This window comes from Cryptomeria japonica, chromosome 6 (assembly GCF_030272615.1).
Source record: "Cryptomeria japonica chromosome 6, Sugi_1.0, whole genome shotgun sequence".
Lineage (NCBI taxonomy): Eukaryota > Viridiplantae > Streptophyta > Pinopsida > Cupressales > Cupressaceae > Cryptomeria > Cryptomeria japonica.
In genome coordinates, this window is record NC_081410.1 from 170566875 (window position 1) to 170632327 (window position 65453).

Below are 65453 nucleotides of genomic sequence, written 5' to 3' on the forward strand. Positions count from 1 at the left end.
TTATGTAATCATTTGCATAGTAGATCAGAAGGAGGATTTAGATCCAGGATTAGAGGTCTGGTTGACTCTGATATATATATATATATGGTATTATGTAATCATTTGTAGAGTAGTGGGTCAGAAGGAGGATTTAGATCCAGGATTAGAGGTCTGGTTGACTCTGAGAGTTCTGGCTAGATTGTATCTACCATGTTCTGATTAATAAGAAAAATAGGTTTTCTAGACCCAAAACCTTTAACATAGGAGATTTAAAAAGATCATCAAAGAATATCCAGACCATATAAAAATGGCTTACAAAACGACTGGCAATAAAGCCAGTAAACAGAAAGGACAACAAAAGATAGAAACAACAAAACAACAGAAACCGAGAAAACACTGAATAGTTATAGAGTCTTTAGGAGGTCCTCCACCTTAATCACCAGCTGGTCGTAGTTGGCCGCAACAACTTTGAGTTCATCCAGGTCCTTATTCGGCTTCTTCTCCTTCTTTTTACCTTTGGTTCTTGTTCTGGGTCCTTGAACATCTCCTATGCCTTCAGTGTCAAGGTCAATTTCTATGGTGTCCTTCTCATCCAATTTGCTAATGAGGGTTTTGGTATTACCAGCAGAGACCTTCAGAATGTTTAAGCTTTGCTCTGCGATACTTTTGAGACATTCCTCAATTTTGTTGACTTTACTGATAGTTTCCACCATTGTTGGATCCATAGCATTAGCATTTTCTTTCCTCTCAATCAGGTCTTTCTCGATTCACTCAAATATGGGGTTGAAGGAGTCTCTTAAATTTTCAGCTTTAGCAACAGTTTTGGTCAAATCATCCATATAATCTTCCATAGTCTTCCCTTCACCAGTGCTGATAGTTTCCAGAATCTAGATTTTATGACTGAGCTTCTTGTTGTCCTCCACAACTTTCTTGTAACTGGTGATTAACCATTCCATGGTGTCCATAAAACCTTTCATACCCTCAGGGGGAGGATTTGAGGAGGGATCTATCTTACCGGAGTTGTCTTGTTCCTTATTTGTGGTATCACCAACAGTGGCTTTATCTTCAGTCCTATGTACTTCCCCAGTGGTCACCTCCTCCAAATTTTGGTCAGCTTCTGAAATATTTTCCTGCTTTTGTTCCTCCAGCTCCTTCACATTCTCTTCCTTTCTCTTTTGTTTGTTTCTAGTCTGAATGTGGACTTTAGTTTCCTTTTTCAGTGAACCCTGGGGTTTCTCCTTTTCAGAATCTTCAAAGACCTCTGAGGAGAAGGAGGAGGAGGAGCTAATCTCGAGAATTTTGCCTTTAGATTTATTGCCCTTCGAGGAGGAAGGCCTGGTATTCAAATGTTTCCTCTTCTTACCTACTTCATCTTCCGAGTCATCCATACTCTCCTCAAACTTTCTCATTGAATCACTGTCAGAACCCTCATCCAAAGAAAAAATAGAGTCCAACCCTTCCTCCTTAGACTCAAAAATAGAGGGCTGAGGGCGAGCTATTTGGTTAGCCTTGAGGTGGTCATAAATTAGAACCATTAAGCCTTGATGCATGGCAGTGTCACCCTTAGGGTTCTCTTTATGGGCCTTAATGGTGGCATTCATAGAACATAACAGAAAATAAGGAATGTTAACTTTCTCGTCATGTCTAAAATGATTCAGCAAAATAAAATGATAACCATACACTTTAGTGAATCTACCATCCAAAGTAATATAGTGCATTATAACAAAAAGGACCTCCCTCCATGGCTTAACAAAAGCCCTAGGAGGATAGTAAGTTTTACTTAGCTTCACCAGGCGTTTTTTCTCCTTTTCAGTTTCAGGATATCTTTCAATGGCCTCCTTGCTCACTTCTTTGTCTCTATAGTAGTTTCTTCCTTCCCTTCGGAGACCCATGGCCTAAGCAATGAGGTCTTCATCTATGACGACAAACTGGTCTCCCATCTTCTAAGTGCCCTTTCTCCAGTTTTTACAAAAGAAATTAGTTACTGTGGCGTCCCATCTATGGAACCTCTCCATAAATTTTGAAAACCCTCCCTTCTGTAGAATGTTTCAAACCGCCTCCTTTTGCTTCCACTCCTTGCAATTGCTAGGTTCGTAGCGGCGTCTATTTCCTCCCATATTTTTGCTATTCAAATCTGAATGTCGAAACTTGCAGAGATATTTAGACAGATAGTTTCTCGAAGCTACCAAATTTACCCAAAAAGCGTGGGAAGTGATTGATTGAGTGTTATAATAAATGGTGCTAACAATATTATAATTGCTCGAAGCACTCCTTTTAATCTGTTTCATTATTATTTTGTTCATTTAAGATCTTTGGGGTACTATTATATCGGTCCTTAAAAATGATTAATCTAACATCCTCTAGGAGGCCTTGTTCTCCCTTCCAAATAATCATTTCATCTTGATTGACCGCCACATTGGCTGCCTAGTCAGCAGAACCATTAGCTTCACGGTAGATATGAGATATGTAACTTTTCTCAAAAATGTTAATGAGGTCTCTTGCGGCCTTTATAATGTTATTGATAGGCCATGAGGGCTTAGAGGTCCCCTTGAGGCATTTGATGATGTTGTTAGAGTCCCCTTCAATCCATATGTAGGGGCAACTCCATCTTTTTGCGAGGAGAATACCTTGGAGTACTGCCATTGCTTCTGCCTTGTGATTTGTTTGGCTTCCTATTGGAACATCAATCATTTCCTTGCATATACCTTTATCATCTCTAAGAATATCTCCACATCCCGCAGGGCCCAAATTACCTTTTGCAGCACCATCAAAATTGACTTTGGACCAACCATGAAGGGGAGTTTGCCATCTTGCTTCTAATCTTTCGTTTTGCTTGGGGTCAGAACTGCCAGTATTCTTCAGACTTGAGGAACTTAAAATGTGAGATTCCAATGGGTTGGTTGAAAAGCAAGGACCCCCAATGATCCCAATGTTCTCCACAATCGCCCATTGTATTTTCTGGAACACAATATCCTAAGTAAGAGAAGTGTCCCTAAAAATACGATTGTTTCTTTATTTCCATAATCCCCACATAATGTGAGGGAGTGATAGCTGCCCCAGAGATCTCAAAAAGGAGTTAGACCAATGGTAATTCCAGGATTAGAACAACTCACTGATAGTGTTAGGAAATACCCAATCAATGCAAAAACTTAATAAATCTTTCCCAGATTGAAGCAGAATAGGAACAGTGGATGGCCAAATGGTCCACGGACTCTTCCTCCTTAAGACACAGAGCACATCTATTAGGAAAGGCAAATCCTCTACCATTGAGGTTATCTAAGGTCAAGATTTTATTTTGAAGAATAGTCCAATAGAAAAAGTTGATTTTGGGGGTCATACCCTTTATCCAAGCTTTAGACCAGAAAGGATTTTCAGAAGGGGTGGGGGAGAGAACACCATACATTGAAGAGACAGTAATATTACCTTTGGGTGCATATTTCCAAATGAGGGAGTCTTACTCTTTATTCAACCAAGCCGAAGACAAATGGTTTTTAAGTTTAATAAGGCTTGGGTGGATAATTTCAATGTTCTGCCATTTATTACCTATCCAATACCCTTCAACTAAAGGACCGAATGTTCTAATACAGGAGGAGGCATAAGGGGCCCATTTTGGGAAATTAGTCAAAGGTTTATCAAAAAGCCAGGGGTCTTCCTAGAATTTAACTTTCCTACCATTACCTACTTTCCAAATAACCCCTTTAGTAATGCTATCTCTACACTTAGAGGCATGATTCCACCTATGGGACCCATTCATATTGATTTCATAATTGATAAAAGAGGAAAGAGAGGAGGACAGAAGAGACTACTTACTTCGCCAAATTTTACACCATTCACTATCTGAGTGGAACATTCTCCAAACCTATTTAGACATGAGAGCTTCATTTAGGGTTTGGATTCTTCTCAGGCCCAGGCCTTCTTTACTTTTCAGTCTGCATACCTGATCCCAAGTCACAAGAGACATTCTTTTCTTATCTTCAACCCCTGACCATAGAAATTTTCTTTGAATTTTCTCAATTGCATCCGCATACTTAACTGGAATTCTGAAAAGGCTTAAGGCATAGATAGGTATGCTTTGAAGAGAAGCTTTTAGAAGTTGAAGCTTTCCAGCATGACTTAAAAGGGCTCCTTTCCAACCAGCTAGTTTTTTTATGAAATTTGTCCACTATAGAGCTCCAAAAAGAATCAGTAGGTGCAATTCCCAAGGGGAGGCCAAGATAAGTGGCTAAGATCAGCAATCCGACATTCCAGGATTCTAGTGATTCTTTGTTGTCTTCTCTCTGGTGTGTTGATGAAGAAAACTTCACTTTTGACCCAATTAATGAGCTGACCAAATGCAGACGCAAACTTACAAAGAGTGTCCTTTAGGATTCTAGCTTCTGAGATACTTGATTCCCCCATGACAATGGTATCGTCCACAAACTGTTGGTGAGAGCAGATAAGATCAGCTGAAGAAGGTTGAAGTCCCTTAAAAGATCCTCGCATTACCATGTTTTCCATAGACCTACCAAAACATTCAGCCATAATAATGAAGAGAATAGGGGAAATGGGATCCCCTTGCCTCAGTCCTCTAGACGCTTGGAAGAAGGGGGATGGGGAACCATTGACAAGAACAACAAAAGAGGCTGGGGTAATAAGTTGACTGAAGAGGTCAACACATTTGGTGGAAAAACCATAAGCCATAAGAACCTTCACAAGAAAAGACCAGTCAACCTGGTCATAGGCCTTAGAGAGATCAAGCTTGAGGATGACACCCTGTTTCTTAGCCTTAACAAGAGAATGAATATTCTCATGGACAGTAATAATGGAGTCGAGAATTTGTCTTCTTGGGACAAAACCATTTTGTTGATGATTAATCAAAGAAGGAAGGACAATCATGATTCTGGTGGTAAGAACCTTGGAGATAGTCTTATAAAAAGAATTGCATAAGTTGATTGGTCTGAACTTGTCCATGGAGTCAGCACCTTGGGTTTTGGGAATAAGTGCAATGAAAGTGCCATTAATCTCTTTCAAAAGTCTTCTAGCCCTAAAAAATTCCTTGACCTCGTTAGAAACATCTTTCCCGACAATGTCCCAAAATTCTTGGAAAAAAAACATGGGGAAGCCATCGGGACCGGGGACTTTGTTACCATCAAAAGAAAAAACAACATTTTTAATTTCCAAGATCGAAGGAATTGAAGAAAGAGAGGCATTCATCTGCTCATCAATGAGACAACGAATATTTTAAAGAAAAGAAGATTGAGCATCAGCGTCCAACCTATGATCCCTCCTCGGAAGTTCTGAAAAGTACCTTTTGGCCTCATTCCTTATCTCTTCCTCCTTGACCAGCTCCCCATTGTCCATTGCCAATTTTGTAATCCTATTTGCCACTTTATGTTTGATTGTCGACATATGAAAAAATCTTGTATTCCTATCTCCTTCCTTTAGCCAAATGCATCTTGATCTCTGCTTCCAGAAAGTTTCCTCTTTAGCAACGATTTCATGGTATTTTTTAAGGGTCTCATTTTCTTCAGCAATAGACACAGTACTTTAACCATCCTTCTGAATTTGGACCTGTATTTTCTTTAGGTCATCCTGGACTTTACCTTTGGCCTCAAAAATGTTCCCAAAGCTGGATTTATTCCAGAGTCTTATATTGTCCTTAACACTTTTGAGTTTCTTTACAACTATGTACATAGCAGTTCCCTCAACTTGGATACTCCACCATTTCTGAATATTACAAGTGATATCAGGGTGATGAGTCCACATTTTTTCAACTCTGAAAGGAAAATGCCTTCTTTTATTAATTGGGTCAGCAATAAAGGTGATGGGAAAATGATCTGCCCAACCCGGATATGGGCAGACAGGGAGTAGAAGTAATGTCCGTACCAGTCATCAGAAATAAGAGCCCTGTCAAGGTGAAATTGGATAAGATCATTACCAATTCTCCTATTAGTCCATGTGTAATTGCATCCCTGTATCTCCACATCATTAAGGGCTTGTGTATTTATAAAGTCCATAAGGGCCAACCTACTTTCCAACTGAGAGGGGCTTCCACCAAATTTTTCCTCCTCTCTCAAAGGAGTATTAAAGTCTCCCATGACCAACCAACTAAGATTCTTGAAGTTGTCCCTAATTTCAATAAGTTTTTTCCAGAAGGAGTTTCTAGCTTTCAAGGTGTTGGGTGCATAAATGTTGGTGAGGACCCATGATGTTCCATCTTTTAAATGCTCAAATCTAATGCAAGAGAAAAAAAATTCTTGAATAAAAACATGGCCTTTGACACTATTAAGGTTCCAAATGGTAGTTATGCCTCCCGAAGCACCTTCCGAACTACCACCATTGATACTCTTATTTTTAAAAAACTTCAAAGATTCAACTTTTTATCTACTCATTTTGGTCTCTTGAATTAGAAAAACATCAGGTTTACTATCCCCTATCATATTCCTAATAATATCGTGTTTATGAGGATTATTAAGTCCCCTAATATTCCAAGAGATAATCTTCATAGTTACTTACAGATTCCTAACTCCTTAAGAGTCTTTTGAGTCCCATCTGCAATGTTCTTACTGGCCTCCTTGTCTCTGACTTTATGGTTAGAAGGTCAACCTGGGGAAGAGGAGATATACCCAACATCTACTTGAGCTATTATGCTGGATTTCCTTAGTTGAGAAGCCGAGGGAGTGGATCTTTTCTTGTTCCTGTAATTTGGTATTTTCCAGTCAGCTTCTTTCTCGAGAACCACTTCCGGATTACTGAGGATTCTAGATATTTCATCTTCATTGCCCCAATTAGGGAATCTAGAATCATGTGAAGCATTGTTTACTATTTTTGAGTTTTGATCTTAATCCGAAAGTTTCATACCCAGTATTGCACATTTTGGGGCTTCTTGCATTTCAGAGCTTATCATGAGCGGGGAAGAGTCAAGTCTTTTCTTCTTGGGAGCCAGAGATCTCCCCTTCCTCAGGTTGTTCCTCTTTCTTTTGTGTTTCCTTACCAGCATAAGTATCAGTGATTACCACTTCAGCTGTGTCTTTTGAAGATTCGGTCTATTCTTTCAATTCCTCCATTCAGATCTGCTCTGTCACAGGGTTGTTTACTTTGGTTGACTCATTTCTCAATACAAGCTGGGTTGGGGGATTGGAGACAGAAGTTGAGGACACTTCCTTATTTTCCCCCAAGGGTTCAAAACAGTTGTTGTCAAAAAAGTCATCTTCCTTATTTTTTGAATTTTTAACTTGCCATACCTTTTTTTCTGGAACCTTTTTACTTTCAACCGGGGGTTTAGTCTGCTTGAGCTCTCCTTTAGGCTTGATAGGACAGGATTTTGCCCAGTGACCTACTTTCTTGCAATGGAAGCAAGCAAAGGGGATAGATTCATATTCTATTTGTTGTTTCCATGTCCCCAACTTTGACACTATATCTATATGTTCTGGCATGACTGCATCATGGGCTATCCCTACACAAAACCTAGCATGAGTGAGTCTCCTTTTAGAAGTTGTGACTGGGTCTATAGAGAGGAGTTCATCAAAGGAGCTTGCTATTCCTGAGAAGATGTTTTCTGCCCAATATTCAAGAGGCAAACTTGGTAACTTTACCCAAACTGGAACTTGTGCCGAAAGGGAGTCATTCATGTTCAAATTCGGATGCCATTTCCGAAGAACCAAGGTTGTCTTCCCTACCATCCAGGGACTACCACAAAGTATCCTTAATTTATATTCTTCACACGAGAAAGTAAAAGACAAGAGGCCTTTAGGCAAAGCCGAGATTTCAATGTTACCCTTCAGAGCCCATTTCCGTTTGACATAAGCCCTTACAACTTCGATGTTTGGACGTGAACCCATAAATTTGCCTACCAAGGAGTTCGACATACTGTTTATATTACGATCCAGAACCAGATTAGGGATAGAGATAGCGAACTTTCCACTAGATGGATCAGAAATATTCTTGATAGGAGGTAAAGAGGGTTTACCAAATGCTTTTGTTCCAAAAAGGGATGACCATTTCCTAGATTCTTTTCTGTTCTCCAAGGTCTCTTCACGTGGGCTGGACCCCCCGCTGGACCCCTCCCCCGAAAACCCAGAACCCACTTTCTTCTCTGGCAGAGTACCACTAGTCTACGGAATGTCCGGAGGCTTGTCCTTCTCTCCCATAGGACCAGCTCCTTCATTCTAGCCACTCCCACCATTGGAACCAGAGTTCCCGCCTTTCAGAGAATTTGAATTTTGAATTCTCCCATTGCCGCTTCCTACTCCTCCCAGCTGCATGTTTTCCACTCACCTTAAATCTCTGATTGACCAAATCAAGTAACCGGTTGATTACTAGATGTTTTATGATGAATGTATGATGATAACCGGTTGGTTACGAGAGGTTATATGATGATAATATGATCTATTTTTATAATATTTAATATTTTATTGTTGCTTCCGTTGTGTTATTCTTGTTGCATAAGCTGGTTAGTTCTCTTTGAGGATTCACGGGTCATGGTTGCACCAAAAACCCCCTCAAATCTTCTCATTTTCTCACATTTGATTTTCTATTTTTTTAACTAGCTAGTTGAAGAGGAGAGAAAAGAGTGTTTGAAGGAGTGAAAAGAGGTTGGTTGAGTGAGTGCTAGTACAAAAGGAGGGACAAGTAACAAGAAGAAGAGAGGAGGAAGATTCTACTTCAAGTTGGAGAGATTTTTCAAGCTTCGGGTAGGTGTTTTTGTTTGTTTTATTTTCGGATTTTCAAAAAAAAATTTGTTTCATTTTCAAAATCAGATTTGATGTTGAATCCTAAGGGAAAAAATGAAGAATATAATATTGGAATCATTCTTCATTTTGCCCTTGAAATTCAACATCAAATTTGATTTTTTTGTTTTCAAATTAAAATAGGCTCAAACTAGGTACTTATTGAATTTATTTTTAATTTTTGTGAAATGCAATGTCACAATGAGCTCTCATGATATGAGGATGAGTTAGAAGTGCATTCTCATAGTGGAAATGAATTAGACTATGAACTTGAGGCAGAGGGGGGTGACCATGGGACTAATCCTAAAGCCCAAACTAGTTCCATGTCAAGTGCACTAGCTAGTATAGATTGCCCATCCGAGATATTGGCATAATATGTTAAGGATCTTTTTGATCCTAAGTCAACTCTCAAACAGTTTGCAACAAAATTACCAAGCACGTGGACGTCAATTGGTGGCACAAGGAAGTGGAATTGCATTTTTTGTAGCATAGAATGGTTTGGCAGCATTACTAGAGTTAATGCACACTTCTTTTTATTCAAGGGAAAGGTGTGGAACCATGTGCTTTTTTCCAAAAAGCTACAAATGTCCAATATAAATTTGAGATCAACAAGCTTTGGGGTGTTCCTGAGGATAGTGCAGTTGCATTGCCTACTACTTTGTCTCGTAGGACACAGGTTCAACAAAGCCAGCTAGTTGCTTCTAGTCATACATAGTAGGCGAGATCAAGCATGATGTCGGGACCTTCATCCACTTAGAGTGATGTGGCCCAGTCACAAGAGGGTAAGGGGAAACACAAGCTGCAAGTGCAATGCAACCCCATAACTGATTTGTTCAATGTGCAACTAAAGGATGAGTTAGATGATGTCATTAGCAAGTTCTTCTTTGCCAACGACATTCCATTTCAAGTAGCTCAATCTCCTTATTATAAGGAGATGATATCGATGGTGGCGAAGGTAGGACCATCATATGTGCCACCACAAGAGAACAAATTGAGGACCTCGATCTTGGATAAGAACTATTCCAAGATCAATATTTTGATGGAGAAGATTAAGGCATGTTGGGTAGAATCTAGATGCAACATAATAATGGATGGATGAATAGACGAACATTAGGTATCGTCCATTCATCAACATCATGGTTACATGTGTTGAGGGCCCATACTTTCTCAAGCCAATTGATTGTACAGGGCATCGCAAAGATGTTGATTTTCAGTTTGAGATCCTCGTGGAGGCTATTGAGGAAGTTACACCACAAAATGTGGTCCAAATAGTGACAAATGCAACACATGTACAGAGTTGCAGGGAAACTTATTGAGATAGCCTATCGACATATTTAGTGGACTCCATGTTGTGTGCATGCCATGAACAATGCACTTGAGGACATGGGGAAGATTGGGTGGGTTAGAGGAGTGATCAACAATGCAAGAGATGTGTAGATGTTTATCTACAACCACCACACTTCACATGCACTCTCTAGGAGCTTCGCAAAGGAGTTTTTGATACCTATTGAGACCAAATATGCATCCTATTTCATTCTCTTGGAGAGAATGATTTGAGTTGCAAGAGTCACTACAACTCATGGATATGACTACAGATTGGAATCGATGGGCCGAGGCAACACAGAGCAAGGGAAGAGGGTGAAGGAGATAGTGAAGAGTGATGTGTTTTGGAGTGATGCAAATTACATAGTCTCCATCATTGCTCCAATTTTCTAGGTCATCAAATCTGGGGGAGGGGATGCACCTACACTTGGAGAGGTCTATGAATGCATCGATTTTATGCTTGACTAGATAAGAGATGTAGTACGTGCAAAGGACCCTATTTTAACATTATATAATGAGCACATTCGACCAATCATTCAGCATAGATGGGACAAGCTCAACACTCCCTTACATATGGTTGTTCATGAATTGGATCCTAAGTAGTACATGCCTAGGCCTGGTAGATTTATACCGATTCAAAATGATGAAGTGAAGGCAGGGTTCTTCAAGTGCATTGATAAGATGTATGATCCTTATGTTGCCAACACAATTCACACTGAGTGGACCAAATTTGCCACTCTCAAGGGTTATAGTGATAATGCTAAGATGGATATACGAACTATGGCACATGAGAACTCGATTTTGTGGTGGAATTGTCATGGTCAAAAATCAAATACTACCACTCTTGCCATCCATCTGCTATCCCAAGTTTCTAGTTCTTCAACTGTTGAGAGGAACTAGTCTACCAATAAATTCATCCACTCTTTTAGAAGAGGATCAAACTTACCTCTAAGAGAGTAGAGAAACTAGCGGAACTTGATAGTAGTTTTGCACCTAAATGACCGCAAGACACAAGTGTACAAAGAGAGTCCAACATGATAGAATGTAGGTGCCAGAAGAGCTAGCATAGGTTGATGGGGATGCTATGACTTCAGATGAAGGGCTGGTTGGTGCCAATTTGGCAAATCTTCACCATGAGGACTCAAATAATTCCAGCAATGAGGAGTTTGGGGGCCTCCCTTCACTACATTTTGGTCTTATTTTGATATCATGCTACTCATTGTAATCATCCTTATGAAATTTGCAATATAATAGAAATCTCCAATTCTACAATTTCATTTGTCAAACTGAAATTTTTTATTTCATTTAACATTATGATTAAAGTCGCAAGTATTTAAAATTAAGTTTCATAGTATTTTCATGTGAAATTTTGAAATGTAATTCAAAATTCTAAAAGTCTTATATATCTTTTCACAACTAGTTATTCAAATTAGCAACAGCTCAAGCTTGACCAGTGCTACTCTGCAAAAATTATCTTTTAGAGTAAATTCAAATCTGAAAAAACCTTGTGGCTGCAGAAGAGCCTTTTATTTCATCTCCTTCATCAAAATAGTGTGAATTATTGTGAATTTGTGATGTATCATGCACCTCAAAATGAAATAATGGCATATAAGATATTCATTAAATATATTCTTATGAAAAGAACCCTGAATTATCAGCCAAGTTAAAATGCTAGACTTTAGGTAGTAGCGCTCCCATAAATAACATCATAGCCGCTAAGACTGCACATAAAATAAATGTCAGTTAATGGAAGTGTAAATAATTAAAATTTTTAGTGGAAGACTTTGTATATAGATTTGACATAAATATTTATGTAAAAATTATGTAGATATGTTGCTTTTAAAGTAATGAAAACTTACTTTAAAACCTCCTCTGATAACTTAAAAAATTGTGTTATATATGAATGTTGTATCCAGCCATATGCATATTGGGAGGTCTTAAAAAATGGCTGTATCCGATACCCGTATTGGTGTCCATGCAACTTTGATTTCCATTCAATAATCCATAACATATTTATAGGATTCATATATATATCTTATTTTATAGGAAACTCAGTAATCAACTTGCCTAAATATATTGAGTTGCTACACGAATAAACAATTCAATCCAAACAAAAAAACATTCATACAACCAACAAATGATATTTTAACAAACCAACCTAATTAAAAAAACATTCATACAACCAACACATGATATTTTAACAAACCAACCTAATAGTGTAATATCCCATATCCATGTGAACACTAATTCCTAACAGAATCAACATTTTTATGTAAAGAGAATGCTAGTCTCAACTTATTCACGACAAGCTATCATCCTTAGCTTTATATGTTGGGCCCCAAGCTGGTTTTTCAATTATAATTCCCATAAATTTAAATATCATTTCATCGTGATTGGATTCTATAATAGCAGTGATCAATTACCCAAAAATAACACATAAGCTTTGTGATGCAACAAGCACAATCCAAGTTTGAGTAATGGAATATGAATAGAAGTTTCTACAAGGAAGCAAAAGATCAGGCTCATTATTTCACAAAGCAGGGCATTTGTCCTTAGCCAGCATGCGCAAAAAGCAAAATAAGAGAGAAGAAACTCAGATCTGAATCTGGACGTTCCAGTATTATTGAATAAAACCTAGAATTCATTCACAGTTCTGCAAGTAAAGAAAACATCCGAGGATCAAATGTAAAGTCTCAACCCACACATATCCAAGATGCCTAAATCTGCTTGTCCAAAGTAAATTTCTTTGCAATTAGTGTTCAGAGTGATGTTTCTTCCTCTCGAAAAGACCATCAGGACCTAGCATCGACAGCAAACCAAAAAAACAGTTAATTACAAAAAATAACACCCAAAATCAAAAAGATCCTCTGTTATATGACTCCCAGACATAAATTTGTAAATTTATTTCTGTGAATTGTAAAACAATTAGAGCATCAACGTTGAGTTTAAAATCCAAACCGAGTCGCCGAGCCGAGCAGACCTCGCCGAGTTTTTATGACTCGGCCCGAGTCATGGAATATGATATATAATTGTAAAAGTATATAATTTCAAGATTTTGCCGAGTCATTGCCGAGTTGTAGCCAAGTCATGAGTCGAGTTGGCCTTGCTGAGTCTGAGCGAATCCGAGTCTGGGAACTTTGGTTTAAATAATGTGTATCATTACATTCAATATAATAAGATTCATGCATTGCCTTACCATGTGTATAATTATGTTCTTCAAAGGGTTAACACAAAAAAAAAAATTCCTAAAATCAAATCATAAAAAGATCCACTGCTATACGACTCCTAGACTTGCATTTGTCAATATATTTCTGTGAATTGTAGAACAATTAGAGCATCCATGTTGACTTTAAATAACATGCATATCAAAACATTCCATATCCAAAGATTCATACATTGCCTTACAATGTGTATAATTATGTTCTTCAAAGGGTTAACACCAAAAAATAGTTACTATATATAAACCTGAACTAACATCCTCTCAACCAGTCATATCTAAGGCTGGGTCTCATGGACGGGGACTTCATAAAAAGAGCTGGAACTGCTGAGATTTTTTAGGAATTTTTTGAAGCTGTTGGTCCCATGAATTTTGTAATGCAGTTCAGTTTAAAAGTTTAAGCTCCAAAATTGAAGGAAGGTGGTGGTCTCATGAATATAATACTTTTGTCTTCTACAGTGAGCAGTGATAAAAATCTGTTTTAAAAAAAACATTTTCCTTCCAAAATTATTTATTAATATAAATTTAGACTTGGATGTTTGACAAACAGCGGATATCATCCCTAAGCTGGTGGGGCAATTTCTAGCCCCACCCCATTTTCACCAGCTTAAATATGCAAGCCTAAAAAGTAGGAGCTTCTATTTTCTAGGACAAAATTCCAAATAATCCCGTAGCACTTTTTTTTTTCATGGGACCTCCTCCTCCTAAGAAAATAAAAACTTAAGCCCCTCCATGGCACCCTAAAACTATTGATGAGCAATGACAGAACCTGGAGATCCTTTCCTGGGCAATAGATGAAGGCAAATGCTTGCATAACGTTGCAAAAGCTTGGGCATTCTACATGGTTGGGGATATTTTAGATGCCCCTCTCCACTCTTGGACCAAAGACACCAACACTTCAAGAACTCTAGTTTTACTTGTGTCTATAACCCCCTCAATGGGGATGATGTAATAACAAACGAGTTAAGTACTTGGCATGAAACATTTCCCTTTCTTTCATAAAAACAAGAGACAGCATCAAGAAAATGAAAAAGCTCTTCATTGTCTACCATATGTTGCAAAACAAATAGTTGTTGGACAAAAGCTAGCCAAATCCAGGGCGTAACCATCAAATATCTTTATGAGGCAAAATTAGGGTAGCCCATGCCTATTTTCCTGGAGACTGCGAGCCAGAGTATTTCATACACTGATCCAAATATTTACCCAGACAATGTTTATAGATAATTTTTTAAGCTATCGATGTTTCAGAACACTTGTCAAAATCTAGAAGATATTGTTCGTCTTACCTCTTCGTTGAGAAGGTAAAGGCACAGTGTTATTAAAATTCATAGTTCCACAAAGATTCCTGACGTGGAGACGCAGGGACGAGTTTCAGGGATGGGGGACCAAGGGGCTAAATTTGGGGACAGTAAGGGGGCAGTGGGGGAGGGCAGCAGAGCGATTGTGGGGAGGTGGCACTGGTTTACAAATTGGGGTGAACTGAAATCTTCTAGACAAAATCTGCAATATAACATCTCTGACTGTCTCAATGAAAGGCAAACTAGTTTTCACAAAGTTAAAGGTTGCAATCAGTATGTAATAGCATGTGCCATATAGCAAACAAACCAGCGGCATCCCAGGTGGAGTTGGCAAAGGTGGTGGTGATGTAAGGGGACATTTCCCCCAAATCCCCAAGCCTCGGAAACATTCCTGTATAGGGTACGCAAGGTTTATTGAAGGGACATGTTCAAATGGAACAGTGTTAAAATTTAATATAATATGAGGAATCTGATGAGATAATATAATATCCAATGCTGAATCAAAATTGACTGCAAATCCTAAACTTAGCCATAGTGAAACTCCTTTAAATATGATGTGAGGAAAAAAAACTAATTTGTAGCAAAGATTCTTGACACTTTTTTCACTGGTAGAGCAAGAACTATGTCATACACACCTCACCTACTGCAGTCAAAGATTTTGTTCTGAATAAAAGGTGGTCTGTGGAGACCTTTAATTATTCAATATGATGAGACAACCTTTCCTCTATAAAATCAAAGACCTTTTTTTAGAGCTGGATTTGACAAGACATAAGCGCTGCTAATCTGGCTCAAGTTAGAAATTGAGGGTTAATCAAAGACTTTTAAAGGTATGCATAAGCATTTTCTACACTTGTCTAAGGAAAAGGAGAGAACAATGTTGTAGAGGCCAATAGAAATGTAACCAGAGCTCAAATGATCATTCATTATCCTATCAAAGTATATGGTGGAAGATGATTCCAAGGTATTAATAGATCTGTTAAAATCAAACCAAGTAACAGCCATCGATTTTTAAAACTTTGACTGTGAGAAATCAATCAGTACTTATATTATAAAAATAATATAAAGGTTTAATTATTATAATAAGGCATGGGTCTTGGTCAAGTAATAATGCAAGTAAAAAGTTGGAGTTGTGTGTATCTTGGAGCCCTCCAGCGAAAGGTTGGTTCAAGGTAAACTTTGATGGGGCTGCACAAGTAAGTAGAAGTTTGGCAGGGACAGGTTTTGTAATTAGGGATGAGAAAGAAGATTTAATTAAGTGTGGAGCTCAAAGGTTAAGGAGGAGCACCAATAATGAGGCTGAAGCTCATGCTGCACTTTTAGCTGTCAGATTGGCTAGGAGTTTAGGGATTAGGAATCTGCATTTAAAGGGGGATTCTCTGATAATAATTCAGGCCATTATGAATGGGGATATCAGAGCTTGGCACTTGCAGGGTTATATCTCTTTGATCGTTGAAGATTTGAAATCTTTTGACAATTTCAAGGTGAGTCACATTCGAAGAGAAGGTAGTCACACTGCAGACAGATCATCAAAATGAGCTCTATCCTTTAAACAGAAAGGTGACTCAAGGCTGGAAGATTTCCAAGGCGCTCTTAATTTAGATGTGATGTAAGTGTCATGAGTTAATTTTTTGACAGAATGTTTGTTTCGTGGTGCTCTTCAGTTGATTCCCTCCTGAAGTGGTCTACCGTGCTTTTAATGTGAAAGCGTGGTAGCTGAATGGTGTATTTTGTATGATATGGAAAGGACATTTTATTGCGAATGTGCACTTGTTCTTGAAGTGGCGGCTTTTTTTGTTTATCCCTCTTATTTAAATGATGGCGGGTGTACAGATATTTTCGGGTCACTTCAATCCAATTTCATTTTTCAGTAGGGCAATGAATTTCGAACGTGTGAAGGATGTTAGCAGCGCATGTTTTAAGTTACTAAGAACGATCTTATTTAAGATGACAGATTTTTGAGGCTCGACGGATAGATTCGTAATCTTTCTTTTTGATGATATTTAAGTCCCTGCTGTCCTCTCTTTTCAGACAAAGCTGCTTTGAAAAACAAGTTTAGTCGCTCTCTCTGGTTTGAACGAAGGTGAGCTCTTTGAGTTGTGTGTTTTTGAACCCATGGAAGCGAATTTTACAGTCAGCACAAAGAAACAACAGAAAGGTTTCAAGGGGCCAGTTAGCAAAGAAAGAATGCAGGGACTTCTTCGCTTCAAGGAAGAGGAGGCGGTTAATGCAGCTCTAGGGGTCAGCAGGAAGAAACAACAAAAAGGTTTCAAGGGGCCAGTTAGCAAAGAAAGAATGCAGGGACTTCTTCGCTTCAAGGAAGAGGAGGCGGTTAATGCAGCTCTAGGGGTTTTGGGGCCTTTGTTTATGGAAAATAGGATGCGGTGGAGAGTCAATCTGGACGTAATATCCATAATTATTGCCTGGGGTTTGTAATTGGGGTAAGACACTGAGGTTGTAAAGTGGGCTGCCACATCAATATTTGAAGATGAGATGCTGGAAGGATTGGGTTCCATTCTGGAGTGGTCTGTTCCAAGAGTAGGGATGGATTATTCAAAAGATTTCGAGGATGTTAGGGATACAGATGGGTTTGGCATTGTTTCCTTTGTGAGGTGGGTAGGAAAGGTTGACAAAGATGCATATGAGCTGGAAAGAGCACAGGCCTGGGAGAGGCTCAAGGAAGTGATTTGGCGTCATGAGAGGGAGGAGAATGACTTGACTCGAGCTTGGCCGCGGGAGGTTCACAGAAGAGGTCAATCCAAAAACAGGGGCAGGCAGTGGGGAGGGGTTAGATATGCCAGAGGAGCTCGTGTTGTGAAGGATGCCAAGCAGCAGTTTCATGCAGGATAATAGGTTATGTCTGGCAACGGTCTTCTTTTTTGTCTTATGTAATAGACATTTGTTTTTATATGCTAATTTGTAAGGAGCTGGCATAGGTCTATTCTTTTTGGATGGTCTATAGATTAAGTTTGTGATGGTCCTTATGTTGACGGCTGGTTTTTTGTAGATTATCCTTTTATCAGGGTGGTCCTACCATGGTTGTATAACAGTGTTATAGGTCTATTAAGGTTATGGTGGTTTCCTTTTGAAGGCGGTTGTTTGTTTTAGTTTCTCATATTGGGCTGTTTTGGAGGTTTGGAAGCCCAGATTTCTACTATATGTAAACACTCACTTTATTTTGCATAAATAAAATACAATATTATTACCGACCAAAAAAAAAATATAAAGGTTTAATTATTCATTCATACAAACAGATTTTCTGCCTTGGTGGGTACCTCTTCATAATAAAGGGGCTTGTCTAGCCTTTGGTAAAACATACAGTGCAGTTTGATAAGACACAAAATATAACATGATCCACAAAGATAGTAGACCAACCAAAAATTGAGCAAATGATAAATTTCTATGGCCAGCATCAAAAATAATTAATAGACATGTAGCATAATCATTGCCTTTATTTGTTTGTTTTATCTTGGTTAAAAAACTAAGCCAGAATCCAAGGGCAGTCAGTGAACAGTAGTGGTGATATCTTGAAATGGCGAATACCTGAGGTTTAAAAGAGAAGCCCATACTTGTTTTCATGAGTCCACAGAACAAAAGTATTTCAGAAACTGATCCTAGATATCTTCCCAGCACGCATCTATAGATAATTTGCAAGTCTATTATATTTGGGAAATCTAGTAACAAGATCTAGAACATATTATAAGTCTTAGCTGTCCAATAAAAAGTGAAAAGCACAATGATATCCATATTATATAAAGAATTTGATGTCAAAGAAAAGCCTTAAATTGGCAGAAAAAGAAATTAATTTGTAACCTACATGAATTAAATGATAAAGATTAAAAAAGAGAAGTAGCTCAACAAGTCAGAGCACAAGATACCCAACCAGATAACAAGGAATTGAGGACAGAGTTGCAAGACACAGTTATGCCATGCAGGAGGTCAGCACTTTTGTATCATATATATAATAAAACACTGCAAGGTGGGATATGTTAGTGGTTATAACTGCTCATAAGAAACAATGGAAAATCTCCAGCATAACCTGATCCAGCAGGCTCAGAAAAATAATGATGATAGGAAGGAAACAAACAGTAATGGTTGCAGATGGTTGTAAATGCAACCGAGAAGACAATAACAGCCTTGAAACTTGAAAGTTCTATATTCTACCTTATATTTAACAGACTAGACATTGATGTGATCTGAAAACAGTTAAATGCAATACAGGGTAGAAATGACCATACAGAGGTAAAATGCTATAAGGATCTTCCAAGCATTGAAAAATCAAAGATGAAAAGCCGTAGTGTGTTGTTAGGTCAGTTGGATTTTTAGGTTAGTAATAGGTATTTATGCTAGTGTGAACATTCTGTTATCACATTATTTGCAATGCATTGGATGATTCGTCAAATATAATTCTCTGCTTTTATACGGAAAAAGTCCAGATCCTCATATACATATACTGTGCTTCAAAATAGTATCCTTGACTTCAGAATAGTATCAGTGAGTAAGCAGACTTTAGCCAGAACCCAGTATAAATAATTACCTTTGTCATATAAATAATTTGCAGCTATTAATTTTTTTTAAATGATTTTATAATTTTATAAATGTAGTGCCCTGTAATGTTCCTTAGTGCAACAGTAAGAATGGCTCATCAAATGTTCCCATGAAGCTATGCATTTCACACAAACATGTATAAAGTAGTTCTACAATACCAAAACAAAATTTAAGTAAAATCCAAAATATGAAATTGTTTTCTTTTGGGTGAAAAAGGTGACATCATTTTGCTACATAACATGAAGCATTCATAAGCGCCATAAACAACCCTGTTAATTAAAAAAATAGTAATCAAGTCTTACCCCATGGAAATTCTTTGTTCCGGATATGCAAGTATGGGTAACGCTGCAAAATAAGATATATATATAAATTAAACCTTCAGTGAGCAAATACTTGTAAATTTCAACAAACCATATCAAACAGAAAAATAAAAATAACATATATCTAATCCTGTATTAATAAATTGAAAGAGGATGCCAAATATTATAAGCAAAAATACTTGACCAAAACTTTTGGCACTTTAGACGCTATGTATATGAATATATCACAAGATGTTAGAAGATGCCAAATGTTGGGAACACGTAGTAAGTGGCAGGACTGTTATGAATCCCCCTTTGTAACATTTCTAATTTGACATTTTGTTAGAAAGAAAAACAAAATATAGTTAAAAAATACAAATGAACTTGCAAACAGCACAGAAGCCAAACAGTCTCAAAAATTGCTGAGCAGACTGTGGGACTTAGAGAGAAGGCTAGATGCTTGGAATTACGACTCACCTTCTCACATTCTTGGCTGAACACATTGTAAACTATCTTCCTAAAAACAATGAAGGTCCTCAATCTTGCTTTGGGCATCACAATGTACTTTTCTACTCTGTTTTAGTTTATAGTGTCATGCATCCTGGTTACATTCCATATATTAATTATATTTTTAACTGCATGTGTATGTTAAGTTTTATGAGATTCTGTGTAATCTGACTGATTAACACATAATTTTACCACATAGTAAAATGTTAGACTACAATGCATCAGCTATGACCCCCCATCTCCACAAAAGAACACTTGCTGGTAGATATTATTATGAGATTCTTCAACAGTGTTTGTTGGAGTTAATTTCAAATTTGTTTGGTCCCAAAGAAAAACATAAAATCACTAGTCAAGTCAATACTGAATAAGTTGAATATAAATTAGAGATAAAAGCAATTAAAATATATTATATTAGGATATGATGTCCTAACATGAGCGTAGTTTCATAGATTTAATCCTGAATAAAGGTCTACACGCTACAATTTCTTTCTTATATGTTTCAGTTGGTGATAGACTTATTTCTCTATATAAAGCATGTTAAATTTCAAATAAATGGGTGACAAATTTTCAGAAAATTTCCGAACTGGCGAACCCAAACCCCATTTTCAATTTTTTTCCAAACCAGCGAACTGGGTCATTGAACCCGAACCTGTACCGGCAACTTAGATTAAAGCATAAGTCCATGTGACAAGCAGACCTTTATTGTTGCACAACAACAAAATCTTAGTTGCTGTGCAAGTGCAGCAGATTTATGAGTGGAGAAAAGTTTCTAAAATTGTCTTGACAATGACCTAGAACATCATTATGAGATTCACAAAGACAAATAATCATTTCATCACTTATTTCAGGGCAGTTCTACTGTAGACAACATGCTAGAAGTAATTTTTGGATGGCAGAGTGTGATTAGAGCAGTTTGTCCCTTTTAAGCAGTCATTCGGCTTCCTAATAGACTGGACTGTTGCTTCTCCTGTTTTGGACAGTGCTAGGGCAAGAAAATCATCATTATTGGTGACTACTCACTTAAAATTGGAGTTGCGACAGTTGATGTTCATCTCTGAGGCATTACAGTTTGGGTTTTCTCATTTCTCGTAGGGAACAAACAGCTATTAAAGGATGTTTACAAATTACAAGCCATCCTGAGGAAGGGCACTCTTGTTTACTTTCATTGGAAGAGGAATTATGCAGTTTCAGCCATTGTTGGTGCAGAGCAACTTGTGGATGGATGATTTAACTCTTGTTACTTATTAAGAGTAGTAAAGGTCAAACCTGGACCAAAATTCATTCATATTGATTGTCCTTAATGGTTATAGTGAAGTTTGGAGAGAATCTACTCAGCCAAGTGGATAGTTCCCCTATTCAATGCCCTCACTGAAGAATAGGCAGAGCAACTTGTGGATGGATGATTTAACTCTTGTTACTTATTAAGAGTAGTAAAGGTCAAACCTGGACCAAAATTCATTCATATTGATTGTACTTAATGGTTATAGTGAAGTTTGGAGAGAATCTACTCAGCCAAGTGGATAGTTCTCCTATTCAATGCCCTTACTGAAGAAAAGGCTGCTCACTACGGCTGCAAGGACGGAAGTTTTAAAAGGTATAGAGTTCAATGAGGTGATGAATGCACAGGGCCTGATATTGCTTAAGGTGGAGCTAATCCCTTTGTCAGGTAATGTTGACTGCAAGTGAGCATGTGAAATGGCAGACTGCTCCTCTAGGATGGTCATTGCACTGGGTGTTTAATTCTTTGCATTGGGAACCGAATGCATTATTAATGGATGTTACAAGGTGTGTGCCCTTGGTCTCCTTGTGATGTGCAGTGCAACGCTTGGGTTTGTGACATGGCTTAACCAACTCCTGTGGATTCTATAAGTCCAGCGGTTGTATCGGACATTAACAAGTCGATCTTTTGGTGCAACGGCAACCGCACTTGTAACAAGTGGTATCAGAGCTTGGTCACAAGTTCAAACCCCTCGCTTACGCTGGGGGGGAGATTGTTGCAAGGTGTGCGCCCTTGGACTCCTTGTGATGTGCAGCGCAATGCTTGGGTTTAAGACATGGCTTAACCGCCTCTTGTGGATTCTATAAGTCTAGTGGTTGTATCAGGCATTAACATGTCCATCTTTTGGTGCAACGGCAACCGCACTTGTAGCAATGGAAACATTTTAGACATCAATGCATCAACCTATGTAATTTGAATGTGATCAATGATTGGATGACTTGATAATGAAAATGCCTTCAGTCAAAGAATATGTACAGGTTTAATGACAAGATGTTTAATGTACCTACACATAATGCCTGGAACAAAGACTAAAATAAAAGCACAAAGAATAGATTAATTTCTCTAATCTAAACCCGGATGCCAAGAATTTAAATCATTGTAACACTAGACGTTAAGTTAAACAAATTGATTATGTAATGTCGCCTTCTGAGTAATGGTTGGTAGAAAAGAATTATCTAGCCTTTACCATTCCTTGAGGCTAGAAAATTAATTGAATATTATGGGAATGAGTGAATAATTAAAATAAGGCCAAAAAGCTTATTTTAATTATTCATTGACTTAAGTTAGGGTCATTTTTAAGTTATGACGTTATCTCTCCTAGGCGACCATACTTGGGGCCTGGGGGTAATTTAATAATTAATACAACTTATATTATTTTCCTAAGTCGCTGATGAGGAGTCTTCTAGAGGCATCGATGGTTTTTTTGGAGTGGCTGGAGTTATTATTTAAGGGGTTGATTTGCCAAAGAAATCATTCTTTATGGTCTTCTTTTATCGATTTATGAGTTCTTTGCAATTTGGTATTCAAGCAGGACCAAAACCCTGTTATCAGCAGCTCTGGACATAGCCCCAGGTCTGCAACAGCAGCCTGATTTAATCTGGAAACGATAAGTCTATTCAAGGATTCTATCGATAAAGCTGAATCTGTTTATTTTGGGCGGTTAGAAGCATCATAGACAGTCTGATTGGTATCAATGCCTCAGCCTGGTAGAAAGTTCTACAGCGCTCAATACAAAGGCTCTGATTGCTGCTATTTCAGAGAAGCCATCGTCAACAGGAGCAGTTCGAACAGTGAAATCCATTTTCAGCATGTGGTTCATATTAGCCTTTGTCAGAGATTGTAACCTGATCCTGATGCTATGTTTGGTACGCCTTGTATTCAACAATGGATATTTAATGGTGTCTCTGGTTGAAGCTTTGTTTGATAGTCTTGGTATTAAAACCTTTGTTGCATGTTAACAAATACCTCATCGATCTGCCTATAAGTTTTGCGAAAATTTCATGGAATGAATTATCTCTTGGTTTGGCTGTTCGCTTATATCTGTTATTAGTAAAAATCCCTAGCAAGGATATTTCAGATTAGGCAATGTCATATGACTCTTCACAAAAAAATCAGAAATAGCAAGGGGGCTAAATAGCAAGGGGGTGCAAAGGAATTAGAACTGTAAATAGATTTGTATTATCCAAGAGTTTTGTACAACAGAATATATGGTATCCCAGCCTCATAATTGAATCTACGAAAGCTGCAGAACCATATGGTTCTGAAGAAACTATGTAATCTGTTCCTGCGGAATTCACTGTAAGGATGTTTGCATTCTCCGAGCGATGTGGAGTCATCCATGCAGCATGACAAATAGAAAACTTGAGTTGTGTATGCACAAACAGATCATTCCTTGCAAACTATCATTATAAAATCACATAACTTTCTTTGCTCATGTGAGTGTCTCACTCGTTCTTGCTTAATCATCAAGTCTTAACCTTGACAACACCTCATTTGGTTGAATTATGGTATGAATTAAGGTATGCAATGCTTTGAATCCAGCTATGGCATACTTCCATAATGGAGTTTGTTCTATATTACATCAACCTTGCATGGTGTTTAAACCTTAAGTTTGAGCTCATCAAAAAGTAGGAAACATCATCACTATTGTGAGATGAGGAATTCTATTGAGTATTTTGCTATCTTTGAAGAAGTCCTCATGATTATCAGAAAGAGGAAGCGTAAGCATGGTAGTGTTGCCTCAATAATCAATTTTCATGCAAGAGAACATCAGCCGGTTGTGGTTAAGATCAATAGTGCCAGGAAAGAGGTAGCATAGAGGCCTACTGGCCAAAAATTCATCAACAACGCTACCATTATCATACAATCCATTTATGCAGCTGGAATCCTATTTTAAGATTGCTGATTTTAACAAGTAAGATTGTGAGTTACGGTTTTCACTTTTCAGTCTTGAACAGCTACAATTATGTTTAAATTGATGTCATAAATTCAAAAGAAAATGTTTGTCAGTTGTTGTTGAAAGGGGTGATTATAGGTGATTATATCAGCCAACATTGATGATGTTTGAGAGGCAATGCAGATGGTTCATAACCATCAGCAGTTGTTCTTCTTAACACTTCAGTAATGAAGTTTATTTTGAGAATGTTTGTGTAATTGATAATACACAATTGACGAACATCATTCAGTTCCATCAGAAACAATCCAGATGTTTGCCAACAATGTTGACATTGAGATGGACTAATTGTGATGGTGACTTGATGAGGTATGTTCATTCTTTTGCCCTCAATTTATATGTTGATACAAAAATTTTGCAAACTGGGATTTATATGATTGGTAGATTGCTTCAAGAGGTTCAATTGGAAGGAGTTGAATGATTGAGTTGTAATTGCTTGAGGACAAGCAAATCTAGGGAGGTAAACTGTAATCTACTTTCAAACATTATTGGTTTGTGAACAATTAATCTATTTTCTGAGTTTTCCCATAGGCTAATGGTGAGCAGGGGAGAACTCCAAAGTTTTTCGAGAGCACCAGATTAGTCAAAAGTGTTGTTGTTCATGGCAGTGAGTTCAGATTATCTTGTTGAGTCTCACGATGCTTTCAGAATGCAATTCTGACTTTTTGGGAACTCTCCAAACTTCTTGGAGAAGCATGATATTTTTAGACAATCGCCAAGTTGCATTGGTTCATCATCCTAAGTCCTCGATAACATATTGGTATGATCAAAATTTCATATTTGTCTCATTTCCATGCTTTCCGCAACTTGGGTGACTTATTTAATTAATTAAATAATCACAACTTAAGTTGTCCTAAGGAGGAAATATTAAAAAGGCAAGTATAATTATTTATTTAATTTTTAAGTTGTGCCTACAAGTGGACACATAGGGACAAGGGGGTCTTTTGCACAAAATAAATTATTTAATTTGAAAAAAGAATTTGTTGGCAAAAAAGAGTGATTATTATTTTGGAGAAGAAATTGTATGAAATATTTTGGATGAATATTGATGAATTCTTTGAGGGTTTATTTAATTTCAAGCCATAAAGTTCTTGTCATTTAGGATTGTCTTGCAGATTATCTATGTTATTTGTACAAGAGTTTACTTTGTAATGTTGGTTGGTCATTAAAAACCAAGTCACTCCACTCCTCAATGCTATTATACGTGGATTCCTTCAATACACACAAAATTAACTCAGAAGAACAAATTCTATTGTTACTCCTTCAATAGTGCCATTTCTTAAATTTTGGTTTTGAATGCTTGTAGATGTTACATCTTGCCATAAATTCCTTGTATGCATGCATAAAGATGTAAATCCCATCACCATACATTTTCACTGGTAGTTAGAGAAGGGTAGCCTCCCATAAAAATTGAGAAACTACGGTCCTACACATTGACCTTAACAAATATTAAGGGTAACATACACACACAAGCCCTTCCTCAACAATAAAATATAGATATCTCATAAATCTGTTGGTATACCCATGCACGCATACAAGGTTCTACACCAAGCTATAGAGATTCACATCGAACCACGGGGATGCATCCCCTCCCCCCAAAACCCCGCATTTCCAGGATGGGGACATCTCTAGAAGAGGTTGGCATACCAAACATTATTTAACAGCTCTTTTGTCTACTTCACTATAATATAGATCACACTCAGCTCTACTGATTTGAAAGAGATTATTGTTGGCTGTATAAAAATCCATCATTTACATACATTTCCAACACCACACAATTCTTTGCAGGATTCAGACCATAGGAATAAAAAGCCATGGATTGGAAGTCCAACATTATATTCTTATTTAACATACTCTGTTCAAAATCTATAGAAAGAGCCTCATTTGTTACCACTCGTCTCTATTGATTGTAAACGGTGCTCCCAAGTATATCTATTCCATTTCCAACACAAATCACAGATTAATTTGTATATTATCCCGCATGCAGCTTTTGGCCTCAGCAAGGATCAGTTCATGGTATCTACTAGGAACAAAAAGAATTCAAGCAATTTCAAACAAGAAAATTTATTAACTGTACTAATTTTAGCCTTGCAGCTACTTGTTCACTTAATTATTTGAACATTATAAGTAAATAATTAAACTTACTGGAGGTTCGTCAAAATGTTCATGTTCACCAGATAGGTCATAAATTCCCAGGGCGGTGCATGCAATTATTCCTGCAATAGTTATTCTTTTCCACTTCTCAGTTTCATCTGATAAAAACCATTGTGACATTAGTAGTTTATTAAATTATACTGAAGTGCATGGCTAGCAAAATGAGTCACGATTTTACACAGCATAGCAAACCAATGTCATTCCAGGCTCAAACAGCCATACATATATATTCCTTTGCTAAGTACAATAACCAATTTGCTCTTTTTACAGAAAAATTTAAAATTTGCATAGCAATGAAATATCTTTACTCCAAAGAGCATCGTAGGTCAGAAAAACAAATATGAGAGAGGCAACAAAGGAACCAAACTACCAACAATAGTTTTCCAAAGCCCATTGAGCCAGTAATTACAAACTACCCTTTCACATCACTGACCTTAGTTCAACACAGATGCAAAAAGCTTTTAAAAACTTACAATTTGTATATTCCTTTGCTAATTACAATTAAAAATCCACTTCTTTTTACAAAATTTTAAATTTGCAAAGTGAAAGAGTATCTATAATCCCAAGGACACTGTACATCAGAAAAAGAAAACTAAGGAAAGGCAAGAATGGAACCAAACTACCAGAAATAGTTTTCTAAAGCACAGTGGAGCCATTAAATACGAATCCATATTACCATCAGGATCCTTAGTTCAATCCATAAAAGCAGAAATACTCATCATTAATTGTAATATATATTTTCTAGTCCCCTATGCCAAGTTTTTCCCTGCAAATTATTGCAAGCTTCTGCATAAAATTGGTCAAACTGACATTTGACTGAAAAAAATGATTGATTAAAGAAAATATGGGGATTAAATCTCAGTTTTCAATCAAAAAAACCTAGGTTCAGTATCTTTTCCAAATTTTTCCTTACCCTGACCCAATTTAATTCCAATAAATTGTAAAAATATTTATCTTTTGGTTTACCAAGTTATTCCCCAGAATGATATTTGCTGCTACGGTTCAAGTAATGTCCAACAGATCAAAAAAGATATTATAGATCCTGATGCTCTCTTAATAAGAGTTTAAAACCAGAGAAGTAAATATAATAAAATCTATTCACTTCTAGAACGGGTTAGTAAAAATACCGATTACCCTCATTTCAATGTATGCACAACAGTCAAACATTTAAATCACGGAGCCTAATGACCCCTAAGTAATATTTCCAAACCAGAACCATCAACATGGTAAAAATCATACAGTCTGGAATCATTACGTACAAATCTCCAATGTGGAAGAGTTCAACAGAGGAACTGTTAATGTTGACGAGTCCAACAAAGAATCTATAAACCCTAATGCTCCCCGAAAAGGATTTTTAAATAAGAATGGCAAACATAAGAAAAGGATTAGGATTCATTTGTCTAAGGGTAACAATAGACATTCACGAGGGCATGTTAAAGGTTCAAATATTATACGCTGTAAGACATTCTACGATTCCAGCAGGCATGTAATGATATTGTGACACAACTATTACAATGTACATTTGAGAATAACGCCCAACCCCATCCCCAGTCTCATCCTCCACCCTCCCAAACAACCGAATAAAATAAATAAATAAATAAAACAATCAAATAAAAACAGAAGCGAACCACGAAATATAAAATTAATTCCCAAACGCCCAGTTTTAGGGTTTTGTTATGGCCATGCAAAATGCATCAAGATGTTTGCAGTAGGATTGATGCCATACGTCTCCAGTTTTAACATTAGAGTGTTCACAATTTATTTGAATAAGAAAATATGCTTGATCTAACTGGAGAAAAATGATAACGACGAAACCCTGATTGATTCTCATTCTCCACCCTCCCAAACAATCCAATAAAATAAATAAAACAATCAAATAAAAACAGGAGCGGACAACCAAAGATAAAATCAATTTCCGAAACGCCCAGTTTTAAAGTATTATAAATGGCCATTCAAAATGCATCAAGATGTTTTCGGTTAGATTAATGCCATAAGTCTCCAGTTTTGATATTAAATTGCTCAAGATTTATTTGAAGCTCTTGACTTAAAAATCAATGAGAAATTATGCTTGATCTAATTGGTAAAAAAACGACAACGAACAAACCCTAATTGGAAAGAAAACTCACAGGCATCATCGTGCTCTGCTGAAGAAGCAAAAGATCGCTTGAAGTTGGCCGACCTCAAATTTGCAGAAGGTGCGAGTCTGCTCTTGAAAATGGCTGGTATCATTCCAGATCTCAGAGCCTGAGCCATTGCAAAACCTTTTCCTTTTTTCCTCTATTCAATACAGTCCTCTCCTCAACTTTATTTTAACGTGACAACACTAAAATAAAATTTGGCGCATGAGGAAATCCAACCCCTCACAGACCATAACCAATTGTATAAATGTCAAAATTAATTATTTTTTTCTCACTAAATGAAGATGGATGATAAAAATTTGGCATTGATTTTGTGTACTATTGATTCATTAATTTTAGAAAATTGATTGTTATCTTAAAAAATAGATATAGATCAATTATGTGTTTTGTGAGTTGATCATGATTGTTCTAAATCTAATATGATACATGAAGTTGATGTGGTAAAAACTAGTATATCTATATTTTATAAATAAAATTTATGTAGAAGACATTGAAAGATATCAAATTTTAAAAAGTCTTAATTAATTTCATATGGTTAATATTTATTAAAATTTAGTCTTATTTTAAAATATGAAATGATTTGCATGCAAAAATAAATAAAAGCGAGTTTGAAGTGAATCTTGCCTGGCATCTCTATGTGACGGGCTTGTAAAGAGGGATAAATTGTAGGTCTAAGTGAACTTGTTGCAAACCTAAGTGTTTGGGTGCCCAAAACCAATTGATTTGGTAGTTTGGTGATGTATGACACTTATTGGATCCATTGGTTGAGGATTTGTGTGCATTTGAGAGGTAGTTGCTTTGGAAAAGAGGGCTAATTGGGGCCCTAGTGCAACGATAGAAGCCATTTTTAATGAACATGCTCCAAAACACCCTATGGTCACCTATAGATATGATTTAGGGCTCTGAAAAGGGTACTCAAATCTGATTTCAAATTTTGGAGAAGGGGGCTGAGTAGATAGATCTTTTTACTAGTCTTAAAAAGGAGGGCTACTAGGAGTTGGGGTGGTTGTGAAGTATTCCATCATTCCACATGCTAGAAACCTTGACCAATGCTTGGAACATGTTTGTTTGGATGTCCTAAGATGGTTGGGAAGCCGACCCTTGAGTTCCTAAGCCATTTGAATGTCCACACCAAATTGAGCTCATTTGCCTAGGTCTAGGAGGCCTAGATTGTTAGGTGAGTTGGGAGAAAGATCTCCCTATGTGATTGTTTGCCTTGGTAATTTGAGCCCTGTTTTGTAGGAGTTTACTAAGAGAGGTGGGAGGATGCTTAGGAAACTCCTACAAAACAGGGCTCAAATCACCAAGGCAAACAATCACATAGGGAGATCTTTCTCCCAACTCACCTAACAAACTAGGTCTCCTAGACCTAGGCAAATGAACTCAATTTGGTGTGGGCATTCAAATGGCTTAGGACCTCAAGGGAAGGCTTCCCAACCATTTTAGGACATCAAAACTTCTTTAAAATCTAGATTTAAAAATATAATTTGTTAAATTAGAAGTTTCTTTTAATTCTAGATTTAGAAAAAAAAAATGCATTTAATAAATAATAATAATAGGAAGTTGCTTTTAATTTAGATTTTAGTTTGTCTAGTCATTAAAATGACACGGATAAAAAAGTTGGGTGGGTGCCATTGTAGTGTTACGCCTCTTAGCGTAAATATACTTTAAGATTCTTTATTCACTTTTATTTTCTTAGTATCTAGAGTTGTCAAGGTGATGTTTGAAGACATCTTTGAGGAACATGTTAACTCAATAGATTAATGTGTTTTCTTAGGTCAAACCCCTTGATGACCAAATTAATAGCACTAAAAAGGACCAAGTACATCATTCATGGACATGTAAATGACCTATTTGATGATGACATAAATTCAATTGCTTCATTACTCTTAACGATTACACTCTGGTAATTCTCCTAATCAACTCACCTTGCATTTATTTAAGTACACAATCAAAGTCTTTAAATACCATGACATGGCAACAAGTTACATAAAATATGTCCTAGGTTAACTCATAGTAGCTAGTAAAATGTGGCAATAAATTTAGAATTTGAGCTTGATGACTTAGATTTTGTAGGTCGTGTATGTTCTTCATTAGGGTGACCTAGGTTAATCCCCCATCTTGCAAGATTCACAATGAAGGGATAAAGTGGTGATCTTGATGCAAAGAGAAAATGTATGAGGATTAATGCAAATAAGGGTGAGTATATGATTAGCTTTCATGAGGGTCTATTCACATCTAGACAACTAGAGCAATCCCAAGAGGTCATTGAGGCCATTAAGATCCTGATGTCCTCTTTATGCTAATAAAATGTAATCTTTTGTTTTGTTTTTAATGAAATGGGAGCTACCCCCTTTTGCTAGCAGTTTGCCAAAAAAAAGGGGTGAACCAAATATTAGGGATCAAGTTATAAGCCACGTCTAACACAAGATTATTCCAATTATGTTATGGCATTAAGACACATACGTCAAGGTAGGCTCAAAACTAAATAGGTCACCATTACATTAATTATTATCCAATAGTCATGGAAAACAAATTTAAATACCTGTAGCGCCCTAAACTGTACTCGCCTACAATTTTGTCCTCACTTAGGCCTTAGTTTGGCGTTCGTCCTCTGATGAGCCGAAATAATGGCTCTGTTTTGATAGATTTTTGTCATAGAATTCCTACTTAGGTCTTGTGTCTGGATAATATTTGGGTCAGAAGACTTTCCTAGCTGATGCCTTTTTAAGTATTTCTAGAACTAATTTATCATATACCTAAGGTTGCTATATAATGATTTCTAAATGGTTCATCTATGCAAATTATTTAAATCAATCTTAGAATGTAGTTTAATTTATGTTATGTTAACATTAGTAGATACACATGCTTTTGTGCACGTTAACACCATGATGCAGGGTCAGCCAAGAAGAAAGAAAGACTAAGTTGGCGTTTTAAAGGAACATCAACATGTCGCTATGATGCAGACCTGGTCAAAATGAAGAAGCATTGAAGAAGATCGTAGCCACTTGATCGCTTCCTCAGCATAGTGGTTTGTGGGACATTCATAATTGTTCTTAGTGGAGCTTAAATCTAGGAAGGAAATCGTGCTATATCTTCTCAACTACAGGATAGATGTTGTTCTGCTTTCCTGCGTTGACTTCTTCTTTTGTATAATAAACATGTTTGCCTATTCCGTTGGAATGTGGATTGATTAGTTAGGAATCTATTATAAGTTTCCTTATAAATAAAAGGTCTCTATCTTCTCTCGAGGATACATAATGACCATAGAATTTGTAATAGATCCAACTTTCAGACTTATGTATTTTGCAATCAATTTGGAATAAAGAAGTCAATGTTATTTTGAGCTTATCAGTTGCTATCTAAGAATTTTGGATATACTCACTCAAGGGGGCCCACTTGGTGAGTAGTCCCTTTGTGTTTTTCCATTAATTTACATCTTGCAATAGTTGTTGTTTTGGCATTCGACTGTTCCTGCAGCCACTAGAAACAATTCCTATGTCTGTTCCTGCAGCCACAGTGGACATAGTAGTTCCTATCCGCTGGCCAAAACCTTATCATTTGGTAGCAATTTCTTAAGTTACTTTCAGTTGTGAGTTCTGATTAAGTATTAGTTCATTATGTTTTTGCACATTTATTTATGAGAATTTCCTTTCCTGCAGTAAGATAGAATGGTTGCAATTTGAACTTAGTGCACATACAATGTTGGCCTGTTTTAAGTTTACGTCCTTGGTCGATAAAGTATATGAGTCTTTGCTACAAGAAAGCTAGTTGTTCAGTAAGGATGTACAATCCTTGAATTGAGTTTTTATAGCCTAGTTGACATGCCAGTTGTGAGGACCAACATCCTCTAAGGCCTGACCGAAGCTCTGATTCTACTCACACCAACTGCCAAACTCAAATTTTCACTGCTTGCACTTTCCTCCCCTTAATCTTGGAGCCTCAATGTCCATGACTCTCAAAAAAGGGCCTATTTTGGGGCCTCATAATGGTCACCCAATTTGGGCAGGATCTAGATCCCGTGTTGGTCTATGTCAGAAATTTAATTTGTTTTTCAACCAACAAGTATAAAAGGAGGTCTACCCCTATCATTTTAATATAGAACACTCATAATTCGAATTCATGACCAACTCAAGAGAGAAAAATTGAGATCCTACATTCAAGTGAGCAAGTAATCAGTCTTCTATCAAGCATTGGAACATAAGTAAAGTCAAGATTCAAGCATTAGATATGGCATTCGTGTTCTATGTTTTATGAAGACTATCTACATGAAACCCTAATTCCTTGTGAATACAAATAAAAGTTCATTAAAGGCATATCATTAATGTTTCTGACATTTTCAACCTTTCCCTCAAAAGGAAAGCATTTTACTATAGTACTTCATTTACATTTCAATTATATTTCATGGTTAATTCCAAAACCGAAGTTTGACCTAAGGCAAACCCCTATTCCCAACAATTTTCCCCTACCCTATGTGTAGGAATAGGTACAGAGTTGTGTTTCATAGGAACGACAGGATTCACAGAGACAAACAGGTTCCCCTTTGGACGGCAAAAATTTAGGAGGACCAAGGTAGCTACCACCTCGATCCTGACAATTCAGATCAAATTTCAAGGAGCAGATCTGAATCATATTCCTTTGCTAAAATCTACGTTTGTGGCTCCGTACGAAGACTGTAGCTCACTGGTTATGCATAATCTCTTTGATAATTCATTGCTTTACCCTAATCTTTTACAATTTACAAATACAATTCAATTTAAGGGAAAGAAGAGCCCCATTTAGGAGGCCTAGAATCTTATTAGAATCTTGATCTCTTAAGATCAAATCTATCAAATTCTTGTCTCTCCCTATTGTAATGGTAATTAAGCAAAATTAGTGGTTTCACTACACTCTATGGTGAAACCTTACTTTTTTCCCCTTTACAATACCATATAATAAAGAATAAATACATGGGATAAAGTGAGCACACACTTCTTTCAATTCCTCTAATTTCTAAATTCCAAAAACCCCATATCCTTTTTTTAACTATTATTTCCTTCATTTGTATTTTGGAATGCCTACTCATTTAAATCTCTATGCACATCGAAGTGGGGGCAAAATGAGAAAATATAATTGCATACTTCAAACTTTTATCTCTTTGTTTCATACTAATTTGTGCAAATGTTATATATGCTCTGTTTAAGCATGTTATTTGCCTCTAATGTACTAGCTAACCCTAAACCTAGATCTCCACATTCCTAGTGAATAAGATTTAAGGTCGACAATAAAAATGACAAATGAAAGAAGTGATAAGAGAAATATAATTTGCAATATGATGTAGATTTTGATCACTTTAACTTATCGAGATGTTGTGACAAAGACATGAAAAACGGGACTTGGTATTGAATATGTCATTAGAGGCATGTGATGTCTTGGCTCCTAAAATTATAGGCTCTTCTCCCTTGAGACCACTACTCACAACTAAGAAAAAGGTAACAACAAATCTTGGCCAAGAGGCTAGCTATTAATGGGAAGAAGGCAAGTTGAATACAATGCACAAGAGTAGGTCTCATTCTCTTCTTCTTTAGGATTTATTAATGCTAGAGGGTGATCCCTTGAGGTATTTCAAAAGGAAATCAAAGAGAAACGATGCAAGAAAATAAGTCCTTGAGTATTATGACATAGTAGGAGTCGATACCTTTTAGACCTCATCGTTAGTAGGTAATAAGTATGCATGCACAAGTATCATGGATATAACGCAAGATTGCAACACTTAAGATCAAACCCTTTGTATTCTCATTAACTTGTGCATCTTGTGATCTCAAAACTATAACCCTATGAATGTTTGTCATTGCAATGGCTCTGCAACTACACATTTCTAGAGCAATGAGGGTTATCAGATTAACTAGAGCTCCTACATGCTTGTATATTTAAAAAATATTACTTGAGTATGTTATCACAAAAGATGCAACAGGAGTTATAAAACCATATCAAACACATAGGTAGAGAAAATAATTATACTACAATAAAAATCGGGTTTATTTCAATGAGAATATTAATCACAAAACCAACCAAATTAGTGTCTACTTCATTTGGTAACGATGTATGGAGACAAATCAACAAATATTAGACTCCCACACACATCTTAGTTCCCATAAAATAATTTTAAGATAATTAAAATAGCTCCAATTGATATTTTTTCACATTTGTTTAAATAAACTATCTTTAAGTATGATCTATGTTATATTCGTTTAGTTTATAGTATTTATTTGGATACATAGATGGTGTTTTCATATTAACTATTAACAAGAAAGTGGGAACTGATTACTTTATCCATGCCTAAGAAAATAAAGCTTGAAAAATGTTAGAATAAATTGTAGTACATTGATATTATTGATACTTAATGTGATATTGATTTTTAGAAACAAGAATGATAGATAACAAATAAGAAAATAACATAACAGCCCTCTTGCTTATTTGGAGAAAAAGATAGTTTTTTTTAATCAAGGTCAAAGGTTTTTGTACTTTAACAATGTTACTTTTATTCTTTTCTTAAGCCATTAATTGTTGGGGAGATCAAGATATCAGTTGAGTAGAAATTTGATGAATTAGGAATCCTAAATCCTTTTATGGAACCATGCAAATAGTTATTAGTCATTATTTTGGTTGACTAGTATATGCCTAATACTTGAAGAGCCTAGAGTATATTTCATAGCTTATATTAGGTCAATAGAGTAGTATTGATCTATAAAAAAACAATTATGGTTATAATTCATCACTAATATTACTTGCCAATGTTTTAGCTCCTACCCAAGCTAAGGAATGCCATGGGATGGTTACTTATCTTATTTTAGATCCATGCATCAAGAAAGACATAACTTCCCTATGAGACTCTTATCTATAGTTTTTAAATATTAGTTTTTATTGTATCACCAATGAGTAAAGGTCAAGAGCTAGGATAATGATTAAACAAATGGTGAAGTATTAACTAGGGTTAGGTAATATTTTCTACTATCAAAACTTGAGAACTAATGTAGAGAAAATAAATGATTATGTTCTTTTATTTTTCAAAAGTATGTGATCGTTATCAATCTATAACATGTTGAAGTTTAACTTAGTAGAAGTCGTCATCTTTCAAGTTCTTCTCATGCAATATTTATTGGATAAATTTCAGATTTTGTTGGGTTTTTACTATTAATGGTACAAGCGTTAGATATCCTAATATATATCTTGAATGTAATTAACGAGGTGATGATCTTTTATTTAATCACACAAAGACATTTACTAATAACTCATGTTTTTTTTTTTGTTTTTTTTTTTCGGTAAAAGGCCGAGGCCAAGAATTTATTAATCATTTTGAATTATACACTACTCCGCTCATGCGGGTGCTGGTAGGAAAGGGTGGAGGCGAGAAAACCTCCGGCCTTGCCCGAGACCATAGTCCAGCAAAACATTTATACTAGTTTTAGATTTAATACATCTTCACCCCGGGCCAGGGTGATTAGGTGGGGGGTCTTTTTTTTTCCTCCCCTTACAAGCCCAAAAGTATAATTTTTAATAATCAGTTAATCATTCCTTCAGCTTCTGTCGGTTTGGCTCAGCGGTTGTTCTTTGATTGTTTATACTCTCTCCTTAATTACCCCAGATAACCTATTTGACCTGTATTGTTATATCTCAAACACTTGGCAGATCTGTTAGTGTTATCCAATCATTTATATCATACGAAAATTCATCTGTAAAGTTAGACTCTACCTATCATGCAATTTCCTGTGAAAACCAATCTTTTTATATCATACAATAAAGAATTTTAACAAAAACAGAATAAAGATTTTGATTGCGATTAGGTTGGAGCAAGATTGACCATTGTCCTAACCAACCAAATAATCTTTAGGCTACCAACTCTTGTTTATGCTCCTAGATTTTGTCCTTCATAAAGGATCAGACCCATGCTACAAATACAAGAGTAGGTGCAGGATATTTAGGCATACCGACCCTCCCAGCCTAGTAAATTTATTAGTAGCATCATAAGCCAAATTTCATAATGTAAAACTGTTGATCTATTCTTCAAACAGTTATTGTAGCCCTATATAACTCTTATTTTGATATCCCATTATTCTAATTATACCAAGATAAGAGACTATCCAGGCTACAATAAATGAAGTTAAGTCATGTCTTACAATCTGGAGTTCTTGTCGGCCACTTCCGAACTGTGCTTTTTGAATATAAGGATGTAGAAAAACAATTCAAAATCTTACCATGTTTGTAGTGTCCCAATTTACCTGGTTGACGAAGCCTTAATGCTACCAACGCTGCATTTGCCTCTTCTGAGTTCTTAACCTTCAATCTTGAACCTTATGTTCCAACTACCGTTTCCAAGGGCCATTACAGCCGTGGAAATCTCAAAAAGAGTGTTAGCCGATCAAAAAAGGAAAGTAAGCAGAACTAATAACTCATGTTTTAATGGTACATCATTGTGTGATTTATTACGTTATGAATTCATGTGATGGTTGATTTGAATGCATAGACATGTTTTTGCATTCTTTTAGATGCATGGTTGTATTCTTGATGAACCAATAAGGATAGAGGAAAAAAGACAAGGATGGGTGGAATGGCACATTGCTTTATTACAAATGTGAGTAACTTCCACATACACAACTTCTATAGTTGAATGATCAACTACAACTTGTCTCTTGCTCAATCAACTCATTGAACCACCAAATAGGTTAAACACAACCACAAGCAAATCTCCTACTATCAACATCATGAATCCAATATGAATCTATAAAATCATATACATCCAATGTATATTTACCATGTTAGCTCCTTCTTGTTAGCAAATAGAATACTCTGGATTGCTAGAATATATTTGAAGACGTTCTTGACTTTAAATCCAATGTTCTTTCCCCATATTAGCCATATATCTAGTCAATAATCTTATTAATTAATAAATATTTTGTCTAGTATATACCACGTGATGCATAAGGTTACTAATGTCATTCATATATGAAACATAGCTTATGTTGTCTATTTCATTGCTTGCCTTAGCAAACTATTATTGTTCCATAAAAATATGATCACTTACTAGTTAAAACCTACATCTTTAATCTTTACAAAACAAATTGAACATACTCCCTTGAATTACCAAATATTAGTGTTTTTCAATTTATTGCTCTAGATATCTACCACTAGAAATTAGCAGCCCTTAGAAATTTTGTATCAAGTAGCAACGAAAGGTGAGATTTAAGAACCTTAATCATATCTTTACTATTACCAATTAACATGACATCAACATAAAATCGGGGAATTTCAAATTTCAAATCTGGGAATGGCGGATATGATGGGGATGGCAGTCTTTCTGTGGGTGGAACTGGCAATCAGGCTAGTTTCCAGGCATCCCAAGGTACTGAAGGGGATAAGGAGACAGTCAAATTGGTGGAAGATTCCAAAATTGGGGACCCACATGATAGAGGTAAAGATAAAAAATGGTCTTCGCTTTTTGGAGTGAAGTCGCTGGTAAAATCAGGTCTACCGGAAGTTAAAAATATTTCTGATCCCGCAACAGGGGTTGTCGTCATTTTTGTTCTGGATAAGCTGGTTGATCTTACTGTCTCTGGATTAGCTATGACATTAGTTGGAAGGTTTGTTGGTTTTAGGCCTAACATTGATGTTGTTAGGAATTTTATAAGGAGGAAATGGGTTCTCAAGGGTCAAGTGGATGTGGCGGCTTTGCCTAGGGTTTTTTTTTTCCTTTGCTTTTAATTCTGAAGAAGATATGAATAAAGCTCGATGTGAAGGACCATGGATGTTCGGCAAGTCAACTTTGGCTTTACAGAAATGGGCTCCAAACCTTTCTCTTGACGAATCCTTTTTTGTGTCGGCACTTGTGTGGACGTGCCTCTCGGGCCTTCCGCTGGAGTTCTTGAATGAGGAAGTCTTCAAGGGGATAGCGAGTTCTTTTGGAGAACTTCTTTTGATCGATCTAATGACTGTAGCTAGATCAAGGTTGGTTTTTTCCCGTATCTGTGTTAATGTTAATCAAATGACGGATATGCCCCAATCTATTGAGATTATTTCTAAATTAGGGAAATGGACCCAAGCGATTGAATATGAATCGCTCTCGTTTGCTTGTTTTCATTGCAAAAAGTTGGGTCATTAGGCAAAATCTTGTCCTCTTAAGAAGAGTAAGAATAGCAAGAGTGATAGCAGTTTGAAGCAGAAATGGCAAACAAAAGATAAGAGAGAAGACCCATTAGTAGAGTGTGTTCCAGATAAGGAAGTGATTGAGCTAGAAAATGAGGCGAAGAAGGATGCGAATAGTAATAATGAAAAACCTATTTGTGCCTGTTCTAATAATCAAATAGAAAGTACCAAAGAAGAAGAGCAAAGGATAGAGGCAAATGTGCAAAAACATGATCCAAAGGACCAGAAGGGAGGGCCTATCAGTCAGGATAAAGTAGAGGAGAGTTCCAATTACGATGCTTCTGCTTCATCTTATACAAAAACAAATGGGGAAGACTTCAATGAAGCACATGATTACAATATTTCTGATTTTGAGCCTCTTTTGTTATTAACCAATGGAAGCCTTAAGTCGTTTTAATGCAAAACCCCATCTAATAGTGTGGAAATGGCGGCCCTGGAGGGAAATCTTAGGATTCTAAGTACTAAAGAGGGAAAATCGGATAAGGAAGGACCCAATGGAGGTATCTCAACTAGAAGCAAGAATAAGAAAAATGCAGATGTTGGAAGCCAAAACAAAAAGCAGGGGAGACCTTCTCTAAAACATCAAAGGGAATAGGAAAGTTGGAAGAACCGTGCTGATGGAACACAAAGCTCCATCGATTCAGCTCTATCCCTGGTTAAAGTATGAAGATAATTTCCTAGAATATAAGAGGGTTGAATGCCCCTTATAAGCAGGATGTGTTACATAATATTATAAGAGATCATAAACTGGATGTGGTCCTTGTTCAAGAAACTAAGATGTGTAAGGATAAAGTGGAAAGGATTAGAATATTTAAAAATAATGGAGTTATAGGAACTAGTTTGGAGGGTGCCTCTGGAGGAACAACGATTTTTTGGAACCAAAAAACTATTAAAGGTAAGGAAATCATTTCTTAAATCAATAGGAATTTTGTGCTGCTTGAGCATATAAAGGATAACTTTGTTTGGGTTATCACTAATGTCTATGCGCCTAATACCAAAGCTGGGAGATTTAAATATTGGAGAAGCCTTGCAAAAGACAGACTAATTTTTGCTGATAAAAGCTGGATAATAATGGGAGATTTCAATACTCCACTTAAAGAGGAAGAGAAGATGGGAGGCCTCCCCTTGCAGCTTGATGGTAAACAAGATCTTATGGACTTTATCAATGATCAAGCTCTTATGGATGTGCATCTCCAAGGGATCAACTATACCTGGACTAATAGAAGAACTGGAGATGATCTTATTCAAGTTAAGCTAAACAGAACCTTAATTTCTTCTGAGTGGTTATCTAAGTATAGTTGTTCTTTGGCGTCTATTATTAAGATTGGATCTGATCATTACCCTATTTCTTTTACTGCCAATTATTTTTTTGCTAAGAGAAATTTCCCTTTTAGATTTGAAAAAACATGGTTATCCCATTTGTCTCTGGAAGTTTGTGTTGCTGATTGGTGGAGTTCTGAGGTTGAGGGAACAAATTTATTTAGAATAGCCAAAAAGCTCAATATTATAAAGGCTAAAATCAAATTTTGGAACATAGAGACTTTTGGGGATATCTTCAAAAGTAAAGCCCAAATCAAAACTGAAATAAAAGAAGTTCAAGATAAAATCCAAGAGGACGGGCTTTCAGAAGATTTGAGATCTGTGGAAAATGGTTTGTTGTCTAAATACCACACTATTATTTCTAATGAAGAGACATTCTGGAGACAAAGATCAAGAGCCTTGCATTTGAAGGAAGGTGATAAAAATATCCAATTTTTTCACTTAACTACTTTTAAGCACAGGGCGGCTAACGGGATTTCCAGGTTATCCTAGAATAGGGGGATTTTAACGAATGATAATGACATAAGAAAGGAAGTTCTGGATTATTTTAGCAACCTCTTGGGAGAAGTGGATGATCTTGACATCAGTAATCAAAACCTCCTTTTGCAGGCTATTCCTTCTACCTTGACTGAGGAAGACAACAAATATCTTTCTTGAATACCTTACAGTCAGGAAATAAAAAAAGGTGTTGTTTTCTTTTCAGGGAGATAAGTCCCCTGGTCCGGATGGTTTTCCTATGTTCTTTTTCCAATCCTTTTGGCACATTGTGGAGACTGATATTGGTAAAGGAGTTAAAGAAATCTTTGGTTCTAGAAGGCTTTTAAAAGAATTGAATGCGACCTTCATTGTTCTAATTCTGAAGATTTTTGGAGTTGAATCTCTCAATAAGTTTATACCTATTAGTCTTTGTAATTCTGTTTACAAGATTTTGTCTAAGGTTCTCACTTCAAGATTGCTGGATATTCTTCCCATAATTATTTATGCTCAACAAAATGGTTTTGTCCCTGGTAGACATATTCTAGATTCCATTATTTCAGTTCATGAAAATATTCATTCTCTAACGACTGCTAAAAATCAGGGCTTTTTTCTTAAGTTAGACATGTCTAAAGCCTATGATAGAGTGAATTGGCAGTTTCTTTTTAGGATTATGAAAGCCTTTGGATTTGGAGAAAAAGTGATTCAACTTTATTCTCAATTGATGGAAACTTCCTCATCTGTTCTTATTGTCAATGGATCTCCTTCCAGTTTCTTCAAAAGCACTAGAAGTCTAAGACAGGGGGTTCCTATCTCCCCTATCTTGTTTACTATTTTAGCTGAAAGCAGATTTATTTTTTAAAATGTGGAAGAAAGTAATCTCAAAGGATTGAAACCTTCTTCGTCCAATATTACTTGTACTCATGAACAATTTGTTGATGATTCGATCACCATGGGGGAAGCTACTATTAGGGAAGCAAAAAATATGAAGAATGTTATGGATATTTATGAATCTACTTCGGGCCAAAAAATTAATTGGGATAAGAGCTCATTGTTCTTCATCAATACCCCTATTCAAAGACAATTAAGGATTGAAAGAATTCTTGGATGTAAAATTGTTGAGTTTCCCTCTACTTACTTGGGGCTTCCCCTTTGTATTAAGCCTGCGGATAATTTCTAGATTAAGTTGGTTGACAGATTCAACTCTAAATTGGTAGGTTGGAAAGGGGTTGTCCTTAGTCAAGCGGGCAAGGTTACGCTGCTTAAAGCTACTCTCCAAAACTTGCCTATTTATGCTCTCAGTCTATTTAAAATCCCTAGAAATTTTGCGGAGGCAATTGAAAGAATCCAAAAAAAGTTTCTTTGGTCGGGATTGGAAGACAAGAATAGAATTCCCCTTATATCTTGGAATAAAAATTTTTCTCCCAAGGCCTCTGGGGGGTTGGGTTTAAGGAATATAAGCTCTATGAATAATGCCTTATTAGCAAAACAAATCTAGAGAATGAAAGGGGAGGAAAGAGAGTGGAATTTAATCTGGAGAAAGAAATATCTTCATATGCAACCTTCTGAGGAAGAATTTCTGGATAAATCTTTTACTGTTGAAGGCTCTACAATTTGGAATGCAATTCAATCGGCTAAAAGTTGGGCTGCTGTTGGAAGAATGTGGAAATTGGGGAATGGTAGAAGTATAAGATTTTGGGAAGACAGATGGCTTATGGATAAACCTTTGGAGGAAATTCCAATCCTTTATGATTGGAAAGATTGGTTCAAAAACAGGCATGGGGGTTTGGTTAGAGACTACTGGAGAAATGAGAATTGGATTGAGTTTAGCTAGCATTGTCCGGGTTTAAAGTTTCTTGAGATTTTGCTTTCTTCTAAAATTTTGAGGGACAACAAAGAGGATAGTTTGATTTGGAGGGAAACCCCAAATGGGAATTATTCTATGTCTTTGGCTGTGGCTATCCACAACAAAGCTATGGAAGAGATTCCTATTTGGGCTAAAGTGTGGAATAAGAAGTTAATTCCTAAAGTTAATATCTTTTTTTGGATCTTTATCCAAAACAAGGTGTTGACTTTGGACAACCTTCAAAAGCAAGGATTTGTTTTTCCTAACAGGTGTTCTCTTTGTTGTAGGGAAGAAGAGTCTACTTGCCATATTCTCCACCAGTGTACTTTCAGTCAGGAAATTTGGAAAATTATTTTTAGCAGGTGGAAGTTGAGCTGGCTTTTTCCGAACTCTCTAGGGGAGTCTTGGCAACAATGGTACTGTCCTAATTCCAACCCTAAGATTGTGGAGCTTTGGAAACTTACTTTCCCTAATGTTATCTGGAACATCTGGATGGAGCACAACAATAGGATTTTTAGGGATAAAAGTGCTAACCCTGATGTTGTGGTGGATAAAATATACATAAGTATGTTTTAATGTCTCAATGGTACTGATCATTGTCTAGTAGCTAAATAAGACTTTAATGATAGGTGGAACCTTTCTACAACCAAATCAATTAAGGAGAAGGGGAGGGATCTGGCTCGGTGCTTTCCACCTCAGGGATGGATAAAGGCTAGCTTTGATGGGGTGTCGAAGGGGAATCCGGGTAAAGCTGGTTATGGGGGCATTGTCAGGAATTTTGTTGGAAGTTGCCTAGTGGCGGTTGCTAGCCCTCTCGGTAGTCAAACCAATCATTATGCTGAAGCTTCAGCTGCTCTGAATACTCTAATTATTGCTAAGAACCAGAATCATGACAACTTATGGCTAGAGGGAGACTCACTAAATATTATCAAGTGCTTGAAGGGGGAAACCAAGCCATCGTGGTCTATAGAAAACATAATTTTGAAAGCTAGAGAAATTATTGCTAGTTTTAAAGTTATCATAATTGAACATGCCTTCAGAGAAAAAAATTTGGTTGTGGATGGCCTAGCGAACCTAGGCGTTAATTCCAAAGCTCAAACTATTTGACACGGGGAAGATAATATTAATTTTAGTATTAAAGATCTCCTAAGAAAGGATAGATTCGCGAGGAAAGAAGGACCGCATAATTATGATTGTTGAAATGAGTAATTTATGCATTTATAGAAAGGTTATGATTACTTGGCAAAGTGGCAGAATCGCAATCAAAGATACTAACACTCTGCACACTTTGTGGGTTATCATTTTCAAAATTTCGAGAGACAATGAGAAGAAAGCTTTGAGCTTGCAGAAGAACAGAGGTGAAATTCTGAAATTGAATATAGGAGGGGATCTAAGGAGGGAGGAACTAGACAACATTTACAGATGGAAGGAAATGCCAAAAGTATGGATGAAGATGGAAAAAGGGTCTCTGACAAATTTTATGGAGAAGCTGGTTGATTATGATAAAGGTAGGGTTAATCTTGCAGTCTCCAAAATAACAGAAAATTGGAGTAACGGGTCTTTTAAAATCCATGGTGTGAGGTTCAAATTAGACGCGAGCCTCATTGCGACTGTAACAGGTATGCCCCACTCAGGGCTCAATTTTTTTAGAGATCTTAAAGTTTCCAATAATGTGGTTAAACTTTTTCCACGTAAGGAAAAGGAGAGGGCTAAAATAGGTAAAGCTACGAGAGGTTATTATGATGCCTCCAACATCAAGAAAATTTGGGGCTAGGTGTTGAATGTTATCATGGAATACATAACAATTGAGGGTCGTTTTACTAGGGCCCATAAATTTCACTTTGTGCCATTAAACCACTTCAGGCATGAGAAAAGGGTTTCCCTGCCCTACTATCTCTTCAGGTCCTTGTCGAGGTCTCTCAACAAACACAACAAGAATCCCTCGAACCTAGTGCTTCATTGTGGCCTCATTTTGCTCATTTATGAGCAATGCAAAATGCTTTCCATTCAGGAAAACAAGAGGTTGTTTGCTTCTCCAAGGAAAGGCAAGAGAAAGCTGAAGGAAGGAGGACCTAGTAGGGAAGAGTCGATTTAGAGCAAAAAAAGCAAGAGCGCCACTGGGATGCAAACCCACGATGACAATAATAACACAGAGGAAACTAGAAAAGATGGCAGTGAAATGGAAATGGACGAGTCAGGAGGTGAGGAAAGTTGGAAAGATGAGGATGTGTCCAACCAATATAGTCCAATTCACTGTGTTGGCTTAGGCAATGACAACAGCCAACCTATGGTGGAGAAGGATGATAAGGTCAATGAGGAAAAAGATATGGATTCTGAGAGGGAGAAGAATAAGGAACCCGAGAAGGAAATGACTAAGGATAGTCTAAGTAAGGATAAGGAGTGTGTTGGAGAAGGGTTATTCTTGGATAACCTCAAAAACCTTACCGAGGCTAGATTGGGTTTTGATAGATGGACATATGAATTTTTTAAGAATTTGGAAAAAAAATGGGAAGTAGATGGATGAGAAAAGGAAGGAAGATGACAGGAACCAAAAGCGATGGAAGCAGGACATGGAGGAAAAAGCTAAAAAGATTGCAGCTCAGATTGACTATCTGGAAGAAGGTAAAGTGGTAATGAAAAACCTGTTGGGAATGATCTCGAATATCTTGTCTATTGTTACAAAGAACCTAGAGGATATTTCTAAGGTCCTTGAAAACTCCAACTCTCCCAAACCAGTGGTTGACCTTGACATTGATGAAGATGCTATCAAGACTGGGAGCAGGGAAGCTACGCCTGGTGGAGCGGCAAAGAGAACTAGGGCGAGTGTGAAGAAAGCTGTTGCAGCGTCTGCTAAAGAAATACCTAATCTTAAGGATAATATCAAAGATCTGTATGGGATTAGTAGTAACTTGGCCAATGCCCTGAAAAACATAAATTAGTTTCTGTGCTTTGTCTGGTTTGGCTGGTTATCTCTAGTTTTTTGGGGCTTTTTAGCTGGTTTTTTCTAGTTGTTATGCGGGTTTTTCTTATGTATGATCCTTTTGGTTTCTTAATGCTTTTATCTCGTAAGGATATTTTGTAAAGGGTTTCAGGGCCCCTTCAAAACCGGTTTTTACCTTAATCAAAAACATAAAAAATGATAACAATAAACAGATAATCACAATGATTAGATTTAGCTTTGAAAAATTCCAACTTCAAAACACAAGCATCATAATTTTGACACCAAATACTAATAAATTATTTTAAACCATAAAATGATCTATGCAACATATAAACCAGATCCTATTTACTATTTATCACAATGTACTCTTGTAATGACAAAAGGGTAACATAAGAAAAAGACCTAACATTCAAAATTCCTTTTTAATGCAAAAGCAATGCTCAACAATAATACAATGCATGTACATGTGTTGTTGCTATAACCATTCCATATAAAACTAGACACTAATGAAAGCTACATGTTTTCAATGCACCTGAGAAGGAGAATGGATGGTAATTTAATGTATAGAAAGGCAACATACATCATCACATGACCATTCTTCTATGGTAATCTATGTGAATGTGAAGGAGATACACCCTCCAAAGAAATAAATCCCAAGAGAAGAAAACCTTACAAATTAAGAAAAAATGGATTAACTACTCACTTAGTATGGTAGGTTAACTAACAAGGTCTATGTTGACATAAGTCGATTTTACTCTTTCCTTTGCACTGTTGAATGGATTGATTTGTTATATGTTGGACTTGACTTTATTTTTTGCCAGACCATGCCAAATCGATATGTTAGGAATTGATTTTGTTTCCATCTAATTTATCCAAATCGATATAACTGGTGGAGGATAGAGTTTTATGCAGATCTACCAAATCAATTTGTTTGGTAATGGCTTTTGCTTGGTAATTAATTTAGTTTTGTGCAGATTTAACCAATCGACTCCTATGTGGAAGGAGTAAACTCTGTCATTTCTTCTTTACCCTCTGTGATATTCTTTTGATCTTCAATTTGATTCAAATCTTTTATTTTGTTATGCTAACATAATTCTCTATCTGAGCATTAAAATAGTGTGAAGATAATAAATCGTTTGACTGTGACTCCAAATCGCACCTCCTTCCCTCTGTGTTCTTTTTAGTTGCAGTTGAATGACTTCCTTTGCATCGATTTTTGCCTTTCATACTTTTTTCCAAGTTCTATTTTTCTTAATTTGGTCATGTGGCATCAATTCATGCTGATGGAATAGGTCGATCTATTTTCTTTCTAGCTAACATTCTTTCGTGACTTGGATTATTATCAGTTTCATGTAGTTATATTTTGATCTATGAAGCAACCATGGTCCAGAGGGCCCTCAAAGAGAACAGTCTAGATCATGCAGCAAGAGAAACACAATGGAAGCATGAACAAAAAACATAAAACATGCAATCAGAGACATCCACAACATCATATATTCATCATAAATCAACCAACAACATCTAGAAATCAAAACATTCTTGCAAGACTAGTTACATCATACATTCTAGATTACAATCATTCGGATCTCCAAATTACGGACCATGAAATTAAATTAACACATTTCTTCTTATCTACCTCTATATCTACTCCCACCCCCTCCTAAAGATCAATTACATCAATATATATCATCTGGAACACATTTGGGTCGCCCATAAAAGATCGCATCCTCCAAAGACAGGAAAATGAAACGTGTGAAATAGGTCGGCCCCAAAACATGAAGATCTCCTTTGCCAAGAACGAAATGAAGTGAAAAAAACCAAGGAAGGTTGACCAAGGGCCAAGAAACATAAAAAATGGTACCAAATAGATCCGCAAGCCAAGAAATCGCTCCGCATGAGAAGAAATCTCCTACTAGCCGTTAAGCTCGAAACTGCTCTGAGAACCAAGAAACGGACAATCTGGAAGCGAGAACTTGCTGGAAAAGAATCCAAATGAATATCTCGGACAAGGAACACGAACTAGTCTAGAATCCAACAATATGATCTGCAACAAAAAAGGAACAACTACTAGAAAATTCTGGAAGGAACACAAAACCTACAACACAAAACAAGGACAAAACTAAAAGCAAATATTTTTTGTTGATGCAAGATTGCTCATCAATCGGGGATGCTCTTGCATCAATATGATTTTCACTAAATCGATCATTGGTATTAACCAATATTATTATATATCAAATCTACTATTATTGCGCTCATCATTCAAAAGGATATATACATATATAATATAATTATATAAATAATGTGTTAATTTAGATATTGAAGTTCTTAGGTTGAAATGGAATTTAATTTTCATAATTATGAATGGAGAGAACACCATCTTAATAGTATATGGTAACTAATTTGGATTATTTTTTCGACTTGTTTCTTGGTGGTGTCTACATTTATAAGCTAGGTATAAGATTAGCATAAATCAATTGATTTTAGAGTTGTCAACATATTTACATAAATTTACCAATTATAACTCAATGATAATGAAATTTAGTAAAATGGATGTGATCAAGTAGACAAATATTAATAATTAACGAGATTTATCCGGAAGGGTTAATTTTTATCTTATTGTCTATGATGGATGTATTGGAAAGGTGCTTGAATATGGGATAAACCAGGGAAGGGTGTTTACACCTACCCCAAAAGGGTTAAAACTTGGCCAAGTTATTTATTTCTCCCTACCATAACACATGTAGCAAAGTTAAATAGTTTGGTTGTTAGATACTACATGCACACACAGGTTCCATTCCCGACAGTTGATTCCAGGTTGCTAGGATACTTCGTTGTGAGGGACAAGAGCTTATCATGAGCACCATGAAGCGTAAGCTTCATTTGGTTGGGCGGATAAAATGCCTGGGTCATATGTCCATCTACCATTTGCAGATGAGGTGAGTTTGATGGCAATGGAGACGCTACATCCAAAGACACATATTCAAATATAATGCATTATAAAGTCCTATAGACTGTTGTACTTTTGTATTATTGTAATTTACAAATGACCAAATGTGGTCTCATGAATAAGTTAAGTAAGCTATGAAAATGACCAATAAGGTCTACTATAACAAATGCAATAGGAGGTCGCCATGTAATATGTAACTAACCCAAAAGTAAGGGAAACTACTAACCACTAACCTACTAACATGTGTCATAAGTTATGGTTTGTGTGATTCATTGATGAGTTCTCTTAAATTTCCTTTATGAATGCATGGTTTAATGATGCTAATTTAAGATCTTATGCGCATTGACCTTAGTTTGTTATAATCATTGAAAATAATATAGAAATTCATAGGTTCCTCATGCACGTAAAACTAGTTATCTTTAGTTAGTCTTAATCATATGCATGTCTTAATGCTTATGTGCTTCTTTGATTGTTTTTTCTACCATTTCATTTATGAATGCAAAATGCTAGAAATAGAGGGTAAAAATGTGATTTTAAGTTGTCCTTATTCATATGCTCATTAATTAGTCGTCAAGTTGACGGAGTATTTCGAAGTTTCATGCACATTTACATTTGGTTATCTAGTTAATTTATCTTATTCATATGTTCGCTAACTAATTGGTTGAAATATTTATCCATTTTATCATGACATATTTCTTACATTATGGTGAATGAAATTTTTTGCACTTATATTTGTTATTCATTTGTGACAAAAGTATGTAGTCTTTAATAAAGGTATGCTAGATTTAATTAGAATTTAATTATGTTAGTTATTCTAAGGTTAGGACAAGTGGGTCCTTACAAATTCTCATTAAATATAAACCCCAGAAGGATCATCTAGATTGCAATTTGCAACATCATACAAGGAATGTAAGCATTTTTTTAAAATTAATATAATGGGAGCTACTCCCTTGGTAGCAATTTGCCCAAAAAAATACTTAATAACCAATAATATTTAATTATATAATATTTTGGGGCTAGGTGCCTAACTCGATTGATGAGAGCTTCTAGTGGTAAAGAACGAGGTCATGAGGTCTAGTCTCCCCCCAGCCCGCGTGGTACTAGAGGACGTTTTTCTCAAGTGTCACTAGTCACATTAAAAAGTTTACCTTGTGCACTATAGTTTATAGGGGGGTTCTATACTCGATTCTCGCAGTCTAAAAAAAAAAGAAAAAGAGAGAATATTTATATTTTTAAAAATTAATTGATCTTATAATTAAATTTTATTTTTTTGATTGGTTAAAGATAGGTATTTTATATTAATATTAAATATATAATATATACAACTATCAAAACAGGTTTGTAGTGATTTCCCCATCCCCATACTGATTACCAATCCTTATAGCTACCTTTAAAACCCATTAGCTCATACTACCAAAAAACTACTGACAATTATATACTTAAAATGATATTAATAACCTTGAGCCATATTTACAATCATAGTTTCAACATTTACAAAAACCCTCAAAAAATAATATTTCAACCCTAGCACAACATTACATTTTTCTTGCATGCACATTCCCAAAATCCCCTATTGAGAATTTGACTCGCTTCCTCACAAGGGCTTGACTTGTTGTCACTTGCTTAGCTTGCTCCTTCTCCTATTCAGATATGTATACATATACATATACATACATGTGTGTGTGTACATTGTATTCAGGGGTAAATTAAGCATAAATAAAATAATTAAATTATTATAGTGAATCACCAACTCTAATCTAACTAAATTACTCCTAAATTACAATGAAATAATGCTAAATCAATTGAATAATGAAAGAAACTAATTTAAACTCCCTCAATTGATGTAACAAGGCTTCCATTGCTCTTCTTCGTAGTTGTTGTTGAATTGGCTCTCAGGAATTGCGCTGATTTCCTGCATTGATTAGCAACTATTTCGAAGACTGTGATTCTATGATTCTAGGATTCTCAATGCTAGATTGAATTAATGGAAATGATCTTGTATTTATAGATTTTCAACACAAAGGAGGTGAGAAATAGAACTCAAGTCTTGATTGATAGATAACTAAGTTTGATTGATCGGTGAACTCAATTGATTGGTTTGTTAACTCAAATTGATTGAAGAGTGAATTGAATAGATGAGTGAGATGACTGATTAGATTGGAGAGATAAGTGGATTGATTGACTAGTCAGAAAAAGTTGATTTCAAGTGAAAAGGGGTGATTGAAGAGTTAAAAGGGGGATTGATTAGTTAACTGAGTTAATTGATTAGTCAACTGATTTGATGAACCAGTTCTGATTTCAACATGTGTTGTAGGATTTTGAAATTGAATTTGGATTTCATTTTCAATTTGGATTTGAATTTGGACTTTTGAATGCTAAAATGCACATGAAATTAATTGAAATTCACATTTGGTGAAATGTTAATTTGGAAGAAATGAAATTAATTGAAATGATATGAAATTTGAATTTGGGGAAAATGTGAAATGAAATTAGATGAAATTAATTGGAATTAAAATTTGGGGAATTAGAAGAATAATTAATTAATTTAAATAATTTAAATGAAATTATTTAAACATTAGAAATAAAATTTAATTAAATAAAAAAGATTATTTAACTAAGGAAAGTGTCACAATTAATTAAATAATTAATATGTAGAAGAGGATTAACCGATTAAATTGACTTGAGAATAGAAATTGAATAATTAGCAATGTTGAATGTGATGGTCAGAAGAAATAATTAGTTTAATCAAATAATTGAAGAATTACTTAATTAAATAGATGAATAATTAGTGTGAAATTGATGAGACATTTTTAGGTGTCTACGTACATACATACATGCATACATATATATACATATACATATGCATATACATGTACATGTACATGTACACATACCTATACATACATATACATATACCTATACATGTACATGTACATATATGTATGGGTATATGTATATGTATGTATAGGTATGTGTACATGTAGATGTACATATATGTATAGGTATATCTATATGTATGTATAGGTATATGTACATGTAGATGTACATGTATATGTATATGTATATGTATATATGTATGTATATGTATACACACATATATACATGTGTATGTGTATGTGTATGTGTATGTGTTTGTATGTATGTATGTATGTATGTATATGTATATGTATATGTATGTACGTGTGTGTATGTGTATGTGTATGTGTATGTGTATGTGTATGTGTATGTGTATGTGTATGTACACACACGCACATATGTATGTATGTATGTGAAACACAATAAAATGGAGGTTAGTATAAACCAATAGGAAATCATGTTAGTAAGAGCTTTCAACCATAAGCAAAACATGAAGTCATGTCCATCCAAAGCATTATCAAAGAAGATTAACACAAGGGGTTAGTTAGGAAATGAATAAAATGAAATTACTTCCCCATGATGCTCCCTATGACATGGCTCTTCCTTGTCCTCCTCCTCTCCAAGATCTTGTTGTTGTGTGAAGTATGCCCTTGGCTTGAGCACTGGTTCAAATGGATGTCAAACGGAGGATGGGAGATGGCTAATTATGTGAAGTGTTGAATGCTTGAAGATGTGAATGGAGTATTAATGTTAAATAGCAATTCCAACTAGTGGAAGAGCTAAAACATAATAAAAAGACTTCTTACAAAAAAATTTAATTATAAGCAAAGTAACAATGCATAGATAACTCTTGTGTGTGTGTGTGTGTCTCCCCAACAATGAAGGAATGGGCTCTATTTACAGGAAAAATGGGCAAATGAAGGGTTGAGATTGAATTGTTTGAGGAAGGGTTAGGATTGCTTGAGGAAGTGTTGAACCTCAATCCATGTGCTCTCTTTTAATCCAATCACATGTTGACAAGTGTCAACAAGGGAAGTCTTGAGAGGAGAGGGGGACAAAGAATTAAATGCTTGAAGACTTAAAGGAAGCCATTAAAGGCTTGAATAATTTGAAGGTAGTCATTAAAGGCTCAAGAAGACTTTAGAAGGAAACCATTAAAGGCTTAGAGACTTTAAAGGAAGTCATTAAAGGCTTGAAGACTCTAGAAGGAAACCATTAAAGGCTTGAAGACTCGAGAAGGAAATCATTAAAGGCTTGAAGACTTTAAAGGAAGCCATTTAAAGGCTCAAGAAGACTTTAGAAGGAAACCATTAAAGGCTTGAAGACTTTAAAGGAATCCTTTAACTATAAGGAAACCTTTAAAGGCTTAAAGACTTTAAAGGAATCCATTAACTAGAAGGAAACCATTAAAGGCTTGAAGACTTTAAAGGAAGCCATTTAAAGGTTTGATTTGATGGGTTTTGGGTTAACCTTTAGTTTAGGAATGTGCAAACCATTAAAGGGTGATTAGGCTAATAATAGGGGTTTAGACATGATTAGGAGGAGGTTAACTTGCAACTTGCATTTTCTAGAAAGTGCAAGTGGGTGAGGGATTTAGGGATTTAAATATTTATTTATTTAAATGTGAGAGGGAATTAAATAAATGTTAATTGAGCCGATAGGCTCTTTGTATGGGCTTTTCCTGCCGGTAAATAGTCAGTATGTCAATTTTTTGAGCCGGTCACGTTTTCTAGTGGCCTCAAAAAGGAAAGGCAAGTTGTTCATTTAATGTCATTAAAGTGAGTTGATGTCGGTTTTGTTTTTAAATTTTTTTTGGCAGATTTTGGTGGAGATGGCGACAATACAGCTAATACCAAAGTTAATTCCTTTGGCTCCAACATTGATTGTTGTTCAAACGACAATTTTTGTGGTCTGCGTTAAACATTTTGGTTAATTCCTTTGGCTCCAGCATTGATTGTTGTTCAGATGGTCATTTTTGTGGTCTACGTTAAACATTTTGTGTAGGGTTTTCTATTCTGGTTAATTGTGGGTTGTTGATTATTTGTTTCAGATGCAAGAGGGTATTCAAAGTGTCCTTAGGAATTGTTATCGACATTAGTGAATTCCACTGCATTCTGCACTTGGGTTTTCGATTGATCTACAGTTGGCCTTTTAGCGTTCTTCGAATTTGTTGTTTGAATTAGCTTTTCAACTTAATGAGGTAAGGTGAACTTGAAATTTAGTAGGTATTGTGTGCAAGTATTTGTGGAAAAATAGTGTCATACTTTTTGAATATGTGAAATTGTGAATAGTTTTTTAACCTTCTCTCTCTCACGGAATATTTTTGGGTGCAATATCAGTGAAAATCTTTAGACTATTTTCTTTTTGAATCTTTAAATTCAAATCGTTCTTCAAATTTGTATTTGTTCTTCGATCAGTTTTGCATCTGTCAGTATTGTAATATGTATTCAAGTAGTTTTGAAATTCAAAGCGTTCTTCGAGCAGTTTAGAAACTATTTAGGGTTAATTTGCTCTTTTAAATCTTAGGTTTTCTACTATACATAATCTACAATTTTCATTGCTTTCACTTCAAAACTATTTTCAAAATATGTATCGATGGTTGCATGTCTTTCTCTGGCAATTTAAATAGTTTTGGGTCAGCCTCATTTTATTGATTTGGGCATATATTACGAACTATTTTCCAACCTCACATTATACATGACATGTCTATTGTTTGGCCCTGAGATTTGGCGACACTCTGCAACTCGGGTAGATGCTCTTGTTTCATAAACTATTCGCTTCGAGCAATTTAGAAACTATTTAGGGTTAATTTGCTCTTTTAAATCTTAGGTTTTCTACTATACATAATCTACAATTTTCATTGCTTTCACTTCAAAACTATTTTCAAAATATGTATCAATGCCTGAATGTCTTTCTCTAGCAATTTAAATAGTTTTGGGTCAACCTCATTTTACTGATTTGGGCATATCCTCACAGTATACATGACATGTTTGTTGTTTGGCCCTGAGATTTGGCGACACTCTGTAGCTCGGGTAGATGCTCTTGTTTAATAAACTATTCACTTTGAGCAGTTTAGAAACTATGTAGGGTTAATTTGCTCTTTTAAATCTTAGGTTTTCTACTATACATAATCTACAATTTTCATTGCTTGCACTTCAAAACTATTTTCAAAATATGTATTGATGCTTGCATGTCTTTCTCTGGCAATTTAAATAGTTTTGGGTCAACCTTATTTTACTGATTTGGGCATATATTATGAACTGTTTTCCAACCTCATAGTATACATGACATGTCTATTGTTTGGCCCTGAGATTTGGCGACACTCTGCAACTCAGGTAGATGCTCTTGTTTCATAAACTATTCGCAATTTCACTGGTTCAAAAAATATTGTTAATATGCTATGGATTGTATGTAGTACCCCTGCCCTAATCAGTTTCTAATCTCAGTTTAACCTTGGTTAGTTTATCTTAATATAATGATTATAGTCAGATTTTTTGATTTTAGTGCATCCCTGTTATTGTGGTTTTTGCACCAGTTTGTATGCAAGTTAATCTCCTATTTCGTGTTATTATCTTGGGCTAACACTTTCATTAAGTTTATATATGTATGAATGTATGACTCTTGGTTGTAGGAGATTTTAGGTACAGTACCGCATGGGTGCGAGGTTTGTCTCCACCTGGATTCACAGGTTTGAATGTACCTCTTTAATCCTTAGAGTTGGATTAGGTGGTCATAAGATCCTTGTTTAACCATAGTTGTGCTCAAGTGAGCGTCGTCAATCATCGTCAGTATTCCCTTTGGTTGGGTTTGCGGGTCGTCTGTTTGTTTGGCTTCTTGGGTTGTGTGTTTTGTGTGTATGGTTAAATTGAGTAATTAGTCCTTAGTATTTAATTTGATTAAATATGTGTTTGTGCATTAAAGATTAATGGACTAAATTAAACAGGGTTTCTTTATGCGATTATCGTTAATTTGAATTGCTCGATTTAAATTAGGAGCAAGTTCAATTAAATGGTTAATTTTAATGTTAAATTTATTATGTTTATGCTTATGAAAAGAAAGATTTAAATTTAATTGCAATAGAATTAATTTAATCTTGTTGGCAGTTTGAAATAGAAAGGTTAAATTTAGTTATTTGGAAAAATCAATTTTAAATTGAAAAGCAAATTTAATTTATTGATATAGTTGGAAAATAATGATTTTTGAGGAATTACTTAAAATAAAATATTTTAATTCCAAAAATAAAATTTTGGTCAAACTTCTCCCATTTAACCTAGACTTTTGGAAAAATATGGGAGGTTGAATTTCTTTGGAAAATATTTTGGATGGAAAATTTGGGGATTTTGGAAGGAGAAGGATTTCTTGAGTTGTAGGTTGGGGCTCTCCATCAGATCCTTTCCAGGAATGCTTATTGAGGTAGGAATTTTGTTTATCAATTTAGTTATTGTTTAAATATTTTTTTAAAAAAAATGGGCTTAAATGTTTCTCATGCAATTTTGGTTTCAAATTCTTCGTTGATTGCCCCAAGGTTAAGAACTATTGTGGAAAATTAGTGAAGATTGGCTGATTGCTTGTATCTTGTATGAAAAATGAGCTTCCTTAAGCCCAAAAAGACTATTTATTTGGATGGTTATTCCACAAATTTCTCTAATTTTGAAAACCTCTATCATTTTGAAAATCTTTTTTTTAAGTCTCAAGAAGAGACCGGTTTTTTTTTTGGTTTTTTTTAAATGGGAGTTTGTTTAAAAAAAAGAGAGAAATATAAATATAAAACAAAAAAAATAAATAATATATTTCATAACAAATCAATTTTACTTCAAATCAAAATTTAATATTGTTTGAAGAGAAAAAAAAAAAATTTATTTGGGGTTTGGAGGAGTCGGGAGTGGAGGCTCAACCCGCCGCCTCCTCCCCCTGCGCGAGTCTGCAACCAATGACGGTCGTAGCTAGCTGCAATCCCCGTGGTGGCCGCAGGGCACTGCGACCCTCGTGGTGGCTGCAGGGAGTTGCGACCCTCGCGGTGGCCGCAGGGTTCCCCGCAGTGGCCGCGTGGGCACCGCGAGACCTACGTCCACCATGGTGGCGGCTAGGGCACGACCACCCAGCCCCCGTGTAAGGGAGGTGGGCCCGACCGCCCTCGCCGCCCCCCTTTTTTTCAGTATGTTTAAAATTGTTTTTTTTTAATTATTTTTATTTATAAAAAAAATAAAAAAATATGTTAATTTAATATTATAATAAATGTATTTTAACTAAGTTTTTTTTAATTATGATTAATTTGTTCATTAAGTAATAATTAATGGTTAATTTGTTATTAATTAATTGTATAATGTTAAATACACATTAATTAATATTCAAATCCTATTTTATTATTAATGCATATTTTTCTAATTAATTACTTGATTTGTTAATGGTGTTATTAATTATTAATTGTTTATATTTTATTAATCGTGGATTAATAAGCGTATATTAATTAATAGTTAATTTTGGCATTCTTTTCTATATGCATAAGGAAATAATTGTTAATTTAGGAATGGACTATCTTTAATTGGATTCCTTATATGTTTATGTTCCCTCGATCCGTATAGTGTAACTCGGCTTGGAAAAGACGAATTTGGAGGAATTATTTTTGAACTAGTATGACAATGATGTTTTAGTTGAAGTTTAAATATCATATTTAGTTGGTTAATGGTTGTTTAGTTATATTCATGTGAAATTGGTTTAAGAACTCATAATGGTGTATTTATGTATGTTCAATGCTTATGAACTTTAGTGAGTTAGAAAACCAAGAACAACCTGTATCTAGATGAGGTGGATATACAATTTAACTTAGATCATTTAGAAAATTTGATCGACATTTAATGTTTAAATCAATTCGAAAAAGATTGTATTTGCTGGTTATTGACTATGCGAGTTTAATTTCTGTATGCGCTTTTGCTTAAGTAATGGAAAGCCTTGCTTTGTTTGATTGGACCTTGTCGTATGGTTGATTTGGGTACCTGTTTCTGTCCTCGGTCTCGAGTTGACTGTTATTTTGTTGTGGTGTTGTATTGGTCATATCCTTTATGTGAGTGTCGAATGATGATTCATGGTTGACCATAGTTGGTCAGGTCTCTAGTTAGAGTACGATCAGTAAGTGTACCTCTATTGAGTCGTGTTTTGACCAAATGGTTGTTCCCTCCATTTTGAACTTTGTTTGCTTGACCATGTATATTCCTTGGTTTTGATTTCGTTGAGTATGGTCTAGTGTCGTATGGGAAAGTGGCTTTCGATTGGGGGTCGTGCCCAAAGTGGCTATTGGGTAACCCATCGAAAGTGAGTCTAATAAGTGATAACCTAACAGTAGATTAGAATGTTAATCTCTAAGTAAAATAATTGTGCCTCACACATGGGACGAGTGCTAACACAGACTCGACATGCTATGAGAAGGCTTGAAATGGCAAACCATCATCCTTGTCTTCACGAGAGGATGTGTGGGTCTACATGAGGCTTGGATGGGCCGGAGGTTCGGATTAGGTTGCCAGGGTAACCCAGTGTATGGGGCTGGAACCTATGAAGACCTGCCATGGTAACCATACCAGGTTGCGTGATGACACTTGTCCCTACGTTCGCTAGTGTGTGGTTGTATGGTCCCAATAGGAGCACTTTTGTGGAGTTGTCCTGTTGCTTATGCCCTTGTGAGTACCTAGTTTCATGATAGACCTTGGGTTGCGATGACTCAATTTTGTGGACGCTCTAGTGGACCTTTGTATTAGCTTCGATTATGTTCAGCTGGATCCTTTCCTTTTCAGGGATCGTTTATGTATTTATTGACCAATGTGGTCATTTGTATATTGGTTATGTTTCGCCTTGATGGTAGGATTGTAAATAATGAGTACATCATGTATTCTTAACTTTATTAATTATCAGAGGGGTCTTGTAGTTGAGCAGACCCGAAGATGTAGCCCTTTAGGGGTGAACTCCGAGCTCATATTGGTGTTATGCGATGCTTTTGTTCTTATGTTTCATGTTTAGTATTGGCATGTATAAATGACATTTTGATAGAATGTATAAGTGGATAAGATGAAATTAATTTTAAATGCATGTTTGTAGTCCTCTCTTGAATGCAGTAAATTGGAACATGAAAGAATGTAGCTTAGAGTAATGGAATATATTCAGTTGTTGTTAAGGAAATTAAGTATGCATGGAAAGATCTCATTAGTTTATGATGAAATTAAAGTGTGTTATTAAATTAGATGCATGGCTTATATTTTAGTGAAAAGTTTGAACAAAGGGTATAGATAAATCTTAATGGATGAACCTTATTTTGTGATTTATATTTTCATCTATCTGAAAGAAATTATCCTTGTTTAAGATTTATCTCATTATAAGATAATCAACTTATTGGATTTATTAGTGTGAGTTAAGTTAAATGTGTAATTAAGTAATCACGTTGGGAAACTCTTTAGGTGTTAGTTGATGTCTTCTGCTATGTAATCTGAATCTTTGATATCTTCTTGTATCTTAATGTTGTGTAACTTTTAAAAAAAAATTTATTGCACTCTATTCTTGTGTTTTGGCTTAATCCCTTTGGGGTTTCCTAGCGGGGCATTACATTTGGTATCAGAGCCCATGTTTCAAACACTGGGATCTTTAGTGTCACGTGTGCCCTTAGTTGGTGTGAGGTGTATCGACCTTATGTTCATACTTGTCCTCCTTTTGTATGTGAGTGATTGAGTAGACCTTAACTTGTGTGTAACGCTTGTGTTCACACCTTGTTTTCACCTTCTTGATGTTGGTGTTTTTGAGTGATTATACGTGCTTTGTTGCTTATTGATATCTTGGTCTACGATTACTCAAATTATGAAAGAGAGTCATATGTACCTTCCTTTTGAGTGTTGTACTCTTTAGACTAATCCATTTGGGTTGGTCAGTGCTTGTCTTGAATCTGGAAGTGCGAATTGTGCTTGTTTAAGATTATGATCTAGCTTAGTGTTGTCCACTTGGAGGACTAGTATGGTAGATATTGAATTCTTATTTTGTAGCAAATTGAATGATTATGACCATTCCTCTCTCCCTCACTAGAAATTAAAATGTTTGGGATATGTGTAATTATCTCTTATGTGAGTTTTCTTTTTGCAAGAGAAAGGTGTGACTTCTTGAACCCTTGTGTGAACCCTATGACGCTTATGTTTTTTTAGATAATATAAGGGGCTATGAGTTTAAAAGTTCATTTTGGTTATTGGGAGAAAATTGTATGTTTACATTAAATAATTCTCCATGTGTAATGTAGGAGTAACATAATTAAATTCTATCTTGAGTGAGGTGCATTAATATGCGAATAGTTGTTATGTGAAGCTGCTTTGTTTGTAAAAGAAGTATTAAAGGGAACATGTTATAGTAGTTTCAAGAGTGTATTAATGTGTTCCACGAAATATTGTTTCAAGTGTTGCATTAAACTAGTTGAACCGAGGATCTATTTTAGCAATGCTCCATTGAACTAGCTTTTGGATGTATGTAATTACATTATTATGTTTAGTAAGTGCGAATGAAAAGCTTGTTTGATGTGCATGCATTAATATGTATTATTTTGTTGATAACTCCTCTCTTACCTTCTGATCATAATTTGATTTTCAATGATAGGCTTATAGTGAGAAATTTTATATCGTAGTGTGACCTTGTTGATCTTGTGTCTATGTAGGAAATAGTTTGGTTACCAAACTCTCTTCCCCTTCTCTTTGCCTAGATTATAAGATTTTTTGAGAAATGCTACGAAGAATGCATTGATTTAAATAGAATTTTTATAACACATATGAAATTGTATGTTTGCTTTTGGGCTTCTTATGGAAAGATGAAAGTCTTAAGCTTCAGAAATAAATTTGCATAGTTAGCAATTTAGTTATGAATGCTTGGTGGAATTCGAGAAAGATATAGGAATGATGTTATTCTTTATGTAATTGTGAATTGTTAATAATTTCAGTACTTGTATCTAGAGTAAACTTGATTCAATTATTCATGTGGGAAGCATTATTTAAACCTTCCTTAAGTAGATGATACCGTACTGGAAAGTACTCCCCGTAAATGCGACTAAACCAATACTGGTGTATTCATGTGTATTGTAAGAAACCAGTACTTATTATATGTGCCCATGGATTGGTGAAGTAATCAATCATGGAGGATATGTTGCTTATGAGTATGGGAAACCATACTGTTTATGCGATGTTGCTTATTTGTTTCCCTACTGAGTACCAAACCTCGAGTTGTGGGTAATTCAGTATGTTAAGGGGTAGTATTTGAAGTCACCATTCCTTGAATAGTATGGATTGGCATACGAGTAATGTCGGCACAAAGTGACTTTAGCTTCTCTATTTTGAGGAATGATATAGTTATACTATAAAACTGTATCAAAGGTGTACTCAATACTTTCCCTTTTGATGAATCTATTTATAGGTTTATGTGTGGCAGCCTATTCCTCTCCTTTATTTGAGCATTTTGATGGTGACTCTTGAGCATAGTGATGGTGTATTTTGGAGGATCCTTTGCCTTGTCTTCATGAAAGGTAGGTTTATCCACATGAGCTTCCAGTTAATATGTGTTGGTAGACATGTGGGTGGACCTTAGTCATGTATACCTTTGGCTTACGATGAGTATCCTTATACATATGTCGCTATGCGGGACGTGACCTATGCGTGCTTGTTTCCGCGAGGTACACTACCATGTGGGATACGTCCATTGCGTGTCTTCTTCGCTTGGGGTATTGCCATGCCACGTGACGATGTGATGCGGGGTGATGTCGAGGTGCACACCGCCATGCCATGTGGGTAGTGTGACTATGTCGCACCACATGATGAGCTACTGTGATGGCTAGATGATTGTCGCTTCCTTCCTCGTTGGTGGCTAGATGCTAGTCACATAGTGATGTTATGTGCAGTTGTGATATTCTTATTATTCCTTTGGGGACCAACAAATTATTTTACTTTGACTTTGAAGGTTTAGCCATGATCTTGTGATCTTTTGCATTCTTGATTTGGTGTTGCAAATTCCGGATTATTTTCTTGCCTTACTATTGGAATTGATGATTTATTATCTTTATTCATTTATACTTTGGTGGCTAAACTGATTATCCTTATTGTTTTCGTATGCTGGTCTTGTGTTGAAATGTGAAATTCCTCTCCAAGGACGTATGAGACGGTCTTGGTAGAGTGTGTACAAGGAAGTAGACGTAAGGAAGCTTGAGGATAGGGGTATGTGAGGCTGCGATGCAACTAGGATCCACTACCTACCTATGTGTGGTGACTATCTCTTGGAGGCTAACCACCTTACTCAACAAGGGATGTTCACGAAGGTCTTGTATGGAAGGTAGCACTGCTATGGTGTGCCTAGCACCATCGAGCCTTGAGCAAGATATTGGATATTTATGATCATATTATTGTTTTGAGATTAGGCAAAGAGATTCTGATCGTGCATGTTATCTTTGATTGGGCATTTGCCATGCTCATATGTGGCCTTTGGAGTTATGCATTCCAGTTGTGGATGGTTATTATGTGTATCATGGAGTAAATTGTGTTAACTTGTCACTATGTTATGGGACATAGTCTTTGGAAAGGTTTTCTTATGCCTGGCAAGTGTAAACAATTGAGTTATCTATGTTGCTCTTAATTCTTGGAAGTTAATTTGGTTATAGAAATTGATATTTGAAGCTAGTTCTTTGCGATAAAGTTTTATGGAAAAGATGTATTGGTAACAAAAATTGATCTTGATGGCATGTTTTCTTGTCATGTTTGATAGATGAGTATGGTAATTGTTGCTTACCTCTTTTAATGCTTTAATTTGGTGTAATGAAAGGAATAAGGTTCTTGTATCTCTACTATGATTGTGGAAAATTCCTAGTATGTTATAAGAAATGTACAGATATAGATGTATCTTGCCTATGGGTAATGACATTCATAGAGGATTTAGCAATAATGTTTCATTTATTTATGGAAAGATTCCTATGTAAAATTTAATATTTGTTGAATGTGTTTTAGGGCTTATCCGTGCGACATGTTCTCCATCTAGCCTTACGACTTCCAGGAGTAAGTTGGAACCTAGGGGGGAAGAATGTAGTACCCCTGCCCTAATCAATTTCTAATCTCGGTTTAACCTTGGTTAGTTTATCTTAATATAATGATTATAGTTAGATGTTTTGATTTTAGTGCATACCTGTTATTGTTGGGTTGTGTGTTTTGTGTGTATGGTTAAATTGCGTAATTAGTCCTTAGTATTTAATTTGATTAAATATGTGTTTGTGCATTAAAGATTAATGGACTAAATTAAACAGGGTTCATTATGCGATTATCGTTAATTTGAATTGCTCGATTTAAATTAGGAGCAAGTTCAATTAAATGGTTAATTTTAATGTTAAATTTATTATGTTTATGCTTATGAAAAGAAAGATTTAAATTTAATTGCAATAGAATTAATTTAATCTTGTTGGCAGTTTGAAATAGAAAGGTTAAATTTAGTTATTTGGAAAAATCAATTTTAAATTGAAAAGCAAATTTAATTTATTGATATAGTTGGAAAATAACGATTTTTGAGGAATTATTTAAAATAAAATATTTTAATTCCAAAAATAAAATTTTGGTCAAACTTCTCCCATTTAACCTAGACTTTTGGAAAAATATGGGAGGTTGAATTTCTTTGGAAAATATTTTGGATGGAAAATTTGGGGATTTTGGAAGGAGAAGGATTTCTTGAGCTGCAGGTTGGGGCTCTCCATCAGATCCTTTCTAGGAATGCTTATTGAGGTAGGAATTTTGTTTATCAATTTAGTTATTGTTTAAATTTAAAAAAAAAAATGGGCTTGAATGTTCTTCATGTAATTTTGGTTTCAAATTCGCCATTGATTGCCCCAAGATTAAGAACTATTGTGGAAAATTAGTGAAGATTGGTTGATTGCTTGTATCTTGTATGAAAAATGAGCTTCTTTATACCCAAAAAGACTATTTATTTGGATGGTTATTCCACAAATTTCTCTAATTTTGAAAACCTCTATCATTCTGAATTTTTTTTTTAGTCTCAAGAAGAGACTCTTTTTTTTTTTTTTTTTAATGGGGGTTTGTTTAAAAAAAGAGAGAAATAGAAATATAAAAATAAAAATAAAAATAATATATTTCATAACAAATCGATTTTACTTCAAATCGAAATTTAATATTGTTTGAAGAGGAAAAAAAAATATTATTTGGGGTTTGGAGGAGCGGGGAGCAGAGGCTCAACCCACCACCTCCTCCCCCTGTGCGGGTCTGCGACCAGCGGCCAGTGGCCGCAGGGCACTGCGATCCCCGCGGTGGTCGCGTGGGCACCGCGGGACCTGCGTCCATCGCGGTGGCGCCACCATGGCTAGGGCACGACTGCCCAACCCTCACGTAAGGGAGGATGGGCCTGGCCGCCCTCGTCGCCCCCCTTTTTTTTAGTATGTTTAAAATTGTTTTTTTTAATATTTTTTTTATTTATAAAAAAATAAATATATAATTTAATATTATAATAAATATATTTTAATTAAGTTTTTTTTAATTATGATTAATTTGTTTATTAAGTAATAATTAATGGTTAATTTGTTATTAATTAATTGTATGATGTTAAATATACATTAATTAATATTCAAATCCTATTTTATTATTAATGCATATTTTTCTAATTAATTACTTGATTTGTTAATGGTTTTATTAATTATTAATTGTTTATATTTTATTAATCGTGGATTAATAAGCGTATATTAATTAATAGTTAATTTTGGCATTCTTTTCTATATGCGTAAGGAAATAATTGTTAAGTTAGGAATGGACTATCTTTAATTAGATTCCTTATATGTTTATGTTCCCTTGATCCGTATAGTGTAACTGGGCTTGGAAAAGACGAATTTGGAGGAATTATTTTTGAACCAGTATGACAATGATTTTTTAATTGAAGTTTAAATATCATATTTAGTTGGTTAATGGTTGTTTAATTATATTCATGTGAAATTGGTTTAAGAATTCATAATGGTGTATTTATGTATGTTCGATGCTTATGAACTTCAATGAGTTAGAAAACCAAGAGCAACCTGTACCTAGATGAGGTGGATAACTGCAATCTAACTTAGATCATTTAGAAAACTTGATCGACATTTAATGTTTAAATCAATTCGAAAAAGATTATATCTACTGGTTATTGACTATGCGAGTTTAATTTATGTATGCGCTTTTGCTTAAGTAATGACAAGCCTTGCTTTGTTTAATTGGACCCTGTCGTATGGTTGATTTGGGTACCTGTTTCTGTCCTCGATCTCAAGTTGACTATTATTTTGTTGTGGTGTTGTATTGGTCATATCCTTTATGTGGGTGTTGAATGATGATTCGTGGTTGACTATAGTTGGTCAGGTATCTAGTTAGAGTACCGTCAATAAGTGTACCTCTATTGAGTCGTGTTTTGACCAAATGGTTGTTCCCTCCATTTTGAACTCTGTTTGCATGACCATGTGTATTCCTTGGTTTTGAGTTCGTTAAGTATGGTCTAGTGTCGTATGGGAAAGTGGCTTTCGATTGGGGGTCACGCCCAAAGTGGTTATTGGGTAACCCATCGAAAGTGAGTCTAATAAGTGATAACCTAACATTAGATTAGAATGTTAATCTCTAAGTAATATAATTGTGCCTCACACATGGGATGAGTGCTAACACAGACTCGACATGCTGTGAAAAGGCCTGAAATGGCAAACCATCATCCTTGTCTTCATGAGAGGATGTGTGGGTCCACATGAGGCTTGGATGGGCTGGAAGTTTGGATTAGGTTGCCAAGGTAACCCACTATATGGGGCCGGAACCTATAAAGACCTGCCATGGTAACCATACCAAGTTGCATGATGACACTTGTCCCTACGTTCGCTAGTGTGTGGTTGTATGGTCTTGATAGGAGCACTTTTGTGGAGTCATCCTGTTGCTTATGCCCTTGTGAGTACCTAGTTTCATGATAGACCTTAGGTTGCGATGACTCAATTTTGTGGATGCTCTAGTGGACCTTTGTATTAGCTTCAATTATGTTCAGCCAGATCCTTTCCTTTTCAAGGATCGTTTATGTATTTATTGACCGATGTGGTCGTTTGTATATTGGTTATGTTTCGCCTTGATGTCATGATTGTAAATAATGAGTACCTCATGTATTCTTAACTTTATTAATTATCAGAGGGGTCTTGCAACTGAGTAGACCCAGAGATGTAGCCCTTTAGGGGTGAACTCCGAGATCATCTTGGTGTTATGTGATGCTTTTGTTCTTATGTTTCATGTTTAGTGTTAGCATGTATGAATGACATTTTGATAGAATGTATAAGTGGATAAGATGAAATTAATTTTAAATGCATGTTTGCAGTCCTCTCTTGAATGCAGTAAATTGGAACATGAAAGAATGTAGCTTAGAGTAATGGAATATATTCAGTTGTTGTTAAGGATTAAGTATGCATGGAAAGATCTCATTAGTTTATGATGAAATTAAAGCGTGTTAGTA

The 65453-nt window shown here is 35.7% G+C and overlaps 1 protein-coding gene across 1 annotated transcript; it reads right to left on the reverse strand.

The window, feature by feature from the left end:
• Nucleotides 1-12354: 12354 nt before the first annotated feature.
• On the reverse strand, nt 12355-28647 carry LOC131071791 (cytochrome c oxidase subunit 6a, mitochondrial). Its single transcript, XM_058007744.2, has 4 exons — nt 28389-28647; nt 26254-26360; nt 19373-19415; nt 12355-12809 (listed from the first exon to the last, which is right to left on the reverse strand). The coding sequence occupies exons 1-4, from the start codon at nt 28513-28515 to the stop codon at nt 12763-12765; spliced, it is 324 nt and encodes a 107-aa protein (XP_057863727.2). The 5' UTR covers nt 28516-28647; the 3' UTR covers nt 12355-12762.
• Nucleotides 28648-65453: the final 36806 nt, after the last annotated feature.

Bases quoted from the DNA above. Each gene is read 5' to 3' on its own strand.
- LOC131071791 (XM_058007744.2), bottom strand. From the start codon at position 28,515: ATGGCTCAGGCTCTGAGATCTGGAATGATACCAGCCATTTTCAAGAGC. The intron at 19,416-26,253 runs GTAAGTTTAATT...CTTATTTTGCAG, and splicing joins AACATTTTGACGAACCTCCA to CGTTACCCATACTTGCATAT. The intron at 12,810-19,372 runs GTAAGACTTGAT...TGTCGATGCTAG, and splicing joins GAACAAAGAATTTCCATGGG to GTCCTGATGGTCTTTTCGAG.